The sequence below is a fragment of the Mesoplodon densirostris genome, chromosome 2 (genome assembly GCF_025265405.1).
Source record: "Mesoplodon densirostris isolate mMesDen1 chromosome 2, mMesDen1 primary haplotype, whole genome shotgun sequence".
Taxonomy (NCBI): Eukaryota; Metazoa; Chordata; class Mammalia; order Artiodactyla; family Ziphiidae; genus Mesoplodon; species Mesoplodon densirostris.
In genome coordinates, this window is record NC_082662.1 from 107,998,732 (window position 1) to 108,058,821 (window position 60,090).

General features: G+C 47.7%; 2 protein-coding genes across 4 annotated transcripts; one reads left to right on the forward strand and one right to left on the reverse strand.

The window, feature by feature from the left end:
• The first annotated feature begins 5,126 nt into the window (after nucleotides 1-5,126).
• Nucleotides 5,127-37,200, forward strand: PHGDH (phosphoglycerate dehydrogenase). Of its 3 annotated transcripts, none has more exons than XM_060090368.1 (13): nucleotides 5,127-5,391; nucleotides 11,366-11,517; nucleotides 14,358-14,423; nucleotides 17,462-17,516; nucleotides 17,605-17,703; nucleotides 27,213-27,345; nucleotides 28,029-28,177; nucleotides 29,716-29,868; nucleotides 30,150-30,197; nucleotides 33,737-33,869; nucleotides 35,092-35,174; nucleotides 35,807-36,044; nucleotides 36,895-37,200. In XM_060090368.1, the coding sequence occupies exons 1-13, from the start codon at nucleotides 5,254-5,256 to the stop codon at nucleotides 37,047-37,049; spliced, it is 1,602 nt and encodes a 533-aa protein (XP_059946351.1). In that variant the 5' UTR covers nucleotides 5,127-5,253; the 3' UTR covers nucleotides 37,050-37,200. The 3 variants fall into 3 exon arrangements, with proteins under 3 accessions (XP_059946351.1, XP_059946349.1, XP_059946350.1); XM_060090366.1 differs by having other exon boundaries at nucleotides 5,128-5,391; nucleotides 35,092-35,222; XM_060090367.1 differs by lacking the exon at nucleotides 30,150-30,197 and having other exon boundaries at nucleotides 5,129-5,391; nucleotides 35,092-35,222.
• A 6,520-nt stretch (nucleotides 37,201-43,720) lies between these two features.
• Nucleotides 43,721-50,214, reverse strand: HMGCS2 (3-hydroxy-3-methylglutaryl-CoA synthase 2). The gene is given in 7 exon segments (XM_060086886.1): nucleotides 43,721-43,827; nucleotides 45,081-45,208; nucleotides 45,810-45,920; nucleotides 46,970-46,998; nucleotides 47,000-47,144; nucleotides 48,529-48,694; nucleotides 50,067-50,214. Coding segments are annotated over 7 exon segments (834 nt in total).
• Nucleotides 50,215-60,090: the final 9,876 nt, after the last annotated feature.

Genomic DNA, 60,090 nt, shown 5'->3' on the forward strand with positions numbered 1-60,090 from the left:
TCCTTTCAGAAAAATTATAATACAATTGATTATATTACGAGGTTTTTTTCCCCTTAACGTTCAATTGTATTTGGATGAAATAGTATTCTTCTTGCCTTCATTTGATCTGGTGGTTCCCCAAACTCCTATTTCAGGCATTTACCTTCTCTCAGGATGGCTTACTTTCTCAGGAGATTAAATTCATCCATTAGTCATTAATTCTTATTAGTTTCACTGACAGAGAGCTGCCTTTTCAAGTTCTGCGTGTACCTTACTGATTGGCTTCACGTGCCAAACAAGGGACCCACTTCTCTTCTAATCATTATCATCCTTGTATTTATTGTTATCATATCATCATCATCAAAACAACACTGTAAAAATGGGCTTTTTTGTGAGTTAAAATAGAGTGATCATTTTAAAACTTAGATAATACTTGCCCCTTCTTATTAACTAATCCTTCAATGGTTTCCCGTCCTAGTTGGAGTAAAATCCAAACTCCTTACCATGGTGTCGTGGTCAACGATTGGTATTGCCAGCCTCTCTTCCAGTCCCCACTCCCCTTCTTTTGGTTCAGCACCCTGAATTTTTTAGGGGGACCCACACTATTAGTGTACACTTCTGATGGAAAAAATCCTCTCCCTAGATCTGAAGTGGGTGCTTTCTCTAGGACTGGCCAGTCAGCAAGTCCCTTCCGCTGGCCACAGTGAATGGTTCAGGGACAGATACATGTTCCAAGTTGGCCCGATGAGGATCAGGTCTGGACATTTTGCAGCAACCATTGGAAGACTAGTGCAGTCTTCCAGGATGCTAAACTGCTAGAATATACAGCTGAATATTCTGTTCTTCAGTCTCTGGTGACATTTATGCCACATCTTGCCTTTCTGGAAATGAAGCAAACCCAGAGGCAAACAGAGACAGGAGAGAGACACAAATTACCCGTGATACCATTTGAACTCATTTCTGTCTGCAATTGATCTTTTCAGAGACCTGAGTGATCTCTTTTTTCCCTCAGGCCAGTTTAAATGGTATTCTTTGCATCCACAAAAGTCCAGACTATTCCCATGGTCTGGCCCCCTGCTGACCTCCCCACCTCATCTTGGGCCCCATTCCCCCTTGTTCTCCCTACATGACAGGTGTTCGGACCTTCTGTCAGTTCCTAGAAAAAGCCATGCTCTTTCCCACCTGAGTGACTTTGTTCTTACTGTTCTCTTTCCCCCAGATGTTCTCCAGGGCTCTTCCTCCACTTTCAGATCTCAGCTTCAGGGCTGCCTCCTCAGAGGCTTTCCTGACTGTCCACTATAGACCAAATATGCAACACACGCTCTCACACACTGGACTGCGAGTTCCCTGAGGGCAGGGGCCTCGCGTGACTTGCTCAGTATTGTTATCCCAGAGCCTGGCACTGTGCCTGGCACACAGTAAGAGCTACTGAAATATTGGTGGGCAGGTCCCTCGAGTGCTCCTTGACTTGTTCTGCTTTTTGCTCTGTCTATAATTCTCTTTCCTTATTTCTTTGGATAATTGACTTCTTATTTCAGTCTCAACCCAAATATCATCTTCTTGGAAAGACTGTCCCCGATCATAGTGACTAAAATAGATGTCCCCTCACCCCAATCCTCTATCACATCACTCAGTTTCATATTTTTTCATTGTACTTACACACTGAGATTATCTTTTAAATTTTTTCATCTATTTACTTATTTTCTCTCTTCAACATGAGCTCCATGAGAGCAGAGGTTGTGTTTGTCTCCTTCAAAGCTTCATTCCCAGCACCTTCAGCAGTGCCTGGCTTACAGTTTCCCAATAAATATATATTAACTGACTGAATGAATGAAAGCCAAGCAGTCATTTGTGTGCTCTGCCTTCTTTAATCCTCACAACAATCTTGCGAAATAAACACTATCCCAGTGCTAGTCTCATATTACAGAGAAGAAAACGAAGTCTTACAGACGCAATGTAATTTGCCCATAGCCACATAATCAGTAATTGGAGAAGCTGGAATTCAAATCCAGATGTGCATATTCTACAGATGACAATTCATCGTCCACCTCTCAAAATATCTGTTTTATTATTCCCAAGGTGAGTTTGGAGATCGCAGCTGGGTTCCAAGTAGAAAAATGGGATTCCTACTTCTGGCTGCCCCTCGCCCATGGACCTTATCAGCCACAGGCAGAGCAGCTGGGCGGCTGGAGCTCCTGCACCCTCAAGTGCGTGGAGTGGGGCCTGCATTGGGGGGTTCAACACACACAAGGAAGCAGGAGAGTGCATGTTATTTTGTGGGCTTCCAGCTGCAAGAGAGAGAGCCAAGAAAGGGCTGACCTGGGCTGACACTCAACCTTTCCCCCAGACTCAGAATCAGATCAGGCTCTCTTCCCAAGGGGCTGGGGTCAGGGGAAGGGAGGGAGTGAGGGGTCTGGAGAGAAAGGCGGAACTCTTTTCCTAATACTTCCAAGAGGGCCAAAGTTCCTGTTTTACGGATGGTGGCAATAACACACAGAGAGAGAGAGAGAGAGAGAGAGAGAGAACATTTGCCCCACTCAGCCCACCACTGAGAGTCCGCCTGCCGATGCAGGGGACACGGGTTCGTGCCCCGGTCCGGGAAGATCCCACATGCCACGGAGCGGCTGGGCCCGTGAGCCATGGCCGCTGAGCCTGCGCGTCTGGAGCCTGTGTTCCACAACAGGAGAGGCCACAGCAGTGATAGGCCCGCGTACCGCAAAAAAAAAAAAAAAAAAAAGAAAAGAAAGAAAGAAAAAGAAAACCCTGCAACTTACAATAGAAGTTGGAGATGGGGTGAGGGGTCAGGGTGGGGGGGATGGGGAGGGATATTATCTACATTAACAGTATCAAGGCTCAGCTCAGCCACAGCTCATTTAATCATATCGCTTCTAAAAATTGGCTCAGCACCTCTGTCCTACCTTTCCAGTCAAGTTTAAAGCTCTTCTCAGGACAAGGCCTTTCACTCCTGGCCCCTCTGCAGTCTCATCTGCTCCCCGGCACCTCCCACTGCTCGTGCCCCTGGAGAAGCCATTACGAGCATCTCGTGATTCTTCACATCTCCAGGCTTTTGTAAATGTTATTTCTCCTCTACTTGGCTGTTTCTTATTCTGTACATCCTATATGCTTTCAAGTGTAGGCGGCTGACCATGAGCGGCTTGAAGGCAGAATAGGTTGTACTCATCTCTGCTCAGAGTGGCTGCCCTCAATGAACACTGAAGTGTCAGCTCAAAGGCAACCTTTCTAGAATCCTTCCTGCTGCCTCTAGTTTGTGCTGAGGGGTCTCCTTCTTGCTCCCAAAGCACTTTAGCACCTCTGTATTTATCCTTCAAATGCTACACTTTAAATGTTGTTTTTCTGGGGAAAGGGATGTGACTTGTGCATCACCACACCCCGAGTGCTAAGCCACAGTACCTGACATATAGTAGGTGCTCGATAAATTAATTTTGAATGAAACGTCTTCTGAATCTCCAATATGGAAAGCACTGTGCGAGGCACTATTAGAGGGATATAAAGTTGTACCTCTGATCCTGGGGGGAAATGTTCACATATATGTTGTACAAGGCACTGTGAGATAACTTGAGGACAATGCTATAGAAATATAAGAGGAACATTTCTGACTTGCCTAGGGTAGAAATTTTTACACACCCTCCCTTCTACCTGGAAATGGACTCTTATCTGTTAACTATTTTCTTAATGGTCTTAGAAGTATCTTTTGTGTGTCATTTTGAAAGTAGGTGGGGCATAAATAATAAAGAAAGAAAATAATACCCAGGTGACAGGTGTGAAGGGCCTCTGGTTGTGAGTTCAACACCATCTGAGAAGTTTGACTTGGGGTAAAGGGGTGGGGTTACCCTTTAGAGACAGTGGGCTTTAGATTCTACACTGAATCTAAAGAGGGTGAGTCCTGGAAGCGGGTGAGTGAAAGTGGTAACCAAAATGGGTGCTTCCCAAGTCGCTTCATTAGCCTCTGGGGCCGGGTCCACCATCTGCTTCCAGGACCCCCAGGGCTGCTGGGCACCTCCTGAGAGGAAGAGAAATGGAATACTCATGAGTGCTGGAATGTAGGACCAAGAAATCATCCAAACCAGTAAACAGGATAGCCAAATTATCTCCTTTCCCACTGGGAGCATTTGGTCTAACTTCTGATTTGTGCCTAGGAATTATCTGTCCAAAGTTTCGTTACGTCAGAATATTGACATTGCATAGTTCTATAGGATAAGGATCTAGCACTTGAGTTTTGTGAATGGTTCAGCACAGCAGAACACAGCGGTTAACTGGGCCAGATATGTCTAAAACACTGAATTCTAATTCAGCTATAAGCATCCCTGATCCTAGGTGGCCTTAAATAATCCAAAATGGAATTTTCCAGTATTCGACAAGGTGGGGCATGGAAAAGCATGTTTGCTGTGGGGTTTCAACATAAAGGAGTTAAGAGCTGGGATGTGCCTCCTTGGTCAATATATAAATTAGGCCAGACTGACATCTCATTTTCCTTTTCTTCTTCTTTTTTTTTTTTTTTTTTTTTTTTATATAATCAGAGAGGAAGTAGAGGAAAAGGAGAATATTGAACTTGAACAAACATTTTGGCTGGTCCAAATGCACCAGGCCCTTGCTCTCTTTTAAGCTCATAATTCTCATTGCATCATTCATTTGGAAGTAATCACTGCTTTGTGAGGTCTCAGAAATGGTTTCCCACTGCTTTTTAATATTTAAGTTTCCGTGTCTGTGTCTTTGGTACCCTCCGATGTTAGGCCACTAGAGGAAAGGGGTTATGTCTTTTTGATGTTCGAGCCTCTTCAGCATCCAGCACCGTGCCTTGCACATAGTAGGTGCATTCAATAAATGCTTGTTAAGGAATTAGTGAATGGGTCCTTAGGAGGAAAGAATGAAGATGAAACATTTCTCTCACGATGAGAACGAATATTTCTCAGTTTATTTCAGATATGAATCAGCTACTCAGTGTAAGTTGTGCTTCTGCATACTCACCAGGTGTAGAGAAATGCTTTGGCTGAGATTGAGAAATTCATCTCTGGAGAATAATATGGTGGGCGGGGATCTGAAAGCTCCGGACCGCGAGGAGGGGGCGGAGTCACAGAGAGTTGGAGCGTTTCTGTCCAATCAAAAGGAGACGGTAGGAGCAGGAGTGGGAGATAAGGGGGAGCGGGAGATCGCGAATCCTGCCCAGTTACACGAGCCAGCCAGCCGGAACAGCAGCTTCTCCGTTTAGGTGTTTCTTCCCAGGGAGAGCTGCCGATTCCGAGGCCGACTCCAGCAATGGCCTTTGCAAATCTACGGAAAGTGCTTATCAGTGATAGCCTGGACCCTTGCTGCCGGAAGATCCTGCAAGATGGAGGGCTGCAGGTGGTGGAGAAGCAGAACCTGAGCAAAGAGGAGCTGATAGCCGAGCTGCAGGTTAGGCGAGCGGGAGACAGACTAGGGCTGCGAGGCATCCTCCGCGGACACTGGCTGACCAATTCCGGCCCAGCGTGCCCCACCCTCACCCCCATCGCTGGTGTCAGTCTTGGGGTCTCCCGATATTGGGGGCTGGGAAGGGGGGAGGGAGAAGAAGGAGGGAGGAACAAAGGGCGGCAAGCTGCAGGATGCAAACTTTCCGTTCCGTTTGCAACCGCGTGTTTCACGTTGGCATGCCTCCCGCCAGGATTGCAAAGTGCTGGCTGCTTCAGTTGGTCCTGCAGGCTGCCCGCGGGATGCCAGCGCGGCTTCCCAGGGCCGTTGCGCTCAGTAGCCCTGGCAGCCCGGCGCCGCCTCTCCCCACCTCGCGCGGGGGCTCCGGGGGAGGGGCGCCAATGTGGCTTCCCTGTTTGGAGCTCAGGGACCGGCGATCCTTCCCCAGCCAAGCCCTGGCTCGCCCAGCCAAGTCCTGCTTTCCCTGGGGGGCCCCGGCGGAGTCCCAGCCTGTTCAGTGGCTGCTGGAGAAGCTGCAGGGAAGGCGGCCCGGCTGGAGCGGCAAACGCCATACCCGCCTTTCATCTGATGCAAGACTGCGGAGAGTTTTCACCGCCCCTCTGCCGCCTGGGAGCGCCCGGAGGAAAGAGGGGCGGGCGGGGGGCGCCCGAGATCTCCGCGCCGGCCACGCGGCAGTCGCCTCGGCCGCCGCTGTCCAGGCTTAGTCTCCGCCAGTGGGCTCGGCGGGGTCAGGAATGGCCAGATCGTACCAGATTCCGATCCCAAAGTCCCCAGGAAACGTATATTTCCTAGCAGATCTTTCTCAGGAACGTTATCACCGTTTGTGCAGTTTACTTCAGATCTTTCTCTAACTTGTTTGTAAAAATCCTGCGACGTTTGGTGGCCTCTTCCTGCCTTATAACATTTATTTCGTGAACTCTTCACTCCAGTTTCTGCACTTCTTACTTCTGTACTGTGCCCAGCGCCCAGGTGTCTCTACCCGACCCGTCCGGATGTATTCTCCCCTGCCCCCGAACCCCCACACCCCGCAGTGTAGCCTCCTACCAACTTCAACTAGTCTCAGCGCGGATCCACCCTCTCCAGTGTCCCTTAAATCAAGCCACAGAGGTGGCTACTGTTGCTTTAGCTGTGAGGCAATCACATGGTCTTCATGACTGCCATTGTTATCTCCTGCTGTGTTTCTCCATGGAACCCCTGCCACTCTTCCCCCACCCCGTGGTACTACATTATGCCCCTGGCTTGTATGCAGAGAAGTTTCTGACTGGTCCCTGTCTTTTTTTTTTTTTTTTTTTTTGGCTGCGTTGGGTCTTCCTTGCTCTGTGGGGGCTTCCTCTAGTTGGGGCCAGAGGGAGCTGCTCTTCGTTGTGGTGCCCCGGCTTCTTACTGCATGGCTTCTGTTGTTGTGGATCGCGGGCTTCAGTAGCTGTGGCACGCAGACTCAGCAGTTTGGGGGCACGGGTTTAGTTGTCCGCGGCATGTGGAATCTTCCTGGGCCAGGGCTCGAACCCGTGTCCCCTGAATTGCCAGGTGGATTCTTAACCACTGCACCACCAGGGAAGTCCCTGGTCCCTGTCTTAAAGAAGCTTGTCAGCTAGTTAGAAGCCTGGCCAACACACGGTGAGACAAGTGACCAGATGACACTTGAGTACTTGAGTGCTAAATGAGACCATCCGGCAGCCTAGCCTTTGCCTGCTCCACTGCGTTGCAAATGGAGAGAAGCGGGTGATCAGCCTGGACTCGGTGGGGACCAAGGGCTCAGGACGTGATCCTTGGACTACCCTAGGACTGGATGGGAAACAGGCACCTCACACTTGTCACCTCCTCTTTTGTGTAGATGGTATCAATGGCCTTGGCTCTGGGCAGTGGCCAGAAGGAAGTGGAGTGGTCTCTAGGTTCTCACCTCCACCAGACCACCGGGTTGGGAAGAGTGGCCTGGACTTGGGGCTTTCCAGCTTTGTTATGGAAATTAAAATTCTGTACCCCGGGGGTAGGGTGGGTTGAGAGGGAGTGGTAAGTGTGGAATTGACTAGAATGGGAGGCCTTCGTCACTAGTGGAGGGTTTCCATGGTGTTGGGAGGTCGGCCGGGTGGGTGCTGGGAATCTGGGGCTGGAACTTGGAGGATGTTTTAAAGGCACTGAAAACTCCTGGCAGGAGAGGAGGGGTGTTTGTTGGCTACATTGTTGGGTGGTTTGGGAGTCTGTCTGTCTGTCTGTCTGTCAGTCATGTCTGTCTTTGTAAAAAACACTAGGTTCAGACTGCTGGTTAGTCTGCTTGGGCCACTGGAGGGTCCTCATATCCTCACTTGCCTCTTGTTATTCTGCGTGGAGAGGTGCCTGGGTTAGTGGCCCCTGCCCTCCCCTGTTTAAACCTTTTTAATACTGAAAGAAACTGGGGCCTATTGCCTGAACCAGGTCTGGCCTCCGTTCCCACTCCTTGGTATTCTGGGCAGGCACAATTTATTTTCTCTCACTCTGTGGTCTGGAAGTACAATCATCCTCCAGAACCATGCTTTTCAGACTTGAAGCAAGTCACAGCTCATTAGTGGGTAATGAAGTCCCTTTAATGGGTCATGATTAGCATTTAAAAAAAAAACAAAATAAGAAATATCAGAGAGCAATGCAGATAGTAAGGCTAAGTATTGTGTCACGAAATTTGTTTCAATTATGTGTGTGTTTGTGGTGTGTGTGGTATATGAGTATAAAATCACAACTTAAACATGTGTTTCTTACTGTGGGTCTTAGTCAAAAGTTTGGAAAATACTGGCTTGGAATAATAAAGCATCTTGTTTGGAACTCAACAAAACTCTTACTTAGACTGTGTACCCCTCTTCTATCAGCAGATGTCACATCTTAAATAAGCCAAATATGCAGGAACATTTAAATCTTAGCATGTATCAGTGGCTTTTAAACTTTGACCATGGCCCACAATAGGAAATCCATTTTACATTATAACTCACTATACACACACATATGTGTACACGCATACACTAAAGTTTCATGAAAGAATACCCTTACTAGATGTGTTGCTTTCTGATATTTTCTTCTGTTTCATTATCTAGCAATGCTGGTCAGAATCCTCTAAACCCATGCTGGTAATGCATTTAATTTACTGAAGCACCTATATATCTTTATTTCAGAATTTGAAGAAAGGAAAAGAAGGGAATAAAGTTCAATGCAAGAGTCCATGTGTTGAAAGGCTCTTTTAAAATGCAAATTTCTAGCCTTTACACTAGGATTTGGCTTGCAAAAGTTAAATAACCATCTACTTAATCAGGATCACACATATTGTGCCAAACCTGCATTCTCTATAGCTGGGGAACATGATCTGGAGAGTTTCTCTGACTTCTCCTATGATGTAAGTCAGGAGCAGGAGCAATGCTAGAATCATCCCCAAGGCCAAGACTGTTCTTGGGAAAGGAAGCATGTGTGAACTTGAGGAACGTGAATGGGTTTCCACTGCTGAGTTTGCATAGTTTGTCCGGAACCGCCTTAAATCTAGCAGAACAGTGGCCTGTTGTTTTCCAGCTCTGAAGCAGCTGTGGGACTGGGAGTGGGGAGGAAACCCAAGTGTAAGAAAATGCCTGTTCCAGCCTGCATTCTTATACAGATAGAGCATGCACAAAGCAGAGAACAGTAGACAGCAGAGTGGGTGCAGTGTTGAGAGTCCCACTGCGGGAGTGCCAGAGAGGACCTTGGGGTGCTACAGAAGAAAGTTATAATCACTGCAAACTGCAGGGAAGATGTGGGCGGATTTGCAAAGGCCTGCGGTTTGCATAAGTAGAGGAGAGGAGTGGACTGCAGGGAGCCAAGCCTCTGAGGGATGACATGGGGCCCGAGAAGGGGACCAGGCCTGGAGTGCAGGGGTTTTGAGGACTCAGCAGGAGGTTGGTTGGTTGGCACACAGGCTCTCAGTAAATGCATGCTGATTGAATGAATTCTGGTTTTTTTTTTTTGTTTTTTTTTTGTTTTGCCACACCGTGTAGCTCAAGGTATCTTAGTTCCCCGACCAGGGATTGAACCCGCGCCCTCAGCAGTGGAAGTGCAGAGTCCTAACCACTGGACCACCAGGGAATTCCCTTGAATGAATTAATTGATGATGTGTTTGAATGAACAGGAACAGGGGTAGTTGAGGGTGTAAAGGGTCTTGAAAGCCCGTGAACTCTGGCCACAGGAATGTCCGAATCATGTGGGACCAGCGTCTGCTGAATGGGAGTCTGCAAAGGCAGATTCCCACTTGGGATGGGTGAGCTCTGCATGTACATCTGTGCTGGTCTGGCTGGAGGCTCTTCAGACTTCTTGGCTTCAGAGAAAGCTGGGACACACCCTTGAGGGAAAAGTAGAGAGAGGCTGCAGGATAAATCTCTGTAAGGGAGATCCTTCCACAAAGAGAGGTTGTGCTTGTTAAAGAAAAACGCCATGCTGTTTCTGGGCTTGTCCTCAGGGTCTGCAGGAATGGGGTGGACTCCTGGGGAGTCTGCATCCTCTTCTACAGCGGGTCTGTCCTGTGGGAAGCAGATTCCCAAGGTTTGCGGAAGGGCTGGCAGCTTTGGAGCGAGCATTCAAGGAGCATTCTATTCAGAACCACAGACACAAAAGGCTGGGAGTGCCCGTGAAGGGTCCTCCGTCCAGCTGTCTGCGGTCTGGCACAGCGCCCAGCCAGTGAGGATGCATGAAGCATTCACACCTCCAGAGAAGTAATTCTGCAGCCTCTCTTGAACAATCATCCCAGTGTTGAGAAGCCCTCCAGATCTAAATAGGCTGCAACGTAAGCTTCATTCCTCTTCTTCCATCTGTGGAGAGAAAAGAACTCTGTGCTCTCTCTGCATGTAACTTGTCCAAACTGGTTCCAAGGCTCTGGGCTTGCACACAGTAAACACAGTGTGGGTCCTCGCCCTAGGAGCCAGATGCCCATGGCCTTTCTCTGTCTCCAGAATCTGTGTGGTGGGGAGGGAAGAGAGAAGGTTCTCGTGGGATCCAGCTGGGTGCTCCACTGGGGAAATGCAGCGTGGCTTACAGGTGTCAGATCAGATGTGGGAGGGACCCCAGGGGCCATTTGTTCCAATGCTCTTATGTTACAGAAGGAGACCAGGGTTCGGGATGACATGACTTGGTACAGTGTCCCAACTTGTCATTGCCAGCCCTAGGCCTAGAACCCCAGCCTGCTGGTTCCCAGCTTGCTGCTTGTGCAGTGACCCTTGCTGCTTGCTCACCAACCTGGGGCAGCCAGCTTGGGACAGAGTGTATTTGCTCACCTTCTCCATTTCTTGGGGATTCTCATCGGGTGTTTGGCCACAGTATCCTTTTTCTGCAGAAGATACCACTGGATTCTGGATGAGCCTAAGGAAGATTGTCCTGGGGTCTGGCTTAGCCCAAGTAAAATGGCTATGATGAATCCAGAAAGTCTGATTTTTCACGTAGGTATAGTCTTAGCCTTATATTGCCTGGTTTTCCAAGTAACTATGGACAAATTTAATTATTTTCTCCCCTTCCCCTTACTTTGGTTTCTATTTTAGGAAATGTTTTTCCTAAACAATTTGTCTTTTATTCACTTCATTTATTCATCTATTGAGTGCCTTCTGTGTGCCAGGCATAGGGGCTTACAAAGTAAAATCCAATCCCACCTCTTCCATCAGTAGCTCCGTGTCCAGTGGAGGAAGTGATGTCCATTGAGCGGGGCCAGATATCACGCCAGGCGTTGTACCTTCCTGTCTCATTTCTTCTTCACACACTTAAGGAGGCCGAAGCTCAGAGTCATAGCTTGTCAGGGCTGGAGATTGGATGTGAACCCAAGCTTGAGTGACAGCGGGGGCTTTCAGATGTGTGTGCATAAACATGCCTTCCTTTCCTCGAATGGATCCAAAGTCAGCCAGCCTGCAGGAACTCCCACTTTGGACAGAAGGGCTTTACGAGGTCTCAAAGACCAACTCTGTGGATCCAGGTGTTTCTTCTTCTGCCTCAGGACTGCGAAGGCCTTATTGTCCGCTCGGCCACCAAGGTGACCTCTGATGTCATCAACGCGACCAAGAAGCTGCAGGTGGTGGGCCGGGCTGGCACAGGCGTGGACAATGTGGATCTGGAGGCTGCAACAAGGAAGGGCATCCTGGTCATGAAGTAAGTCGTGGAAGTGGTGGGGTGGTGGGGTGTGTGGCGACTGACCGTGAGGGGGAGGAAACACCTGTAGAGAAAGCTGAGTCCGAGTTAGAGGGGCTTCCAGGAGGCCGCCCGCTCCAGGCCAAGTCCAGACAGGGGGTCAGCACTCACAGCTTAGCGGTGCCCCGGGTTTTTTACACAGAGGCTCTCTTTGTAATCTCAGAATGCTTCACAAACCTGCCCCCTAGATGCTTGCACACCTGCAGCCTGGTTGGGGAATCAGAAGAAGGCTGGTGGATTTGTCTCAGTCCCTGCTTCAGCCCTGCCCTTCCCCCTCGGCTGTTTCATCTGGAGCCAGGTTCTGCTGGCTCTGCTTGACTATGGTCTGCCTTGTGCAGCTGTATAACCTTTGCTAGTAGACGGATTCTCCCATTCTCTCTCTTCCTCACTTCCCTGCACCCTTCTGGGGCCGGGAACCCAGTTTCTCTTTACTCCAGGGCCAAGAGGGAAGGGGTCCCCTTTAGAGCTGTTTTTGCAGAAACCCAGGGCAAAGGTCATGGCAGCATGCCAACGCTAGGCAACACTCATTTCTGTCTCCCGTCTGGCATGTAAGTGGTGTGGCAAGGTTAACCCCTTCCACTTCTCTGTCCTTGAGCCTTTCCTCTTCCCTCAGGAGCCTTGTTGTCCTCAAGACTTTCCCCTCCCTTCCCTCCACTTCCCTCCATAGGGTAGGGGTTAACCAACCCAATCGTCTGCCTGAGGTCAATATCCAACAGAAGAAATGTTAACCAATAACCCATCCTCCAATATTGCCCTGGACCCAGAGGCACCAGCCCCCTGGTCCCCACACCTCTTCCTGTATCCCATGTAGCCTGATCATTTGCTGGGCGAGACAGGAAGCCAGGTGTTCTTATGGAAAGACAGACTCTGAGAATCCTTTTTTTATTTTTTTATTTTTATTTATTTCCTTTTGAAAAGTTCTGGATTTTCAAGGGAAAGAAACAGTTTTTTTGGTCTACTTTATTTATTTATTTATTATTTTTTTTATACAGCAGCTTCTTATTAGTCATCAATTTTATACACATCAATGTATACATGTCTGAGAATCCTTTTATCTTAATTTTTAACTTTTTAAAAATAGGATCTCTTGACCTTTTTTCACCTTGTAACCTTCATTTCCAGAGAAGAAAAGACCCAGTAGAGGGAAAGGAGGGTGAACACGTGTGTTAATAAATTATTCTAAGAGCAACAAGAAAAAGCTTTGAGAAAAGAAAAATAGTTTCATGGGTATTATCTCTATTTTCCTTTCTGTAAGATGGGTAGAGTCAACATTACCCTATGATTTAACTTGTGAGGATGATTTCTCAGTGCAAAACTTGTTGAGAAATAGGAGGAAAAGTCAAACAGGAGGAGATAAAAATATTAGCTTTGCTACTAAAAAAAAAGCCAGGTTGGGCAAATTGATAAAGGTCTGTGGGCAAGGGGCTGACCTCTGTATCTGTCATGGGTACAGCCTCGATAAAACTGATGGCATGAAACTAACACAACAGTGTAAAATCAATTATACTCCAATAAAAAATTTTTTTAAAAAAGACTGATGGCATGGAACAGCAGGGATTTGTGCTTTCTGTAGGCAGGTAGATCCTAAAGTAAGAGGAGAGAGAGAAGGGCTGAGCCACACGTATCTCTCCCAATCTATTGAGATACTTCTCTGCCCCGGGAGAAGTGAGTTTGGGTAGAGAGATGAGTGTGCTTCTCGAATGGCGGTCCCTCCGCAGGAAAACATAAAGCCAGGGCAAAGGGGTTTTCTTCCAGCCCTGGGGTTAGGGCAGGAGTACATCACAGAACCTAGGGCAGTGGCGTGGTGTTAGGGGTTTTCACTAAGAACAGGTAAGTTCACAATGTTGGCAAGAATGTGGAGAAAAGGGAATCCTCGTACACCGTTGGTGGGAATGTAAATTGGTGCAGCCATTGTGGAGAACAGTTGGAGGTTCCTCAAAAAACTAAAAAAAGAACTACCACATGACCCAGCAATTTCACTCCTGGGTATATATCCAAAAAAACCAAAAATGCTAATTCTATAAGATAGGTGCACGCCACCGTTCATAGCAGCATTATGTACAATTGCCAAGATATGTAAGCAACCTGAGTATCCATCGACAGATGAATGGATAAAGAAGATGTTATATATATATATGTATATATATATATATATATATATATATATATATATATATATACATATATATATAATAGAATACTACTCAGGCATGAAAAGAATGAAATTTTGCCATTTGTATCCACATGGATGGTTTTGGAAGGCATTATGCTAAGTGAAATTAGTCAGACATAGAAAGACAAATACTGTATGTTATCACTTACATATGGAATCTAAAAAATACAGCAAACTAGTGAATATAACAAAAAAGAAACAGATTCACAGATATAGAGAACAATCTAGTGGCTACCAGTGGGGAGAGGGAAGCGGGGAGGGGCAACATAGGGGTAGGGGGTTAAGAGGTACAAACTATTAGGTATAAATTAAGGTGTAAGGATATACTGTACAATGCAGCAAATATGGCCAATATTTTATGATAACTATAAATAGAGTGTAACCTTTAAAAATTGTGAATCACTATATTGTACACCTGTAACTTATATAATATTATACATCAACTATACTTCAATTTTTAAAAAAGTAAAAAAAAAGAAACCCATAAAACTAAACAAAACAAACAAAAAGAACAGGAAAGCTTATGGAGCGGGAGAGAGAGCACAGCGTTCACTAGTCTTTCCACCAGGACAGGAGTGGGAATCCTGGGTCTGGCTGACTGATGTCCCCCATCTTTTTCCATCTTTAGCACCCCCAGTGGGAACAGCCTCAGTGCTGCGGAGCTCACCTGTGGGATGATCATGTGCCTGGCCAGGTAAGTCCCTGACTTCTGAGCAGAGTCACTCTCTGTGGTCTGTCAATTATTATGACTCCCTAAGCAAACTGACCCCGAGAAACTTAGAAACACTTCAGCTTGGTGACATGCAGGCTGATAAGAACCTTCAAGACCGTCAGTCCTCAACTGAACATTCGTTACACTGGTTCTGGCACACCAAGGTCAGGTGGCTTCTCAGGTTGTTTGCAAACACACAAGATGTGCACGAATCTTACTGTGTTGGGTGGTAAAATGACTGTATGAACACTGCTGTTAAACAGGCAGTGGGTCAGTGGGAAGGGCAAGGAGCCAGTGGGAGGGCGGGAAGATTCTCTGGGTCCCTTTGCAGATCCACGGATCCTTAAACCAAGGAACCCAGGCAGCCAGGACCCCTCACGTCACTACTCAGGCCTGAAACCTTCTGGGGCTGAGAAATGATTCCTTTCCCTTCTCAAGACCTGTTCTCCTCCCTGCTGGGAGAGGATCTGGGGAAGTTGACCTTTGTTCTAACTCTTCCCCAAGATTTCTACCTGAGATCTTAGGTATTCACTAATATTCACTGGTCAGTGAAGAGGAGAGGAGGTTGGAGAAAGGGAAGAACAGGGAGAATTACACAGCAGAAGGGACCCAGCCCAGAAGGGGTCCCTAAGCTGGCTGTCTGGATGTCCCAGAACATCTGGAGAACCGTTGAGGCCTGATGCCCTGGTGTCACTTGTGCTATTAAATTCAGTGGTGTTTTTTTTTGTTTGTTTGTTTTTTGGGGGGGTGAGAGAGCGACCCCAGTGCAGCTTTCTAATTCTCTTACTTTTTTTTTTTTTTTCTTTTTGCGGTATGCGGGCCTCTCACTGTCGTGGCCTCTCCCGTTGCGGAGCACAGGCTCCGGATGCGCAGGCCCAGCGGCCATGGCTCACGGGCCCAGCCGCTCCGCGGCATATGGGATCCTCCCAGATCGGGGCACGAACCCGTATCCCCTGCATCGGCAGGCGGACTCTCAACCACTGCGCCACCAGGGAGGCCCGTTACTTTTTTTTCTGGAGGTGGTGTTTCCCTTGCGAGTCAGGAATAATCTTCCTCCTATTCCAAGACCAGCTTTACTTTAAGGAGTAGGCAAAGTGGTATGACTTAGGGGAAGCGCCCTGTCGCCAGCCACTCATCATGACCTCACTCATCGTCAAAACCAAGAAAGAAGCACCCTAGGAGAAGGAATCACCAGTCTCTCATAACCCCTGTGTGCTGGTTTAATCAGACCACTTTCCCAGCAGGGCAGTGGTAGAGGGGGTGGGAAGTGTGCACAGTAAAGTTGAGAGCATTGGGCCGTGTGGGTAGAGAGCAGGCCTGAATGGGCCTCACAGTAGGGGACTTTGAACAGATTTTGCCTGTTCCTGAGGTGCTGGAGAAGAACAAGGGCACGGAAAGAAAGAGAGGAGAATACAACAAATGTAGATTTCACCGTTGGGCCTGCTTTATTTTCTCTTCTAAGTCAGGCCGGCCTCCATATAATTCTTGGGAGGTCCCTTGCCCATGTCATGGTCTTCCCCAGCCTGGCCTGGTGGGGATCCCGAGATGTTGAAACCTAGAGAGGCACCACGGCCAGCTGGATGGAGCACCCAGAGGGAGTGTGTGAGGGTTTCCTGTGCTCCGTGGTGCTGCACGCACATCTCTTAGACGGCGCCTTGCAGTCAGGTGGGCAGAGGTCGGGAGGCCAGAGCTGGGGGCTCCGTCTCGCTGGGTCAGAGGCATCTGATCTGGCTGGATTTGCTGAGGGGGGAGCACTTCCTCAAGGCAAGTCATTGTCCTAAATGACATTCCTGAAATGAGGCCCCATGGGCCAGAGCAGTGAGATGGAGCTTCTTCCATGAACTTGTTACGTAAGCTTTGCTGAGTTTACCCATGAGTTCACGGGACTCTGATCGTAGAACAGATTCCCATCAACCTCACCCTCAGATGGAAGTCTGTGTCCTGGTAACGTGTAGACAGGAAAGAATGCTTTTTATAAGAAGTCGGTGAAGTGGAAATACAGGAAGAGTTATCTTGGAATCTCTTCTCTCCCACGCACGCAGACATGCACACACCTCTGAATTTTGTGGCCGGCAGGAACGCCTGCATTTAAATACTTAGGAGGCTAACTGGTGGGGATGTCTTCCTTGGCTTTGAATCCATTCCGCTACATTTAGTTGAGTGATGCTGGGCGAGGTATCTAAACCCCAGTGGACACACCCCACCCCCATGCAGTGGTGAGCATTAAATGAGCTGATGTTTAAACCTTGTTTCTTGTCTCTTCCTTTCTAGCTTCTGGATAAGCCTGGAGGGCCATGTCCCACATGACACATCTTGCCCTCTGACCTCTCACATGGCCCTAACTTCCTTTGTCCTCTCCAGAAAACACATAGAGACTCAGACCTCCATGTTGACCAATAGGAGGAGATAAGCTGTGGAGTGTGTGTGTGCGTGCGTGTGTGTGTGTGTGTGTGTGTGTGTGTGTGGTGGGACAGGAGGTTGTGTGGTTGTTGGAAGTGTCTGGACTACACCATCCACCCACCCCAGTCTAGCCTAACTCTCAAGGGAGAATAAGTATTCAGCTGTCCCTTGATACAGTGTAAGATGTTGTAGGTTATGGCTCTGGATGGAATAGGAAAATGGAAATTCTTGAATTTCTGGAACATTTGATGTTATCAAAATCCACCAATACCCCATTTCATTATCCCTATAAACCCTGGAGGATTAGCTATTGCTTTTTACATGCCCAGAGTCACTCAGGCTGATACTCCAGCCACTGAGATGGACTCAGAACCTCCTTCCAGACACCTAGCTGGAGACAAATCCCAGGGCTCCAAGTCAGGTCTTGCCAAGGGTCTCCCCCTGCTACCCTCCCTTGACCATCCTCGGTGTTTCTGAACCTAAGCCCCCTAGACCCAGCTTGATCTTGGTTCCCTGGGGGGATGCCCGGCAGAAATAGTGGCTGTGCAGCCCTCACATTGCGCCTCCTTCCTGGGCTGGCAGGGTCTGGGTGGGCCCGCTGACTTCGTCTGTCCTTGCAGACAGATTCCCCAGGCGACGGCTTCCATGAAAGATGGCAAATGGGAACGGAAGAAGGTGAGTAGCCGGCTTTGCCTCACCCCACCTGGCTGGGTGCCCAACGTCCACTCTGGGTGCTGACTTCCACTTCTTCGCCTGTTTGCAGTTCATGGGAACAGAGCTGAATGGAAAGATCCTAGGAATTCTTGGCCTGGGCAGAATTGGGAGAGAGGTGGCCACCCGAATGCAATCCTTTGGGATGAAGGTAAGAGGTCACCAGATCACTTTGATGTGGGGCTTCCCATAGCAATTTTGCAGGAGGCAGCTTTGCTTGAGAGAAGCTAAAGGATTCGCCCTAGGAGGGCCTGACGCCCCCTTTAGAGCTACTGAGTGAATGGGTGGCAAAGCCAGGGAGGGAGGGAACATTGGCCTGCTGATCTAGACCCTTGAATTCAACATCTGGGAAAGCTTGGTGGAGGTCCTTCAGCTCTGGGGTGAGTAATTGCCTTGAGTTCCCATGGAGCTGAGAGGGGTCTTGTATCCTGCCCTTCCTTTCCTCCCCTTCTGTGAGGGCCTCCTTGTTTTGCTGCTTCTGTCTTCTGTGATAATTCAGAAAACAGGAGCAAATTTTTTTTTTTTTTTTGGCGGTACGCGGGCCTCTCACTGTTGTGGCCTCTCCCGTTGCGGAGCACAGGCTCCGGACGCACAGGCTCAGCGGCCATGGCTCACGGGCCCAGCCGCTCCGCAGCATGTGGGATCTTCCCGGACCGGGGCACGAACCCGTGTCCCCTGCATCGGCAGGCGGACTCTCAACCACTGCGCCACCAGGGAAGCCCAGGAGCAAATTTTTAGCCTTAAAACAGAGCAACTGTCCATCCGTCTTCTAGCTCCCCTCCATAGTCCAGAAGAGATTGAAAGGTGCTCGCCTATACGCTGTGAAATGATCGTGGAGCCCCTGGTGGCCAGGAGGCCTCACACCTCTCTCAGAAATCATCCCTGGCCCCCGCTGCCCCCCAGGCCTCTCTCTTATCCTATCTATGCTGGGAGCTCAGTAGTTCTTCTGGTTGAGGGAGGGCTGTCGTCAGTAGCAGTGCCACCCCCAGCCCCCGGGGCCAACCCAGGAGACCTTGCCGAGGCGGGAGGCCATTTAGCCAAGAGAGGAAGCCCACAAGACTGCCCAGGTGGGCCAGAGCGGTGTGGCAGCTGGCTCGGCTGGTGGCCATCTCCATGTTTCCCGTGACTGTTGAGGGAGGGATTGTGGGTTCAAACTGCAGCCAGGAAAGCTTTAGTTAAACATTAAGGAAAATGGTTTTGAAAATCAGATCATTTCAGTTCTAGAAAAAGTTACATAGAGCTGCTATGGAATTGTCCCTTTTCCCCTTGCTCCTTCCTTTCTGTATGTCCCTCCCACCTTCATTGCGTTAGAAGAGACTTTATAGATTAACCCTTAATTTTATGTCGACCTCTGGAGTTTGTAAGGTTTTGCTAAGGGCTCGCAGTAAATGGCCGATGGACAAGAGCCAGGTGGGCATCCCATTGTACCACAATCCACATCTTCTCTCCCCTGCCTCTACTTCCCACACGATTAATTGAAGTCAGCCAGACATCGTTTCGAAGCCTCCACGCTGGGAAGGGCGGGGACATTTTTCTGGCTCCCTGTGAGAAGTGGGTGTGGCCCAGCAGGATCCATTGATCATGGAAACAAACAAAAGCCACATCCTTTTTATTATTATTATTAATTTTTTTTTTTGCGGTACGTGGGCCTCTCACTGTTGTGGCCTCTCCCGTTGCGGAGCACAGGCTCCGGACGCGCAGGCCCAGCGGCCATGGCTCACGGGCCCAGCCGCTCCGCGGCATGTGGGATCTTCCCGGACCGGGACACGAACCCGCGTCCCCTGCATCGGCAGGTGGACTCCCAACCACTGCGCCACCAGGGAAGCCCCAAAGCCACGTCCTTTGTGCAGGGGTGATGAGGTGCCATAAGCCACAGGGAGCACTTTCTCCTTTTTCCTCATTTGGGAGGGTCAAGGTAAAGGTTCAGCTCATGAAAAATTCTGATCATCTAAAAGCAGGGGTCAGGGTGAAGTAAAACTCGGGGCACAGGTAACCAAATAGGTGAGCGTTTCATTGATGATGCAGTGACTTTGGGATGGTTGCCAGGCCCAGCAGCCATTCTGTCACGTGCACTCCCCTTCTGCATGGTGCCACAGCACACCAGGCTCTTCTAGCTCAGGAACACTCATTGTCAAGGACTTGAGACTTTGGCAGTGACTTAAGTCAGACAAGAAGTCCCACCTCATGTCTTGAATAATTGAAGTGATGGATAAGATAAGCTTGTCTATTCCTTTGGTACCACTCAGCTACTTAACTGCTGCCAGGGCTGCTTCCTAGAGGCACAGAGGGATGTAGGACCTTGAGCATCATCAGCGGAAGTGACTGACAGGGCCCAGCTCAGAGATGCCTGGAGCCTGCTTATGAGTGTTAATCTGTGTCTCTGGCACAACACTCACCACATGCCCACATGTTTTATTCCCAGCATGGTTTTGAGGATGTGGGTGCCTTTTTGTGTGTGTTGCAGCATGTAGCTGCTTCGCTGGGGGTTTCTTCTGTCCAGATGTCTCTGGAGGGTTACTCTAGACTGTCTTGCTTCTGGGACATGCTCTTTGAAAACCCGGAACACACCTTGGGATATCCCCCCAACCCAAGCCCCTCAAGAGCAGCCTGGCTCTGGTCCTTTCCCACTGGCCCAAGTGGTGTCTCTCTGTGCTCAGCTGCTCACTTTGACCCAGCTCCTTAACATGTTTCCAGGTCCCAACACATTCTTTTTTGTTTTTGTGGTACACGGGCCTCTCACTGCTGGGGCCTCTCCTGTTGTGGAGCACAGGCTCCGGATGCGCAGGCTCAGCGGCCATGGCTCACGGGCCCAGCCACTCTGCGACATGTGGGATCTTCCCAGACCAGGGCACGAACCCATGTCCCCTGCATCAGCAGGCGGACTCTCAACCACTGCGCCACCAGGGAAGCCCCCAACACATTCTTAATCTCGTCTCAGGGCAGCAGATCACTGACCTGCATCATCTGAACCTCGGTTCATGTTCAAGCCGTTGTGGAGAGCAAGATTTTCTAAAGGGCAAGGAAGGAAGATTCTTCAACAAATTGTAAAAGAGATGATTTATCAGCATCCAAACAGGACGCTGCCTGATTAGCGTTTACGAAACACAAGTTGTTTCAAACTAGTCTTGGTCTCTCTTTGGAAATCAGTATTAAACTGGTAATATCATGGGACTCCCTAGATGTCCTATATCTTAACGATTTAAAATTATATTGTATTCATGTAATAAGTCAGTGTATTCTCATAAAAACTGAAATATAGATAAAGGTGTCCTAGATGACCATACCAATCAGAGTTTCCTCACAGGTAATGTCAGTTTGATCTGTGTCATCTCAGAATTTTTCTATGCATTTATATGGAATGCATACAGTTGTATGCCTATAGAGGAATTCTATTTCTAGAGAGAATGGAATATTGTGCATGTTGTTAAGATAAAAACGTATGTCTTGGAATAAATAGATTTACCATATTTTAAAACTGTTGCATGGAATTTCTTTGTAGGGATAAATTGTTTTTATTTGACTATTCCCTGAGTGATGGACATTTAGATTGTTTGCAGATGTAGACTTTAGCAAGCGTTGGTGAGGTCTTTCGTGATACCCTTGGGGTTAAGATGGAGACTGTGAGCCTGGTGCTAAGGGTTTAGTAACTGGTTGAAAGATGGATCCGACTCAGTCTGTAGGGAGATTGTACAGGATGGTGCAGGGCTCTGCCTTGTCCACCATTCTCATCAACAGCCTGGATGATGTGTCATTTGTGGATGACAGGAAGCAAGGAGAAAAGTAGTTAATACTTAAAAGTGCAGAATCGGGTCCTAAAAGACATTCAAAGTCTAGAATAGTTGGGCACTCTAATAGAAACTTTGTTTGGGTTACATCAGTGCTCTACATATGAGCCTCCAGAGCAACTAGACTTGGGTGTAGAGGTGAGTATAAGAGGCTTCTTCTAGGGAAGGAGGCCTTTGTTTGACAACAGTGCCGTGTGCTTAACAGTGAGTGATATGATTGGTAGAAAAGTTTATGTGACTTTTGGCCGCATTAAAAGAAGTATGACATTCAGAGCAAGGGAGGTGACATTCTTCATGCTGTGTACTGATCAGCCCCTGTGTGAGTATTTGAGCAGTCAAAGACCCCAAGTTCTGGGAGACTGTGAAAGCTTTGGAGACAGAGGGTGATGGCGAGGGAGCTCATGTCTGTGTTTCCTAAGAAAGGGCTGAAGGCACTGGGGTCACTGAACCCATCAAGACTTGGGAGTCATAGTGGAGGCCTTCAAAGAGCTAAACAGAAATCCTATAGAAGAGTCACACTCTCTAAGAAGTAGATCCAGGGAGGACCACTAGGTGTAAGCTGGAGGGGCAGAGCTACAGAGCTGGCCCCCAGTGGAATGACTGGTCTCAAGAGAGAGTGAGTCCCGCATCTCTGCAGATACACCTGCAAGACCGGATAACCACTTGGCCAGCATGTGAAGAGGGGGTGTGAACATAGACGCAGATGCCCTGTGAGCCCTGATGTCTGTGAACATCCATCATCCCAATGGGCTACCACTTTCTTTAAACTGTGAAATGGTCCTGGCAGTGAGTTTACTGTGTGGTCCTAGGCAATGGTGTCAAATTATTAAGGACTGGGTTTGTTACAGTAACTTGGGAGAACAACCTCATTAAAAACATAGAGTGGACCAGTAGTCGTAGGGGACACTTTGAGTAGTTCTGACTGGGCTGGCTCGGGCGAAACAGCAAAGCTTGTACAGGTTATCTTTATCATCCTCTTCTCTCCTGGCACCTGGGGTCTTATCCTGTTCCTGATCTGTCACCAGGCTGTTAATCATTAATTAGGCTGCTAATGGACAACTATTATCTGACCCTCTCTAAGGTATCAGGATTTAAACTATCTGAAACTACTCTTCAGATAGTTTCATTTTGTTACAAGGAAAATGTTTTGGTGAAAAGTGTGTGCCAAAAAAAAATGTAACAGATGAAATCATGGTTTTCCCCGTTTTTCCAACATGCCCAGGGAAAAGGTCCTCCCTAAGCAAACCGGACTGTGAAAGTGGGGAACCATTCACAACTTTCTCTTGTGTGACTGAACAAGTATCAAAACAGATGGACGGTTTTCATTTTCACCAATACTAAAAAGTGTTGCTGATGCAGGACCTCTGTCTACCATTCTTGCTCCAAGTGGCAACAGTACCTGCTCTTCTAGGGTCATGGAACTCCTCCAGACTGGGGAAGTCTCAGCTCCTACATTATGAGCCCCAGTATTACTGAGCCTACTTGGCCTCATTTTGAGTTTATACTTCAACATAATACTTTCAGATATATGGTGGTTGGGTGAAAACTATTTCCCTGGTAAAACTGTTACTTTTATAAATGTGTAGAATAAAAGCTATTAAATAGTTTTAAAAAAAAAGGGCTCCCCTTCATATCACAGAAGCTGTAAGGAGAGACCTTCTTGGGCTCAGATACTGGGGGTGGAGCACCCCTTTCCCTTCCTTTCTTTGTGACTCTCTGGTCACTTAAGGAAGGGGGAGCTTAGCCAGGTGGGGATCGGTGGGGGAAAAGCCCACTTATTCCAGCACAGGCCTAGAAGGAGCCTTAGAGCAGCTGCTGTCTTTGCTTTGAGCCACAGGTGCAGATGTGGGTTTCAGGATAATTCTGACAGCCTGCAGCCTGCTAGTGTCATTTGGGTCTTACACTCTGTAATGTTCTTTCTGCTTGAAACTTTTTCTCAATAGTGTTGCTGGATAACAGGTTATAACTCTGGAGGCTCAACTCATTCAAGCTGGCCTGTCCCCTAGAATGGGTCAACAGGCCCCAGCCAGCCAGGGGCTGAGCCTTGCACTTTCTTTTCAGGGTTTTCTGTGAGGAGCAGACCAGCATCTCTTCACAGTTTCTTTGTGGTCAGTGTTGTGATGAGTCTGACGTTAGCCCAGAGGGATGGACATTGAACCCGAGGCACCAGTTGTCACCGATTCTTTCAGGTCCTGCTAATATTTACTGAGATCTGCTCTGTTAGATACTGTGCTTACAATGACCCTCTGGGGTCAATATTATTACCCCAGTTTTACAGATAAGGAAACTGAGGCCCAGGGAGGTTATGTGGTACACTCAAGATAATAGGACGAGTAAGGGGTGGAGTCCAGCTCAGACTCTGGGCCTCCTGAGTTCCAATCTGGTGCTCTTTGCCCCACTCCACCACCGCCGTCTTTATTCCTGATCCCTGCTCGTTATCAGTCCCTGCCCCGTGTCCCTGTGCTCAGCCATTCGTAGGACAGGCAGCTGCCATCTCAGTCTTGTACCTGGAATTCCTACTGCCCTAGAGCAGTGATGTTCAAATATTTTCAGATATAGAATAAGGACCTGGGGTATGGGCCCAGAAAGAGAGCAGGTGGTGGGGCTCTGGGTCTTCACCTCTGCACCTTTGAATCGATCTGGTTTTATACTGAGTTTCTGTGTAAGACTTCATCGTGTTGGGGGACAGCACCAATGCTAAGCCTGAAGACTGGCTCTGGGGTAGAGAGAGGGCATGACCATTAGGCTCCCCTGTTGGAGCCCCTTTACGTTGGAGGCCTCCTTGCTCTCCTCCATCCACGGTCGGCCAGGGGACCAGAGCAGCATGCTCAGCCTCCCAAGGCCACCTTCTAGGACGGCAGCTCGGAGGTCACCCTGGAGCACCGCTTGAAAATCTAGGGCTCCTCTGCTGCCCCAACATCAGGAGTCCTGGGACAGGGTGAGGTGGGGCATCCCTTTATGCAGCTCCCCAAGTCTCCTCTCTAGGAATAATAGATGTGTGTAACCGCGAGTGCCCTGACTTCTGCACATGAGGACATCTGACCTATCCAGGATACATTAGGACCCGACTCAGGATTGGTCTCCCGGGCCTGATATCACCCTTTTTATCTCTGGCAACGTGGTCCCCTGATATAAGAACCCCAGCCCTTAGTTGAGCTCAGCTCCTGTCCGCCCTGGGTATTTAGAGTGAAAAATGAGAACAGGGTAGAATTCTTCCCCTGCAGTTGTCCGCAGATGAACGAGGTACTGTTTCTCTGTGAAAGAAAGCTGAGTCGGGGCCTGCTGACCACTGGCAGATGCCTATCCCTCCCCTTCCCCCCAACCCCACGCCGTCCACTTCCCTTTAGCCCCAGGCAGCTGCAGCAGCGGCACTGGGCCAGGCTTGGCCTGCAGGACCCTTCCTCCCGGCAGCCACGTGCTGATTCTTGGCTCCTAGGAGCACAGAGCCAATAGAGTTGTGTGAACCCCCTCCATCGGGCTTGGCTGGGTGACCTCCGTTGGTGTCCCTGTCCTCTTCCCACTCCACATGAGGAAAAGCACATCTGGCTTAGAAATGAATGGGGCCGTTGTTCCAACCAGCCTCAGAGCCCACAGACAAAGAAGACTTGTGAGGACAAGGGCAGGATCCTCTCCGCTCCCCTGGGCGTTTCATTCTCCCCAAGAGAAAGGAGGAGGTTACATCTGGGGGAATGGCCATGTAGGGCTGAGGCGGTCCCGAGCTCACAAGCCTGTAGGGCGTCAGGGAGGAAGCCTCTTTCTCCCAAGCCTCTGCTGGAGGTCGGAGTGGGACCCACCTGGCGTTTGTCCCACAAGGCTGATGATGCAAAACATGATCCAAAAGTGACACCTCGTTCATAACTGTTTTCAGTTTCTTCTCTAGGAGTGTTGACTTGATATAGCAATCTTCTGTGCCATTATTTTCTAAAATAACTTGTACATTTCCCTAATTTCAAAAGAAATTCATGATCAGTGGGGGAAAGTTAAACGAGCGTAGGAAAGCATAAAGGAGAAAAATTAATCCTACCACCCACAGATGACCACTGTTGAAGTTCTTTCTGTTTGTTTTTGTTTAATCCTGGGCCAACTCTGAACATTTTCTCAGGGCTAAGGGAGCTTTCTTTTCATGGAATGTTGAATTGTTGGAAGTCAGAGCAGGGGGTGACTTTGAAATCATCCACCTGCTTCTTTATGTAGAGTTGAGGACCCAGGTCTGGAGGCACTGACTTGCACCTTGACACACAGTCGACAGTGACTGAGGCAGGACTCAGGTCCAGCTCCTGGTTCACTGGTTCAGAGGCCGTATCCTGGGTCCTGCCAGCCTGCCCAGCTCAGTCGGCTGTCCGGCCTTCTGGAGGACACCCATGCCTTTGAGACATGGATCAAGCCCATGGAGAGAGCCCTGGGAAGACTTCCTGGGCAGACCAGGCAGAAAGTGGGTAGGTCTTTGCTGTTGCAAGCGGTGGATGCTTCTCACCTGGTTGCACATGCATCCCTGCTGCTTGTGCTGCCTTGGCAACCTTTAAAGAATTGTCCCTGCTGAGAGGTGTGTGGCTGACACCCAAGATTCCTTCTGATGTGGGAGAGATGTTTCCATCTCATTCTACTCCTGTTTTCTCAGGTGGGACTGTGGGCTGCTCACCCCACCCCTGATTACAGGGTAGGCATTAGGAGTGCAGGCCCTGGCGTCAGAATACTTGTGTCCCAGCTCTACCACTTGCTACTCTTATGACCTTGGCTGGATCATTTAACCTCCACCTTAGTTTCCTCCTATGTAAAACAGGGAAATTATAGTACCTAAGGAGGTTTGAGACACAGTGAATGCTAAAGATGTTTGCCAATACAAGCTATGAGTCTGTGTCTTTTCTTCCTTCTCCTGAGCTTTGTCTTCCCCAACTTTCCCTCTTCCCATCAATATGTGATGACCTTTAGCTGATTTCATAGGGTTGATGAAGTTTACACCCCCGAGTTTCTTGTCTGTCCCCATCTCCCAGGAGTCAAACTTCCCTCCGTTTCCGCAGCCTCAGGGAGGTCCCTCTGCTTTGGGGGCCCACCCCCTCCCCAGCCAGCCCAGACCAGGCTTCTTTCTGGGTCCTCCCCACCCACGGTGCCTTTATGTCTCACTTTCCTCCTCTTGATGTCCTTCCCCACCCCAGTCAAACCTGCCTTGTTGAAAGGATTTGTCATTAGTCATTTATACCTCTCTGCACGATTAGTCACCAAGTTATGCCTTCCAAAACGAGATGCACTTTAAGTCTTGTTAAAAGAAACTTCAAGAGAGGGGACCGTACTCTCCCCGCTGGTGTCAGCACTGGTGTTTCACCCTCTTCCCCAGTGGCGAGGCCCGTCTCCTTGGTAACGCGCTCAGCACCACCACTGCCCTCCTCCCTCATCTCTTCCTCACTCTGTTGAAGTGGGCGGTGCACCTGCCTCTGTCTTCTGGCCTGTGGGGCCTCCGGCTGCAGCCAGCTTCTCCCCCGTTTCCCTCGTGCCCTCTGACCGCGTCACTGCTTCCCGCAGGATCATCCTGCCTCACGTGGGCTCCCCACATTCCAAGGGTGTCTGAGCTCCACTGGTCCAACCGCACACCAGCTGTTCCTGCACCCGTTCGTGGTTCAGAGCTTGGAGGTGGGCGAACCTGCCTTTGAACTCTGACGCCGCCCCCTCCAGTGTGTAAGCTCCACCTCCTTCAGCTCTAATGAAGGAAGAAGAATAGTGCCAACGCGGTTGTATTGTCGTGAGAGGTAGACAGGTGTTGGGGAAGGCTTAACTGTAGTGCAGGGCATAGGGTCAGTGTTCCATAAATGGTTGCCGTGACTAATAATACCAGTGCTAATAATGAACAGTGACACTTACTCTCCCTCTCTGACTTCCCCAGACCATAGGGTATGACCCCATCATTTCGCCAGAGGTCTCGGCCTCCTTCGGTGTGCAGCAGGTGCCCTTGGAGGAGATCTGGCCTCTCTGTGACTTTATCACTGTGCACACACCTCTCCTGCCTTCCACCACAGGTAGGTGTGCCCCTACCTTGTGGGTTGGCCACAGAAGCCACAGAACAGATAAGGGTGGGCCCTCAGTCTGGCCTTTCCGCCTATGCTGGGGACCAGCTGTGGCGGTGGCCCATCCAGATCCTGTGAGCTTGGAGCATGGTGATGTTTTGTTACACGGCCTTGCATCAGACCGAGGAGGGGTGAGTTAGCTGGAAATGCACAAGGTCTGGATGGGCTGGGTCAACATGTAGGACCAGCGAACCCATGAGTACTTCCTGGGACCACTGCAGGAAGCACTAATATCTCGGGAATATTTGGGATGTTTCTAAACTGGGTCTGGTCCAAATCCATGACAAGGACTCCTGCCCCAGAGCATCTGAGAAGGGAGCAGTGACCTTTCGTGGTCCCCCAGAAAGGAGGTGTGTGGGGAAGAGCTGGTGGGAGGGAGAGAGGGCCTTTGGAGCCGGTGCAGTTGCCATGGAGCCAGTGCGGTTGCCATGGAGCCGGTGTGGTTGTCATGGAGCCGGTGTGGTTGCCATGGAGGCGGTGCGGTTGTCATGGAGCCGGTGTGGTTGCCATGGAGCCGGTGTGGTTGTCATGGAGCCGGTGTGGTTGCCATGGAGCTGGTGTGGTTGCCAGTGCAGTGGGGAGAGCACGGGGAACCCCACACCAGTGCCGCAGGAAATCTCCTCCGTCCATTCCAGGCCTGCTGAATGACAGCACCTTTGCCCAGTGCAAGAAGGGGGTGCGTGTGGTGAACTGTGCTCGCGGAGGGATTGTGGACGAAGGCGCCCTGCTCCGGGCCCTGCAGTCGGGTCGGTGTGCTGGAGCTGCACTGGACGTTTTCACAGAGGTGAGTCCCTTCTCAGTGTCGGTGGGGAGGGGAAACCAGAGCAGAGGGACTTGGGTTGCAAGCCCAGCCGTGCCAAGACCTTGAGCTTCCTGTCTCTAGCGGGAGAAATTGTGTCGCCAAAAGTTACACGTCTGTGGTTTGAGGAGCCCAGTGCAGAGCCTGGTACAGAGGCAGCCGTGCTGTCTTCTGCAAAACTCAGAGTTTATATAGGACCCATTCCTGGGCTCAGGCTCCTGAACGGCTACCCTATTGATAAGTTCAGAGGAAGACACAGCAGCAGATCAGTTCTGAGGTGGAGGATTTGGGGCAGGCAGAGAGGGGTTTAAGATATTGATACAGATCTCTGGTGAAACGAACCCCACTGCCAAGAAGACATTGCACCCAGTGTCTGTTGGCTTTCCTTTCCCTTCCTCTCTTCCCGCAGAGGGAAGGAAGCTGAGGATACTGGTTAGATGTGTTCCCCTGGTCCCAGAGGCTGCTGTCCCTAGGTCTCTGTGCAGGAGCAGAGATATAGCATCTGCTCACCCACTGCCCCCATCCTGCCCTCACACCCGATAGCATTTCCACTTGAATCCTGTCCACCTCTCTTAAAAATCCCACCTCAGCATCGGAGATCGGGGAAAAATCACGGGCTTTGGATTAGGCAGTGGGGGTTTGCTGGTTACCAGCTTTGTGGCCTTGGCAAGACCCTGGCCCTCTGACCTCCTGTAGCACTCAGTGTCTGTTCCCTGCCTAGGGCACAGCATGCGTTGGGTTTGTGGTCCTGGCCATCTCTCTCAGCTACATCGCCAGCTCCTTGAAAGCAAGGGTGTGCCTGACCCTTGTTTATATCGCCATCTCCCTAACACAGCACCTTCCCCCTGCTCTCTTTGGCCTCCCCATGGCACTTACTACTCTGCGGCCGGCACTCACAGACCTATGTGGCCAAATCCCGTGGGAGCCGATAGAGTCCTGGGGAGAATGACCGGAAGAGAGGAGGCCTAAGTAACATGTCCAAGGCCCCTACATTGTGCCCGGTGAGCAGAAGGGGTGGAAGGGGCACTGGAGGGTGGGGTAGGGGTGGCCAGGTGGGCCACCTGTCCTGGTGAGAACCAGGATACAACACCCATGCGGAATGCCCACAAAGAGCCTGCCTCTGTGCTAAGAGCTGACAGTAAGTGCTGACGGGTGGACTGGACTTGGGGCAGGGGTTAGAGGGGAAAAACCAATATCAGCTATAACAGCTACCACTGGTTGAGAACCTCCTTTATTACTGCATAATCTCCATAATAGTGTTAGGAGATAGGTAGTAGTAACCCATTTTATAGATAGGGAAACTGAGGCTCAGAGAGATGGAGATTTGCCCAAAAGCACATAGGTAGTAAGTGGTGGAGCTGAGACTGGAATCCGGTCTACAGCTCTGTCTACTCTGCTGTGATGAGTCCAGGGACCACCCAGACAAAACGGAAGTAGGAGGCAATATCATCCCTGCCCTCTTCCCCTCCAACACCCTGGGGCCAACTGTAGCAGCCCACCCAGAGATGTCTCTTTCTGGGCAGGAGCCACCCCGGGACCGGGCCTTGGTGGACCACGAGAACGTCATCAGCTGCCCCCACCTGGGCGCCAGCACCAAGGAGGCCCAGAGCCGCTGCGGGGAGGAGATTGCCATCCAGTTCGTGGACATGGTGAAGGGGAAATCTCTGACGGGAGTCGTAAGTATGCCGCGTGGGGCTGGGCCCGGAGGTCAGAGGGAGGAGTTGCAGAAGGGCATGTTGTTGCTGGGACCAGATTCAGCCCTGGGAGCCGAAGATAAGGGACTGTACTTGAGCCAGCGCTCTGGGTGGGGTGGCAGGAGCTGCCCCTGCTTAGCCTTGAGAGCTGAGGCCCGGCAGCAAGGAGCCAGCTTAGCTTGTTTATGTTGTAGGCTCACTGCTGAGACTGTGGTTTTTCCCAGTGCCCTGCCTCTGCAGAAAGGCTCCTTTGTTCTCCACAGGCCTTGGGAGAGAAGGAGTGTGGCTGGCATGATGGCAGGATGCCCGAGGTAGGGGCAGGTGGGGGACGGCCTGTGGAGAAAGCCCTGAGAGGGCATTCTCGCCTTGTAACCCCGCGCTCTCGCCTTTCATCCCATCTCTCTTAGAACCCTGGGTAGATTTGCGCTGCCCAGAAGCCTGCGCCCATCTTCCCCATAGGAACCCTCCAAGCCAGCTGACCCCCTTTCTCTCCCCAAATCATGGTTTCTTGACTGCGCTCACAGTGGGCCCTTCCTGGCATGTGTTCCTCTTCCAAGCTGAACCTGACTTATACTTCAAGTCCTGTCTCATTCACTTAGTCTCCAGATGGTCCCTAAGCTCCAGTGGGTACCAGGTACTGTCAGAGCCCTTTGGGGACATGGAGGTGAGTAAGGAAGGCATAGCTGTCCATCAAGGGGCTCGCACGCCACCTTCACGAAGACTTGCTTGGCCTTCCTAGCTCCATCCCGACCCTTTTGCAGTGAGCCACCTTCTCTCCTATTATTGAGGTTTCATGAGTTGATATCTTAGTTCTTAATTAAATTCTAAGTTCTCAGAGGACAAACAACAACAACAAAAAAAACACCACCAAAACCAAAAGCATGTAAGCTTCTCTGCAGTTCATGTGGCTCTGCCTGGAGCATTTAACCAATAACGAATGAGAGTTGGGGCGCGGCTGGGGGGTAGTCCCTGACCCTCCTGGCTGACCCTCAACACAGGCGTTTTCGCTTCTGAGGACAGAACTGCGGCAGGAGAGACACAGGATGCTTTATTCAACCCTGCCGGCCCTGGTTCAAGAGCCCAGGCCACTGTGGCCTCTACACCCTGAGAAAGTAAAGGAGCCCACTGCTGTCCCGTAGGAGGGCTCCTCGGGGGCAGCCATCACAGGTGCGATGGGCAGGCTGGGACAGCCTGGCAGTGGCCACAGCTCGGTGGTCACCAAAGACACGTACCCATCCAGGTCTGCACCCTCTCTCTGCGCTGTGTCTGTGGGCTTCTCAAGACAGGGCACGCTTTCTCACTCCCTTTGCATGCCGTGGGCTTCTGAGCGGTTCCTTCCTCCCCCGTGAGGCTGGTCGGGACCCAGCCACGGTGGTTTGGGCCACCGTGACCATTGCCACTCAGTCTGGGCTGGGCTTTTCTTTTTTCTGTCCACTCACAAGGCAGGGTACAGCCCTCAGCGGTGCAGCCCTTATGAGTTATTCAGGGAGTGGTGGCATTCCGGGCCTTTTCATGACGGGGACTCAACACCAGCTCCACCAAATGGGCCCACAAAATGTCCCCTTCTTACTTAAGAGGTCACATCTCCTAGTCAAATTGTTAAACTTAGGCAAATTGAACTCTCCAGCCACAACGGCTGGTGGGGTAGAGTAGGCATTTGTAAGAAAGACACGTTTGTCACATGGGAAACTCCTCTCTCCCTCATTCTTTACCGGGTCCTCTCCAGTTTAGTTCTGCTCTGACGTGAGGCACAGACTAGCATTAGGGTCAGGTTGGTGCCCCAGTGCATTGGCTCTTCCTGGAGCCTCCCACTCATCTTCTGGAGAAGACAGACACTCCTTTTACTCAGCAGACCTGGGGGAAGCACCGCCCTGGCTTGTGCACCTGACCAAGCGTGGCGCCTGCCTTTGGGGCATTCTCAGTTGAGCACTTTCCTGCTGCCTGCTGCAGGCTTTCACACCCCAGCTGTGGCCTGGCCCTTCAGTCCTTCCCCTGCAGCTCTGGGACTCACTGCCCTTTCTGTGCCCTTGGGAGAGAATCAAAGGGGGCCCGGCCGCAGGGTGCGATCACACCAGGATGCCCCTCACACAGAAGGGTCTGCTCGGGGGGTCCCGCCTCCTTGGTTGTTTCTGTCATCACAAGTCTCTCTTCTTTAATTCTCTGCCAGTTGTATCTTTATGAAAACAGGAATATAAGCGTCCACGTTTTCTTTTCATTACATCTTAGAGCTGCCTGATTGATTTGCATCCAACCCGGGTTTCTAATTAAATCCTTCTTAGATGGTTCTCTTTACAAGTTGCCTCAGCATAAGTGGCCAGATACTTAACTCAGAGCCACAAGGTGGAATAGACATTTTGACACAGAACAAGCTGGTATTTGTTATCAAGCCCCTGCTGGGGGTCCAGCCAGCCGGACCATAGACTTACAACGTCAGAAGATTACATGGCTTCTGCCTTCTTCAACTGCCTAGCAGGCCTGTGGTGGACTTCACAGGAGTCAACTTTTAAAGAGTGATAGGATCATCAAAAGTGTGTGAATCCAGGGAGTTCCCTGGTGGTCTAGTGTTTAGGATTCTGCGCTTTCACCGCCATGGCCTAGGTTCAATCCCTTGTTGGCGAACTGAGATTCCACAAGCTGCGCGGCATGACCAAAAAAAAAAAGGTATATAAATCCAGCCTTACAAATTGTGTTATTTTGACAGAGTGTTTTGTGACAATGTAAAAACACATTTTAAAAAATCAACATGGAAAATAAAAATGAAGGCAAATTAGGAATGCCATCCCAGAGGGACACACCACTCTAGGTCCAAGTGATCTGTGACTCCCCGTATGTTTTTGTTTTTGTATTTTAATTTTTTTTTAAATGTATTTATTTTATTTATTTAGTTTTGGCTGCGTTGGGTCTTTGTTGCTGTGCGTGGGCTTTCTCTAGTTGCGGCGAGCGGGGGCTACTCTTCGTTGCGGTGCGCGGGCTTCTCATTGCGGTGGCTTCTCTTGTTGCGGAGCACGGGCTCTAGACGCGAGGGCTTCAGTAGTTGCAACACATGGGCTCAGTAGTTGTGGCACGTGGGCTCTAGAGCGCAGGCTCAGTAGTTGTGGCGCATGGGCTTAGTTGCTCCGCGGCCTATGGACTCTTCCCAGACCAGGGCTCGAACCCGTGTCCCCTGTGTGGGCAGGCGGATCCTTAACCACTGCACCACCAGGGAAGCCCTCCCCATACGTTTTATGTCAAAGACCTATCTTCCTTCCCCAGCACAGGAGAAACAAGTCTCCGGTGGAGTGGGTTGGGGGTGCTGGCACATGTTCAGAGAAGAGGGAGATGTCCTTCTCCCCATCTTCCCACTCCCTTCTGGCAGTTTGAAGTGGTCGTAGCCTTTTTTATTTATTTGTTATTTTTTAATTTTTTTGCAGTACATGGGCCTCTCACTGTTGTGGCCTTTCCTGTTGAGGAGCACAGGCTCTGGACGTGCAGGCTCAGTGGCCATGGCTCACAGGCCCAGCCGCTCCACGGCATGTGGGATCTTCCCAGACCAGGGCACGAACCCGTGTCCCCTGCATCGGCAGGCGGACTCTCAACCACTGCGCCACCAGGGAAGCCCCTGGTCTTAGCCTTTTGTGCCCTTTTCTGGCTCTATAGCTCTCCTCAGCTATGGGAACAGGTTGTTGTCACGTTGTAGGTGGCTAATGGAGTTTGTCACTCCCCAGGCACCCAAAGCAAGCGTGGCCCCATGCCACCTGCTCTCCACATGGAGCTGAGTCTCAGCAGTAAGACCTTGTTTGGGAGCCGAGTTGGGCAGGTGTGCCCTGTCCCATCCCTTCCTGACCTCTGCCCTGCTCCCCTTTCTCTGCAGGTAAACGCCCAGGCCCTTACCAGTGCCTTCTCTCCACACACCAAGCCTTGGATTGGTCTGGCAGAAGCTCTTGGGGCACTGATGCAAGCCTGGGCTGGGTCCCCCACAGGGACCATCCAGGTGGTAACACAGGGTGAGCCGGGAACTCTGCAGAGGGAGAGGGAAGAGGGGCGTGGACTCGACACCCACCGGGTGTGTCTGCTGCAGGCCACAGACCAGTGAGGGACTCAGAGGTGACCCCGCTCTTGTGACCGCGTTTCACGTTTGGTCTGAGCATGGCTTGCTTGCTACTGAGGAGGATGGGTACAAAAAGTTATTGGGAGATATACTTAATTTTCGTAAATCACGTTTATGCAGTCTTTTAAAGACGTGCATGTTTGGGGTACAAGAGGGGCCTCCGTAAGATTTGGAATTTCACATGAGAGGCAGTAGGATTGGTGGAGGGGGTCCGGGTGAAGCAACAGCACATTTTATTCTGGTTTTGACCCCGTTGCTTACCTGCTGTGGGACTTTCCCTTTTCTGAGCTGTGAGTTCTTCACCTGTGAAGTGAAAGCCGGGGTGGGTGTGTCAGGCGAGGCAGGTGGTGAGGACATTCTGTGCTCTGTGACATCCTCAGGTGGGCCCTCGGGCAGGCTGATGCCCGCAGGGGCATTTGCTTCTCCGGGGAGTGGGGATGGGAGCAGCACCGGCTGTCTGCCCCTCCGCAGGCTCTGGCCGCCTTTGCAGTGGGTCCAGCCCTGTGCAGGCATGCTTGAGAGACCGGGGAGGGCCCCGGTCCCCTGAACCCTGCAGGGGCTTGTCGTCCCCGTTGACCATTGGGCATCCCCTCACTTGGGGAGAGACTGGAGTGGAGGCAGGTAGACCCTGAGCATTGCCCGTACCAGGCAGGGGCCGAGCCAGGGGCCTCACTGGCCAGGGTGCCGAGGCCTCAAGGAGACAAGACAGGGAAGCGGGCCCAGCTGCTTTAGTCGCCCCTTTCTGCTTCCATTTCCTGAGGCCGGCAAGGGCATGAGTGCCGGGTAGGGATGAGGGTAGGATATTTTTCAAGTGTCCCTTTGGGGAATGACGGACAGGCCAGGGGCAGGTGTGTGGAGCAGCAGAGTTAGGCTGGGCTCTGGAGAAGAGCTTCTTAAACTGGTGTAGAACGTCCCCGGTGTCCTGGCCTGGACCCCCCGTGTGTCCCCCACCCCGGCCACCTCTCTGCCTGCAGAGGAAAGCAGAACTGCCTGGCAGGCTGGAGTTGGGCCCCCAGGTCAGAGGAGCCATGACCCAGAGCTCGGGGCCAGTGATGTGCTGCCCACTCCCTTGTAGTTCTACACACAGTGGCCTTACGGCGGCTTCTCTGGGTCCCCAGGATTGTCCCTGAAGAACTCTGGGAGCTGCCTGACCCCCGCCGTCATCGTTGGCCTCCTGAAGGATGCTTCCCGTCAGACGGAGGTGAACCTGGTGAACGCCAAGCTGCTGGTGAAAGAGGCCGGCCTCAACGTGCGCACCCCACCCCTCCCCTCCCCTCCAGCCCCTCCAGCCCGGGTCAGCGCCTGCGTTCAGAGCACCTTGCAGCTCTGCTCCCGGAGCGGGAGCCCTGGGCGCCAGTCCTGCAGGTGACAGCGTCTGCCTGTGAGAAGCAGCTGTGATCTCTTCACTTGCAGAGTGCAGATACCACCGGCCCCGAGCATCACTACGAGTGAACTAATACTCGTGAAAGTGCTTTGTGTATAAGTGCTCTGTGAGTGGGAAGGGCAGCAGTAGCCCCACTTCACAGCTGAGGAAATCGAGGAGCCCGGCTGGGAGCTGGGAGCTAGCCCGGCGTGCTCGGCCCCTGATTCTCCAACCAGTGCTCCTTTACCACGGCACCCGGGGTCCTGGTTAGTCTGCAGACTCCGGGAGCTCGCCGCACATCCTCTTAGCCTCTGCCGCCCCTCGTGGCTTCCCCATCTGCCCTCTCCCCGCCCCCCCCCCGCCCTGAATTGCTGAGAGTGGCGTGTCAGCAGGGCTGAAGCCCTATAAATTGGCGATTAGGCCTAGGGAGGGGGTGGGCGTCACTGTGCCTTTTTGCCTTCTCTCTGCAGGTAACCACTTCCCACAGCCCTGCTGCACCAGGGGAGCAGGGCTGCGGGGAATGCCTCCTGACCGTGGCCCTGGCAGGTGCCCCCTACCAGGCTGTGGGCTGGGTCCAGGGCACCACGCCTGTGCTGCAGGCACTCAACGGAGCTGTCTTCAGACCAGAGGTGCCTCTCCACCGGGGCCTGCCCCTGCTCATGTTCAGGACTCACCCCTCCAACCCTGCCATGCTGCCGACCATGATTGGTGAGGAGGGACCTGTAGTGCCGGCTGGTGCCCTTGAGGCGGCGGTGGGGGTGTGTTGAGGGCTCTGTCCTGGGACTGGGCTCGTGGACTTTTGCCTCCCTCAGCCCCTCTCCATGCCTGCCGGCATCACTGGATCTGCAGCAGGTTCCAGAACATTTGGAGAACCAGTATGGAGTTCTGAGGTTAAGTGCCTTATCTAAGGTCGTGGAGCGGTGCGTCAGGGGTAGGGCCCCAGAGCCCCTATTGTTAGGCAGGTGCTCACCACAGCAAGGACACAGTTGAGAACTGCCTGTAGAGCTGTATCCCAGGAGCTCAGAATTAAGTTGCAGGTTTCCTTCTGACCGCAGGCCCGATGGTGGCCAGCCTGATCCAACAAAGCATGTCAGGGCATCCCCTCCAGATGTCATGGGCATCTTGGATCTGCTCCTGTCCCCTGGCACTCGAGCTACTGGGAGTTCTGGAGCACTTCCAAGTATGGCAGAGAGTGAGTGTGTCCACAGGCCTCCAAGGGCCTAATTTCACTATCGTTGCCAGCTGCCCAGGGGAACTTTCCCCTGCTTTTCCCCCTTGCTGATGGATAAAACTGGCAGCCAGCAAGTCCAGCTCTGGCTCTTTGTGGCTGGTCTTCCCTCCCCTGCCTTGCCTGATGGCCAGGGTGTTCCTAAAGCCTGCAGAATAGTGAGGGACCTGGGCAGAGCCCTTTGTTCCCTGTCTCAGAGCTTTGATTCTGAGACCATCACCCCCGTTGCAACGCTGAACTTGGGAACTCAAGGCTTGTGAGCCTGCTCCCAGCCTCTTTCTTCTCCTTCCCCCAAGCCCTGTGCCAATCAGGGGTTTCTTCTACTTCCAGACCTCCTGGCAGAGTCGGAGGTGCAGCTGCTGTCCTACCAGACCTCAATGGTGTCAGATGGGGAGACCTGGCACGTCATGGGCATCTCCTCCCTGCTGCCCAGCCTGGAGCCCTGGAAGCAGCACACGACCGAGGCTTTCCAGTTCCACTTCTAACCTTGGGCTCACTTGTCCCAGCCTCGTGGGATTTTCTGAAGAAACACACCCACTGGGAGAGGAGAGCCACATTCCTGGGGCTGACACTGCTTGTGTCTCATCTGACCCCTGTCGTACAGCAATAACCACCCAATAAAGAGCCTACCCCGTACTCTCCGGGCATCTTTGTGTTGTCATTACCCTGAAGAGCCACCAGAGGGCATCCGCAGGCAGCCGTGGGGCTGGGCTTTTGTTGCGGGAGGGTAGGACATGTAAAGGGAGATCCAGATGGGCGGACTGCACGCCTGCCTGTGGGTACTCTGAAGAGGACCCCCTCTCCTGTCTCTCAAGTTTTTAAGAGACATTTTTACAGGAACAAAACTCAAGGTATTTGAGCAAATTCCTATGCTATTTCAGATATCCCTTCCATCTGGGAATTTAGATACACATTGAAACTATGATTCAACAAACATGTACAGCATTAGGTGCCAGGCACTGGGTTAGATGCTCTGCCTAGGAGGAGGAGGATTAAAGCTCAGACTGCTCCCATAGAAGTCTCCATCTGCTGGGGGGACAGCACACAGAGGTCACTGGAAGCAGTGAGGAAAGTGCCACAACAGGTGTATGTGAATTCTGTTGAGAGCAGAGGAGGACGTAATTGGAGCTGTGGATGGTGGTTCCCAGGAGATGTTTGGAAAGATTTCATAAGGGGGAAAAAGTGTGAGTAAAGGCACAGGGCCTGAGGATGTTTGATGAGTTCACAAAGCCAGCTCAGTATGGGTTGGGCAGTATATTACTTGATTTATTTTTTTTAAAGATGATTTTCACAAAACATGGCAGAATGGTACTCCTGCACCCTAAGGGTTTCACCTTTTGAGGGTTTTTTACTCCATCTGTGGGGGATGATCCATTCCTACCTTGTGCCCAGCAGCATCTGTTTTGGAAACAAGGCAGGCTAAGAAGGCCTGGCACTGGGCAGCTGATTGACAGTGGCAGGAGCAAACCCATCACTGTGGCCTCAGAGCTGTGACTGAACCAAAGGTCGGTAGCAGCTCCACCAGTAACCGCTTGCTGTGCTGACCTCTGCTGTGAGCTCATAACATGTATTAGGGCCTTGCAGTAGCAGACCTGGAAGGGGATGGGCCTGAACTTGAACAGCAAGGTGGCTTTGAGCTGCTTTGACCTTGAGCACAGTGCTTAATTCCCCTAAGCCTTTGTTCCCTCATCAGTAAAAGGGATAATGATGCCTCTCAGGATTGAATGGCTTAAAAAAGTGGTGTATGGGAAGTGCCCGAGCTACTTGGTTTCTTCATCCCTATGTCTTTCTTTAAGAGCAGACAACCAGGTCTCAGTTGCTTACATAGAACCCCATGCACCAAACGGCCCTCCCTTTGCCCTTGTGGTAATGTTCTGCCAGATCTGGACGTGGGGTGTCCTGACATCAGACAGCCTGTTCTCTCTGCCTGGAAAGAGATCAAGAAGCATCTGGTGGGGGTCGGGGGGGCGGTGGGTGCTGGAGCCCATCGATAGCTAGAAAAACAGGCTGAGATTGATAAGTTAAAACTTGGTTAAAAATTGAGCTCAGTCTTCAGCCTCTCAGCCTCTTCTCAGAAGCCTCTAGACAAACCATAGAGCATATTCTGTGCTCTAAGGTGGTCAAAACAATTCTAGAAACCCAAATTACTTGAGCATCCCCAAATATCTTCCTAGACATGGGTGGCTTGTGAAGGCATGGGACACATTCACAGTATCACCCTGTCCTGTGGTTGTCCACGTAAACTCTCCTAAATTTAAAAAGGCAAGATTAAGTTTAAGATCCAACTGGTGCTGTTTACTCCTTCGCGTTTCCCTGTGGTTTGTGGCATCTCTGCACCGCCTAACTTTAGAGTGGAATTTCCTTCTTGTGTGTCTTGGCTGGGAAGCAGACGTTTTGCTGAAAGCTCAGTGAGTGAGGAAGGCAAATACTGGGACAGGAGGGAACTGGCCTCCGAATGCTGGCTCCCGGGACTCTGAGATTCAGAAATGTACGTACGTGTGTGTGTGTGTGTGTGTGTGTGTGTTTAGTATGTCCCCTGGAGACCAGAAGTTGCCTCATGGTCACGGGGCTGGACCACTCTCCACATCTGTTTCAATATACTGTGACATGTTGGTATTCTTGCTTGAGATGCGTGTAACAGGCCTCAATGCCTTTATCAAGTCATCGCTCCATCCTCTCCTGCTGTAGGTTGTCCTGGGTGATTTTTTTCCCACATAGGTAAGTTCTTTATCTGCATGATAGTAGCCTACCTTAGGGTGAAAATGGTGACCGGGCAACTGGAAAATCATTCGCTCATATGCTGACCTTAAACAGGGGGAGAGGGCTTTGTGCAGAGCCAGCAGGAGTCAGTTTTAATGAAGTAGTTGCTGGAGGTACCAGAGGAAGTCCTAGGGCTTAGTATCAAAGTCAGTGAAGAGGGGGAGAGGAAGGGGCTGGAAAGCTCTGTGCAGCGGTGACCATGACCAGTGCCCTCCTGGGTGCCCTGCAGCTGAACCAGGGCTCATATTCTGCCGGCGTGCACAGTATGGGCAGCACCTTGATAGTCTCATTAAATATGTTTAATATCACCCCCACATAGTGTCCAAATGACTCGCAAGTGGCAGCAGCCCTGGCTGCGGCATTTGGTGACACAGAATGTCCTGGTTGCTCAGGCCACCAAGACCCCCCAGCAAACTATGAGGATAGAAGGCAAGGCCCAGAGTCTCCTGCCTCAAGAACTCAGGTGATTGTTGTACTAAGGGAAGTAAGTCAGACAGAGAAAGACAAATATCATACGACATTGCTTTTACACAGAATCTGCAAAAAAAAAAAAAAAAAGACACAAATGAACTTATTTACAAAACAGAAACAGACTCATAGACTAAGAGAATGAACTTATGGTTACCGGGGGGAAGGATGGGAGGGAGGGGTAGATTAGGAGTTTGGGATTGACATGTATACACTGCTGTACTTAAAACAGGTAAACAACAGGGACCTACTGTATAGCACAGGGAACTCTGCTCAATATTCTGTAATAACCTAAATGGGAAGAGAATTTGAAAAAGAATAGATACGTGTATATGTATAACTGAATCACTTTGCTGTACACCTGAAACTAACACAACACTGTTAATCGACTCTGCTTCAATATAAAATAAAAATTAAAAAAAAAGAACTCAGGTGAATAAGGGCTTTGCTCCCACGACTACAGACACTACTCCAGAGATCCTAGGAAAGGCATACATTGTCCTGCCAGGGCTGCCAACTAGACTGAGGGCCCCCAAACAGCTTGCTGAGGAGGAGCAGGCAATGGGGGTCAGCCAAGGGAGGCTGCTGGGTGGCAGCTACAGCTGGTGTAATAGAGCAAGGGCTCAGCAAGCACCTGGAGAGGGCCTGGGAAGGGAGTCAGCTGATGCAGGATTAGCGCTCACGCAGGGCTTTATCTCGGATTTTCTGGTGCCTGTTGTGAATCGAACAGCCTGGAGCAAGCAGTGAAGTGGGCGGGCCCAGAACCTCATCCCCCTGTGACCAGTGTCCTCTTATCCCTAGGGCGGCCTGCCCACGCCAGCCCTCCTCCCCACTGACAGAAGCCATCCTCCCTCCTCCAAAGTGCCCCTTTCTTTTCTTTTCTTTTTTTTTTTGGTATGCAGGCCTCTCACTGCTGTGGCCTCTCCCGTTGCGGAGCACAGGCTCGGGACGCGCAGGCTCAGTGGCCATGGCTCACAAACCCAGCCGCTCCACGGCATGCGGGATCTTCCCAGACCGGGGCACGAACCCGTGTCCCCTGCATCGGCAGGCGGACTCCCAACCACGCCACCAGGGAAGCCCCAAAGTGCCCCTTTCTTGCTGGAGTGCCAGAGGAAACTTTCTACAAGTAAATAAGTTAATAACTTACATAACTTCACGCCCCTGAACCATTGCTATTTTACAAGATCCTAGATAAAGCAGTGCCCTAGCTCAAGAGGGAAAAACCATCCTCTAAGGGAAAAATTTCCTGCTAGGGATTGAAACAATGTTTTTGGCTGCAGGAGCCAAAAACGTAACCTATTCACCTCTGCCCTGTGCTCACTTGTGCCGGTAACACCAACAAGGCACGGGACCAAGGAGCTTTGACCCTCATCTCCTGAGGTCATTTCTGGCCCCTGTCTGCTGGCTCTGTAAGGTGTCTTACGATCAGGGAAGGAAGCTGGGGGGTGAAGGCTGTGTTTCACCCTTTGTTTCCCCTGTACCTCTCAGAGAATGGAATTGGAAGAGAGAGAAGGAGGGTGTGAGGTGAGTGCTCAGCAAGTTCACTGCTGTGGGTGTACATGCTGGTGGGGAGAGTGGGACCTCAGAGCCAGCAGGGCCAGCAGGTTTCTCTGCATGACAGCTGCTGCACTGGTTGTGTTCTGGTTTCCAAGAAATATGGGAGTTATTCCCTCCTTCCCTACTTTTTAATTGTGTTCTATTAGCTTAGTACCAAACATAAAATTTAGAAATTCACAGAAAACCCTACGAAACAAAGAAGGAACTAGCAGCACAGAAATGTAATAATAACAATAACAACAAAGCTATAGCAAATGAGAGGCAAGTTATCTGGATCTTGAAGGAGACAACGGATCTGCCACATTTCCGGTCTGTGATTCAAGGCTGAGCCTTCCCTCCATCCCTCCATCTCCCTCTTCACAAAGGGTTCCTCTAGCACCACAAGCCCATGACAGTGACTGCAGCAAGGAAAGACATGAAGAACCCACTAAGGATGGCCCCTCACTCTCCAGGGCCAGTGCTTTTGGGGGCTGCAGGGTCCAATCCAATCTATTTACCAGCTAAGGGTGGGGGACATTTATACGATCGAGAGAGGGCAGAAATTCTATAGTGTACTTTTGCAAGGAACCTCTCCACATATCTGTAAAGTTTAAAGAAACATAAGAAGGACATTCAATCATGAGTCTCACCCAGGGCATCCCCCCTTTCCCCATACCTGCTCCTTACCCGAGGCAGCCTCTCCTAAAGATATCCTGAGGTCTAGGGTGTTCCACTGCCCTCCCAGCAACAAACCTGGACGCCTGAGGGCCCTGAGTCCAACGCCATGAGAGCCAAGGCTGGGAGGTGGACAGGGTCCCCATGACACGTCCTGTCTGTGATGGGAGAGCAGGCTGGGCAGTGCAGAGGCAGAGCTCCGCAGAGCACTGCACTGACATACAATCTTTATTTCAGCTGACGTCTCACTGGTGTAGGTTCATTGCTCCTGTGAGACGAGGATGAGGCCCAGCTTTTCTTTTCTTGGTACAATGCTGCTTAAGCATGTGGACCAGGAGAGGGAGGGAACCTGCTTTGGAAACTCTCCCTTGAAAAATCCCAATTCTCTCTCTCTTTCTCTGTCTCTTTCTTTCTCCTCTCTCTCTCTCTCTCTCTCTCTCTCTCTCTCTCTCTGCTTCTGATGACTGAACTAGCTTGACACATTTAATGGCCCCCTCTTTGCCACTGACTTGACCTTAAGAACCATATTACAAACAGACAACAGATAAGCAAACAAACAGATGACTCCCTGGTAGCGCCAAAGTCTGATGAGTCTGCTTACGGAGGCTGCCGTTCTCAACCATATCCTGTAGCCTGGCCGGTCAGCCCCCTTTCCAACCTCGCTTACCTCCTAACATCCCAGAGGCACACTTCAGTTGCCCCACAGGGCTGAGAACGCTGGCAGTGGTTAGCAGTAACAGAGGACACCCCTTATCCTGCAGTTTTCCTGTTTTGTCCGGGTATCTCGTTTACCCAGGACTTCTTCCTCATCTTTCCCTGTTCCCTACCCTGCCCTTGGCAAACCTTTTTAGTCCTCCCCCTTCATATACCAAAGTAGGGGGGAAAATTTAAAAACAGGAAAATATAGATGAAGTATTCGGGTGCAGGGACTGATCTGTTGAGATTTATGGGTTGTAAAAGAAATTGCTTCTCACACTTCCATTCTGCTTATCTTCCCAATTTGGAAGATGAACTGAAGGCAGATATCTGGGTCCATGCACTACAAGATTTTAATTCTGAATCTTTGATTTTCCTTTAAAAAGTACCATAAAGAATTCTCCTATTTCTCTTCCCGATTCCATCCACTTCCATCAAGCTCTTCTCTCCTTATGCCCTTCCCACTTATTTCCCAAATCTCACTTCTTCTCCCCAGAAGGAATCGCAAGACGGGAGGATTGCTCACAGCCCCTTAGCCTAAGGTTCCCTCCAGCCAAGGCTTCTGCCTCTCACAGAATCCCCAGCACCCTGTTTCCTTATGAGTCTCTCCAACACACTGGTGTGTTCCTTCTCTAATGCTCTTCATCTTTGTTACCAACTTGCCCCATTGGAGTAGTAAGTTCCATAGTTTCAGGTTCACAGGCTGCCTGCTTCTGTTATGGATGCTAATTTTGTTTCTATCAAGCTTCTAGGGGAGCTTCCTATCATGAGTAGATCAGGTAAACAAGTTGACTCTTTTTTTCAGATTCAAGATTTAAGAACATGCCCCTCCCCCAGCTTTTGCCTTTCATGGGCAAAGAGCCCCAAGAGTTTTACTTGGTCCTCATGGTACAAACTCCCCACCTCTGATCATTCTGGAAGCTACGAACCCTCTCTGGCCTGTTTACACTCTCAGAACTGCATCTGTTACCCAGAGTAAAATCTTTAAGCCACCTACACTCTAAAATTTCACTCATCACCTTTAGACTGGACGCCGGGCATCCTTCCGGTGATACAGCTCATCCACTCGCTCCAGGTATCAAGTGCCTGGAAAAAGGCTGTTTTTGTCACCAAGTGGTGAGAAATTCACTGTGGAATGAGAAGAGGCAATACTCACAAAGGGCTGCATGGGGTTGAGGAAGAGAAAATGGTAATAGGGATGCCTAGACCTTCACGTTGAACTCTCTTGGTTGTGCTGCAAGGGGTGGTGAGGTCACCTAGTCTACACCCAGTAGAGCACTGGGCCATCAGAAGAACCAGAAGCAGCTCTCTTGGAGCTAGTACCTAAGACTTGTCTACTAGAAATTTTGTTATAGGAGTATGCCATTTTTCTGCAGTAAACATGCCCTTCCTCCATTGAAATCTTCATCATGTCCTTCTGCCAATGGTACCTAGCTTGAGGTGTACCTCAGAGCATCCTGTTTTCTAATAGACATTTCCTTCCTAGCCCTAAGTTTTCCAACTCTGATTCATTGTAGTATTTCAAAGTTTTGTCCATTAACGTTCATCTCAGAGGTCCTATTTTTATTTTATTTTGGCTTCTTTTTTGCTCTAACATGTCCCCTGTTCCAGATAAGATCAATGACTACTAGGTCTAGTTTTTCTGGAACATTCTCAATTCCATAAGTTCAGTCTCCTTTTCAGGGCAAGTCATGGGTCCCAAGTTTTGCTTGAAAAAATATGGTTACCCTGATTTTAAAACCACCATCTGGTTTCTCCAGTCCTAACTTTTGCTTTGGTGTACTTTTCCTTTGTTGCTTTTTGGGGGCACTATTTTGTTTTATGTTTGGTAAGGAAAGGGGGTAGCTGGAAGAAGACAGTAATATTTACTGATAACTTATTTATCATTAATTAATTCATTAATCTCTTTGGCAATCCTGCAAAGTTCGTATGATTTTAGAAATGAGGCAACTGAGAAAAGTTCAATAATTTTCTCAAAGATAAAGAGCTGATAAGTATCACAGCTCAGCTTAGACTTTGGTATCTGGCTCCAAAATCTGGGCTTTTTCAACTGTTGCATAGATTGTATTTTCAAAGACCATACATCTGGCTTTCATGGGACTTCATCGTCCAGTATCCTGTTTTGGGTGGTTATCTATGCTCAGTGCTGGAAAGCCACATGCTGCCTCCTACCTCTTCCCAACTCTGCCTTCTGCTTCCCCACCCAGTTCTTCCCCTTTTGAACTTAACAAACCTTCTCCCAATCATATCTGATAGAAGTCGTCACTCTCACCCACTATACTCTAGACTTCTGATATACTCTAGACTCCTGGCTCTCAGCTCCTGGCATAGAATCTGAGAAAAATTGCCTTCTCCTCCTCTCTTTCTGCCTTTTTTCTTACCCTTGTGGTAGAATTGTTCTCTTTGGTCCATTATTTCTGTAAACTTCTCAGGAGACATATGCTTCCAGGAGGTGAGACTTTTTGGCAGGTCTGATGTACTGGATACCAGCTTCTCCAACGGGCGGAGCCTGGGAAGCAAAAGTAAAACTCTTAAACTTACTTCATTGTCATCACTGCTTACCAATCACAAGTCCAATGGAGAGCCAGGCTCTGTGGGAGCTCCCGCCCCAGGGAAAAGTGCTCTGTGTATGGCTTAGAATGTCAAGAAATGATAAAGCTCAGCAAACATAATGTTAGCAAAACATACAGGCAGGCCCTCATTTAGTCAAGGTGTATCCCATTTAGCGCTTAGATGTATGCCCTTGATCACATCCATCATAAAATAATCAACAAATGTTTACTGGATATCTCGAATCCATCAATTTCTCTTTAACCAGTTGCAACCAAACCATCACCTCTAGCCTAGACTATTTGCTGGAACAATCTGACTGGTTTCCCCATATTCACCTTTGTTTCTCATCAGTCTAGTCTCTAAGTAGTAACCAGGGAAGTGCTTCTAATACATGAATTAGACAAACTTACTCTATTGCTTAAATCCCTTCAGGGCTTTCCTTTGTTCTTAATCACAACATAATTCTGTCAAGGTGGGAGCCTTGGTAGTGGTGAGGCAGAAAGTGGTTTCTTTTACCAGATGAAACTGGCCAGAAGTGCCTGATAAAAAGACTGGACTCACCTGGAGAAGCATCCTGGGACACCCAAAATGAAAAGAAACTTTCCGCTAAGCCAGAGCCATAAGAGAGGGCACCAATCTTGGAGCCAGCCAAGTCCTGAGCAGAGAGACTGCGGGGAAAGAAATCAAAACCTAAAACCACACATCAACATTATGTTCCGCACTGCAAATAAGCCACCAGTCTAGTCAACCTCTTGCAACTAGAAATGGGTTCTGGGCACTCTACACAAACAGGGACTTCTGGAAGACCCTGGAGGTAGGCCCAGAAGGAGGAAAACTTACCAAGAGGAGAACAGCTAAAGTCTAAGATACAGAAGTCACAGTGAGCATAACAGAATTTCTGGGATATAACAGGAACTTCTCCCCACCCAGGAAGACAAGATGAATTCAGTGAACTCTGAAGACACCTCCAAGTGAAGGTCAGACCACTGGACTCATCTCAAGGCTCCCATGTTGACTGGCAATGCTTCAGCAGTTGTAACTTTTTTTTTATTATATCCTCATTAGGAATAATTTGAGCAAGTCTAATGATATACATATATATTTTTCTCATGTTGTATGCATGTACTAGTACAAGTGTTTTCTTGTAAAATCCACAAAATAGAATATCTATAAAAATAAAAACTAACATTTGAGCCCCTGCTGAACATTACTGTTTTAAGTGCTTTAGACGTTTAACATTCATCAAAACCTTAGAAGGTAGGTATTTTTATTGTACAAATTTTATAGTTGGGAAAAAGAAGGCACATAAAGGTTAAGTATTTTTCCAAAGTCAAAGCTAATAAATGGTAAAGAGATTTGAACACAGGTTGTGGGCTCTAAAGCTAGAATCTCTTGACCAACATGCTTTACTGAGTACAGAGATTTTAAAGGATGAGATCAAAATATGCATAAAAGTTCTACTATTTTCCTGCTGCACCAAATAGGTCTTGCTCATCCCTTGGCATCATACGTGCACTTCACTTTGGAGACCACTGTTTAATACTGATGGTAAATCTGCCTACACATACACCTTTGAAACCTGTTTCTTTCATTTTCCTTCCTTCCTTCTTTCTTTCCTTTTTGAAAAACTTCTGAACCAGAAGAGGAACAAAACTTGGTTGAACCCTCAGACCAGAGGTCATGGGTAAGAGGAGGTGGGGTCACATGCAGTACTCACTGGAACAGAAGTGAGGCCAGGCATCCATCCATCCAGGGATGAAGTGTACATATTCCCATTGTGTGTGGAGAGGTAGAGGGAGGCCTTGCTCTTCTTGTTGAACATGTCTAGAGAGGCCTTTTGAAATGCCTTTTCTGCGTCCTTATTAGTGTAGATGTCTTCCAGCTTTCGCCCCCTGTGAGGCAGCCAGAGGAATAGGCCAGGCGAGAAGCCACATGAGGGAAGGAATGCAGCAATGGGAAAAGTGTAACAGCTACTGGAGAGAAGACTTTGGGACACATGTTTTTTATAGTAGAATATTTGGAAATACAGAAAACACAGAGGAAAACTGTCACTAATAGTCTTACCATTCAGAGAGAGCACTTAGGTCATAGTTTTCTTGTGGAATCCATTCCTAACTTTATACAGTTTATTAGAAAGTAAAATCATGCTATACATTCTGTTTAGCATGCTTCCTTAACTAATTTTCTCTATGACATTATCAGCTTCTCTAACATTATTATTATTATTATTATTTGTGGTACGCAGGCCTCTCACTGTTGTGGCCTCTCCCGTTGTGGAGCACAGGCTCCGGACGCGCAGGCTCAGCGGCCATGGCTCACGGGCCCAGCCGCTCCGCGGCACGTGGGATCCTCCTGGACCGGGGCATGAACCAGTGTCCCCTGCATCGGCAGGCGGACTCTCAACCACTGCGCCACCAGGGAAGCCCTGTTTTTCTGATTATTGATGAGAGTTTCATATATTAGAGATATTAAGCTATTATCTTTGGTATATGTTAGAAATTTTTTTTTCCATGGGGTAGGTCTTAGAAGCAGTGTTTGTGCTAATTTGGATGTTAGTGGCAGGGTTAGCGGTAGTAGTTAGAAACAGGGGCAGATGTTGGTAAAATACTCCAAAACTTGAACAGATACCAAGAAGAAAGGGAAAGCTTCCCTTCCCAGTGAGAACTCTTTGTATTCTTCTTTTCTGAATGTCTTGGAGTATCGCATCAATAAACAGCATTCTCCCTGCTTTATTGACATCAAAGGGGAGTGAGCTGGACTATCTCTATTTCATAGGTGCGGGGATTTGAGGCAACAAGCAAGATGTTCATTAAGCCAATGGCTAGTGGGAATGAGACCAGACACTCCCCAAGTTGCCATCCTGCATTGTGATTATTTGCTTCTAGGTGTTTCTTTCTGTACAGACTGTGAGATCCTCTAGGCAGGTATCATGGAGTCACGTCCACTTTTATGTCCCCAGAGCTTAGTATGATGTCTGACACATAGTTGATGTTCATAACATGTTTATTGCCTGAATAATTTAGTCACACTCCCTTTCGCCTTTTTATTACTCTCCGAAGCTTCTTATAGTCACTTGATCTAGAGGTTCTGGCAGGGCCCCTGTGCTCCCTAAGATACAGAGTGAGGTCTCTGAGAAGACAATAATGCACTAACCCACGTGAGGACTTGGTGTCATTTCTACTGTGTTGGAGGATTGTTGTCTTTTCCCACAGGAGTGGCTGGTGTTCCAGACTCAAGGCATGAGGAAGCCTCCTCCTTCTTATGAAGAGGACTCACCTGAAGGCTTCCAGCCTCTTATAGAGGCCGGTCTGTGTGTTGTCACTGGCTAACAGAAAGTCATTGAACATCAGGTGAGCCAGGGATTTCTGGACCATCTTGCAGAAGGGTGTGTGAAAGATCATAAACTGTAAATCATCAGGAGTGAAATGTCGATCGATGCCAGCTGGAAGAAGAAGTGTGAAAGCAAGGATGTGGCATGATCCACTTAGACATACTCTCCAAGATCTAACTGTGCTGAGGTCTCCCAGAAAACTGGCTCCTACCTCCGGCAAACACACAGAGGTTTGTTCATTCATCTTACAAGCATTTTACTAAGCACTCTACTCATAAAGCAGGTAAAGAAACAAATATTTTCTTCCTGTCTGCCATTGCCAAACTCTATGACAAATAATTCCTCAAATCAATCTCATACTGTATTATTTTCTCTATTTTCCAGGGGAGAAAACAGTCTCCAAAATATGAAGCCGAGTCACGTGTCCAAGGTCACCCAGCTTGAAAAGAGCTGGCTTTGGCTTTGGGTTCTGGTGTCTCTGGATCTATACTCCAGACTCTCTCATATTCCAAAGAGAAGGGCAATGCACCCTCTGCCCTTAGGAAAGTTTACAATTTGGTGCTGAGATCCAAAGCGGCATTGATCAAATTCCATATGAGATTAAGTACTAAAATTAGAATGTCATAAGAATTCAGAGGATGCCAGAGCAATTAACCAATAACAATTTTACAGTGGATGGGCAGAGGCAGAGACGTCCAAGTTGACTCCTTTCCCATGGAGGCAGCCAGCATCCCACCCAGTGCAGCAGAGAGGGACAAGATGCTTCAGGACACCCCTAAAGCATCCATGCTCTGATGCTTCAGCACATGCCTTTTCCCACACTGAAACCTGCCTTTTTTAGATGTCCATCTGGGCATGACTAAACAGGTAGGAACCCCCCCCCACCCTTTATTTTTTAAGTATATGGGTTTCTCTTTATTTTTAAAAGAAGCTTCATTTCTTTTCTGATTATGGAATTGGTACATATTTTTTAGCAGAAAACTTCAGAAAGTAAGGTGAAAATAAAATCAACTTCCAACACTACCAGGCAAAGAAAAAAAATCACTGATAACACTTAAGTATACTGAAAATATGGGTAAGAATTTTCAACATCAACCAGACTTTAAAAGGTGGCAAACTATAAACCAAGAGTCGAATCACTCCTGACTTCATCAGAAACAAATCCTGGCCTCCACAGGACATGGTCACTCTGATTCACACAGTACCCCCCAGGTGGCTGGCACCCACTGGCTTCAGCTTTGACCTTGGATTGTTTACTTTCTTTCATTTAATTCAAGTTAGAGGCAATTTCATACTTGACTTTGGGTGACTTCCAAAGGGACTTTAGCCTAGGCCCAGGAAAGGATGTCAGAAGAAGGGGACATGAAAAGATTCTCTTGTGATCATTTGCACAGGAGAAGAGAGTCCTTGTCTTAAGAGTTTAGGACATACTCTTGGCCTCGTGTAAATAGGGTCCCCACCTTCTGCCCTCTGAGCCCCATACTTTGCTCCCACTGGTTCTGGATCTTTTGATGGTATGACATGCAGCATCGGTCCAGGGCCCATAAGTAGCACTGGATGGAGAGCTTCCCATCCAATTGTGGGCACTCTGAAGTCATATCTGCTTTGTAGAAGTCATATACATTCTCCATGTGGCAAGGCACACAGAGGGATTCGGGGACTGTACAAGGCAGCCCACGTTGAGCAGAGAGGGTAGGAGAGCCACATAATCCATGTTGAGTTTATTTTTATGTATGGTGTTAGGTAATGTTCTAATTTCAGCCTTTTACATGTAGCTGTCCAGTTTTCCCAGCACCACTTATTGAAGAGGCTGTCTTTTCTCCACTATATATTCTTGCCTCCTTTATCAAGATAAGGTGACCATATGTGTGTGGGTTTACCTCTGGGCTTTCTATCCTGTTCCACTGATCTATATTTCTGTTTTTGTGCCAGTACCATACTGTCTTGATTACTGTAGCTTTGTAGTATAGTCTGAAGTCAGGGAGCCTGATTCCTCCAGCTCTGCTTTTCTTTCTGAAGATTGCTTTGGCTATTCAGGGTCTTTTGTGTTTCCATATGAATTGTGAAATATTTTGTTCTAGTTCTGTGAAAAATGCCAGTGGTAGTTTGATAGGGATTGCATTGAATCTGTAGATTGCTTTGGGTAATAGAGTCATTTTCACAATGTTGATTCTTCCAATCCAAGAACATGGTATATTTCTCCATCTATTTGTATCATCTTTAATTTCTTTCATCAGTGTCTTATAATTTTCTGCATACAGGTTTTTTGTCTCATTAGGTAGGTTTATTCCTAGGTATTTTATTCTTTTTGTTGCAATGGTAAATGGGAGTGTTTTCTTAATTTCACTTTCAGATTTTTCATCATTACTGTATAGGAATGCCAGAGATTTCTGTGCATTAATTTTGCATCCTGCTACTTTACCAAATTCATTGATTAGCTCTAGGAGTTTTCTGGTAGCATCTTTAGGATTCTCTATGTATAGTATCATGTCATCTGCAAGCAGTGACAGCTTTACTTCTTCTTTTCCAATTTGGATTCCTTTTATTTCTTTTTCTTCTCTGATTGCTGTGGCTAAAACTTCCACAACTATGTTGAATAATAGTGGTGAGAGTGGGCAACCTTGTCTTGTTCCTGATCTTAGTGGAAATGGTTTCAGTTTTTCACAATTGAGGATGATGTTGGCTGTGGGTTTGTCATATATGGCCTTTATTATGTTGAGGAAAGTTCCCTCTATGCCTACTTTCTGCAGGGTTTTTATCATAAATGGGTGTTGAATTTTGTCAAAAACTTTCTCTGCATCTATTTAGATGGTCATATGGTTTTTCTCCTTCAGTTTGTTAATATGGTGTATGACGTTGATTGATTTGCATATATTGAAGAATCCTTGCATTCCTGTAATAAACCCCACTTGATCATAGTGTATGATCCTTTTAATGTGCTGTTGGATTCTGTTTGCTAGTATTTTGTTGAGGATTTTTGCATCTATGTTCATCAGTGATATTGGCCTGTAGTTTTCTTTCTTTGTGACATCTTTGTCTGGTTTTGGTATCAGAGTGATGTTGGCCTCGTAGAATGAGTTTGGGAATGTTCCTCCGTCTGCTGTATTTTGGAAGAGTTTGAGAAGGATAGGTGTTATCTCCTCTCTAAATGTTTGATAGAATTTGCCTGTGAAGCCATCTGGTCTTGGGCTTTTGTTTATTGGAAGATTTTTAATCACTGTTTCAACTTCAGTACTTGTGATTGGTCTGTTTATATTTTCTATTTCTTCCTGGTTCAGTCTCAGAATGTTGTGCTTTTCTAAGAATTTGTCCATTTCTTCCTGGTTTTCCATTTTATTGGCATAGAGTTGCTTGTAGCAATCTCTCACTACCTTTGGTATTTCTGCAGTGTCAGTTGTTACTTCTTTTCATTTCTAACTTTGTTGATTCGAGTCTTCTCCTTTTTTTCTTGAAGACTCTGACTAATGGTTTATCAATTGTGTTTATCTTCTCAAAGAACCAGCTTTTAGTTTTATTGATCTTTGCTATCATTTACTTCATTTCTTTTTCATTTATTTCTGATGTGATCTTTATGATTTCTTTCCTTCTGCTACCTTTGGGGGGGTTTTCTTCTTCTTTCTCTAATTGCATTAGGTGTAAAGTTAGGTTGTTTTTTTGAGATATTTCTTATTTCTTGAGGTAGGATTGTATTGCGATAAACTTCCCTCGTAGAACTGCTTTTGCTGCATCCCATAGGTACTGGGTCATCGTGTTTTCATTGTCATTTGTTTCTAGGTATTTTTTTATTTCCTCTTTGATTCCTTCAGTGATCTCTTCTTTATTTAGTGGCATATTGTTTAGCCTCTATGTGTTTGTATTTTTTACAGTTTTTTCCCTGTAATTGATATATAGTCTCATAGTGTTGTGGTCAGAAAAGATACTTGATATGATTTCAAATTTCTTAAATTTACCAAGGCTTGATTTGTGACCCAAGATATGATCTATCTTGGAGAATGTTCCCTGAGCACTTGAGAAGAAAGTGTTTTCTGTTGTTTTTGGATGGAATGTCCTATAAATATCAGTTAAGTCCATCTTGTTTAATGTGTCATTTAAAGCTTGTGTTTCCTTATTTATGTTCATTTTGGATGATCTGTCCATTGGTAAAAGTGGGGTGTTAACATCCCCTACTATGATTGTGTTACTGTCGATTTCCCTTTGTATGGCTGCTAGCATTTGCCTTATTTATTGAGGTGCTCCTCTGTTGGGTGCATAAATTTTTATAATTGTCATATCTTCTTGGATTGATCCCTTGATCATTATGTAGTGTCCTTCTTTGTCTCTTGTAACAGGCTTTATTTTAAAGTCTATTTTGTCTGATATGAGAATTGCTACTCCAGCTTTCTTTTGGTTTCCATTTGCATGGAATATCTTTTTCCATCTCCCCACTTTCAGTCTGTATGTCTCTAGGTCTGAAGTGGGTCTCTTGTAGACAGCATTTATAGGGGTTTTGTTTTTGTATCCATTCAGACAGTCTATGTCTTTTTGTTGGAGCATTTAATCCTTTTACATGTAAGGTAATTATCAATATGTATGTTCCTATTACCATTTTCTTAATTGTTTTGGGTTTGTTTTTGTAGGTATTTTCCTTCTCTTGTGTTTCCTGCCTAGAGAAGTTCCTTTAGCATTTGTTGTAAAGCTGGTTTGGTGGTGCTGAATTCTCTTAGCTTTTGCTTGTCTGTAAAGGTGATAATTTCTCTGTCGAATCTGAATGAGATCCTTGCTGGGTAGAGTAATCTTGGTTGTAGGATTTTCCCTTTCATCACTTTAAATATGTCCTGCCACTCCCTTGTGGCTTGCAGAGTTTCTGATGAAAGATCAACTGTTAACCTTATGGGGATTCCCTTATATTTTATTTATTGCTTTTCCCATACTGTTTTTAATATTTTTTCTTTGTATTTAATTTTTGATAGTTTGATTAATATATGTCTTGTCATGTTTCTCCTTGGATTTATCCTGTATGGGACTCTCTGCTCTTCCTGGACTTGATTGACTATTTCCTTTCTCATATTAAGGAAATTTTCAACTATAATTTCTTCAAATACTTTCTCAGTACCTTTCTTTTTCTGTTCTCCTTCTGGGATCCCTAAAATTAGAATGTTGGTTCATTTAATGTTGTCCCAGAGGTCTCTGAGACTGTCCTCAATTATTTTCATTTTTGTTTCTTTATTCTGCTCAGTGGTAGTTATTTCCACTATTTTATTTTCCAGGTCACTTATCCGTTCTTCTGCCTCAGTTATTCTGCTATTGTTTCCTTCTAGAGAATTTTTAATTTCATTTATTGTGTTGTTCATCATTGTTTGTTTACCCTTTAGTTCTCCAAGGTCATTGTTAAACGTTTTTTTTTTTTTTTATTTTCTCCATTCTATTTCTAAGATTTTGGATCATCTTTTCTATCATTACTCTGAATTCTTTTTCTGGTAGACTGCTTATTTCCTCTTCATTTGTTTGGTCTGGTGGGTTTCAACCTTGCTTCTTCACCTGCTGTGTATTTCTCTATCTTCTCATTTTGCTTAACTTACTGTGTTTGGGGTCTCCTTTTTGCAGGCTGCCGGTTCATAGTTCCCGTTTGTTTTGGTGTCTGCCCCCAGTGGGTAAGTTTGGTTCAGTGGGTTATGTAGGCTTCCTGGTGGAGGGGACTGGTGCCTGTGTTCTGGTGGATGAGGCTGGATCTTGTCTTTCTGGTGTGCAGGATCACGTCCAGTGCTGTATTTTGGCGCATCTATGAACTTATTATGATTTTAGGCAGCCTCTCTGCTAATGGGTGGGGCTGTGTTCCTATCTTGCTAGTTGTTTGGCATGGGGTGTCTAGCACTGGAATTTCCTTGAGTGCAGCTGGGTCTTAGCGTTGAGATGGACATCTCTGGGAGAGCTCTTGCCAATTGATATTACATGGGACCAGGAGGTCTCTAGTGGTCGAATGTCCTGAATTCAGCTCTCACAACTCAGAGGCCCAGGTCTGACAACCGGCCAGAGCACCAAGACCCTGTCAGGCACACAGCTAGGTATGTGGGGAGTTTCTTGCATTTTGGGGAGTCTGAGGTCTTCTACCAGCATTCAGTAGGTGTTCTGTAGGAGTTGTTCCACATGTAGAAGTATTTTTAATGTATTTTGGGGGAGGAAGGTGATCTCCATGTCTCACTCCTCTGCCATCTTGAAGGTGCTCTTCTATGTGTGTTCTTAAAGCTCTCTCTGCTCACTTTTAAAGTACCCTCACTTTTTTCTTCCACTGGGCCCACCATTGACTCCTCTACTTTTCTACCCTTTAGCATCCTCATGACCTCTTTCCTCTCTTTTTTCAGCTCAGATTACCCATGGTGCATTACTGTAAATAGTCTTTTGCACACAGCTTGCCATTTATTCTTTCTGTCAGACTGGCCAAGTAAACCTTCAACTTTGGTTAAACCCACTCTTGGTCTACTCTATGCCTGTATCTGAGCAGCTAAACAAGGCTGAAGGAAAACACAGAATGGTATTAACTGGTTAGCTTTACATTTACAACCACATATCTCAAATGGACCCTCAGCATTGTCTGGAAATTCTACTACGTTTTCTTAGTTCATTTGCTCTCCCACTCCCAAATGACTAGTCACACTTCCTCTTCTGTCTTCAGCCCATCTCCTCTACTCATTCTCAACTGATTACTTCGACTCCTCTTTCACTGAGAAAATAGAAACCATCAGAAGAGAAGTACTCCATCTTTTATTAGCAAATTCAGCAAATTGACTGCCTTTATACCCCATACTCTACTTTCCTACAGTTCCTATCTAGAGGAACAATCCCTGCTCTGTTTTGAATCTGATGTCACCACTTGTGCACTGATTGTACTGCCTCTGCTGTGTGTGAGAACTGTGGTCCTGCAATTGTCTCTTCTCTTCTTCCTGATTTTTCCCTTTTCTACTAGGTTGCTCTTATCAGTGTTCAATCCCATCTTTAAAAATGCCCTTTTGCCACACCTTCTTTATCCATTAATCTGTCGATGGACACTTAGGTTTCTTCCATGTCCTGGCTATTGTAAATGGAGCTGCAATGAACATTGTGGTACATGACTCTTTTTGAATTATGGTTCTCTCTGAGTTATTTGTAGTGAGGTGGATGGACCTAGAGTCTGCCATACAGAGTGAAGTAAGTCAGAAAAAGAAAAACGAATACTGTATGCTAACACGTATATATGGAATCTAATAAAATAAAATAAAATAAAATGGTGATGAAGAACCTAGGGTCAAGACAGGGATAAAGACACAGGCCTACTAGAGAATGGACTTGAGGACATGGGGAGAGGTAAGGGTAAGCTGGGACGAAGTGAGAGAGTGGCATGGACATATATACACTACCAACCATAAAATAGATAGCTAGTGGGAAGCAGTCGCATAGCACAGGGAGATCAGCTTGTTGCTTTGTGACCGCCTGGAGGGGTGGGATAGAGAGGGTGGGAGGGAGACGCAAGAGGGAGGAGATACGGGGATATATATATATATGTATAACTGATTCACTTTGTTATAAAGCAGAAACTAACACACCATTGTAAAGCAATGATACGCCAATAAAAATGTTTTAAAAAGTGCCCTTTTGACCCTATATGTCCTACCAAGTGTGCCATTACCTCTCTGCTCCCCTCTATACTGAAAGCCATTAAAGTACTGTCTGTTCTCAGTGTTTCACATCTTTTCTTCTCACTCTGTCTTTAACTGCCCCATTTTGGCTTTTGTCTCCTGCATTCCATTGAAATTCCTTTTGTCAAGGTCATCAGTAACTTCCTTTTTGCCAAACCCAATGTCTGAACCTTCAGCTTACTCGACCTCTCAGGAGCACATGGCTCATATTCTCACTCCCTCTTTCTTGAAACACATTTTTCATTTGGCTTACAGAACCTGACAACCGCAGAATTTTCCTCCAAATCACTGGCCACTCCTCACAACTGCTCCTCCTCCCTCTGACCTCTAAAATTTGGAGTGCTCCAGGTCATCCCAAACTCTCAATTCACTGAGAAAATAGATGGAACTGAACAGGAACATTAGGCTCTTAGGCCAAAACACCCAATATTCACACAGAATTATGGATATGTAATAGATGATTTTGATAAAATTGAAGGCCAAAACCAGTCAATCTGGTAAAAACTTTATTTAGTATATATAACAGATTAAGCACTGTGCTCAGCATTGGGAAAACATGGGATGGATCAGCTTCATTTCTTTCTCTCTTTTAAGTTGGCATGTACTAAGAAATTACTGTGTGCCAGGTACTGTGCTAAGCACTTTTTGCATGTTATCTCATTTAATTCTCATAACTGAGGTGGGTACTATTATTACACCCATTTTACAGATGAGGAAACTGAGGTTTAGAAAAATTGTATAATCATCTGTGGTTTGAGAACTTGCAAGTGACTTAAATGGGCTTTGAATCTAAGCTGTCTGGATCTATGCATGATCTGCACCAATCTTCAACCATTTTTGACCTGAAAAAATGCCATTGCCATGTGGTTAAATCTAATATTAAGTTGTTTCTTTGGAATAAGGGAAACTTGTAGGTTGAGGAAGTACCAGGAATATGTTATTTAAAGTATAAATTGGGGGAAATAATAGCATAACAACATCAGGGATAGTTTTTCATAGTGGACAGAATTTAGTTGACTTAGTCAAGTAATTATAGTCAAGCACAATAAAGTAATTGGTTTTTCTATGAATTGTCCAAAGTGTTGAAGGAAATATAGTAAAGAAGACACCTCTCAAACACTTACATAAACTCACATTTTGATACTTTCTAAATGAGGACAGACATTTTTATTCTTGCTTTGAGATTTTGGGGTCCTTCAACTCCTGGACTGCAGCTCTTTAGCTGAACTGTTGATGAAAGATAGAGTGTTGATTAATCAAAAATGTGTCAGGATGTATATGTATAGCTGATTCACTTTGTTATAAAGCAGAAACTAACACAGCATCGTAAAACAATTATACTCCAGTAAAGATGTTTTAAAAAATGCGTCAGGTGCTAGATAAACAGGAATCAGAAAACTTGATTATTATGGATTAAAAAGTTTAGACATTTAGGGTGAATCTTGCAAAAACAATGTTTTTTTTTAAGCAATTCCGCCAAGAAAGCTGATTTAGGAGAGCAAAATTATAATAAACAACGTTCCCAGGCATCTAGATTTACCATTTTTAGCTACATCTGCCTCTTCTACCTCAGAGACTCACAGTCCTCATTTCAACAAATGCCCTGAAGATGCATTTAGCCAAGGTTTCTATGACTGATAAACTGAAGTAGATCCCCACTCATGCAGATTTACACTTTAGATCTCAACGTAAAGGAAAGGAGTTTTCAGATTTCTAGGCATCAGAAAATGTGTAGGAAAGTTATTTCTACAGAACGTGTAGATGTAGGGACAAGTCTTTATGTTTGGGGAGATGAACCCTGTTTATTTAATAATAATACTAATTCACTACAAGCATATCTGGTACTTCATCACTTTTGAAATGCTTTCCCACGCAATCTGTACTCACAACAGTTCTAAGTTGATTTGGACATTGAAGCTTCCAGAGGTGAAGTGACCTGGCTTGTGGGTATGTGACTAGTTCATGGCAATGGCTAGGAGTAGATATCTCTGCTATATCTCCAAATCGAGGACTCTCATCGCATCTACGTGTGGATTCTGCTATGGGAGAGGAGTCAGAGCTACTTATGATTTTGTTACTGGTTAACCGATCTCTCCTTTGCCAGGTTTTGCCTTTTGTGATTACATGGGCTAATGTGCAAACCTTTGATTCTAAAGCTTCCAGGGTTTTGTGAGGGAGGACTACTGAGGCCTGCAGGAAGTGTGCATAGATTCCTATCTAATTAGCTGAGAGGTCCTGAGAAAAGTAGGGGAAAGGACCTGGGGTCTGATGAGATATCTCAGAAGAAAAACATTGAGCACTGGTGTTCATTGTTTTGTTTGAGTTACATCATTCCAGGAGTTACCTTGCATTTGTTATATCATCTAGGGAGCAAACCCAGCAAGATGATGTCCAGTCTCAAGAGGGAAAGATTCAATATTTGCACAGGGAAGACAGTGTAATGATGGTAGAGTTGCCCATGAGTCTCAAAGAGAAAACCCCAGCATCATCTGATTATCTGTCATTGCTTCTCTAGCATTTATTGTCCAGCCTTCTTCTTCTCAGACATTTAAACTGTTTGGAAAAAAAAAAAAAAACTAAGTTCCCACAGTCATTTTAGGTCAATAACAAATAATATGTCACAAAATAACCAATTTGCATAAGTAATCTCCTTTTCTTTTTTTGAGCTCTCAGAATTGTGTTGTTAGATAATTATCATGTATTTGTCTTATTATCATAATTTATATTTGCATAGCATTTTAACAAGTCCAATTTTTTTCTGCTTGGCAACATGGCAAACTGTCATAGGTTGTTGAATTCCTCTTCTTAAATCAAAAAACACTAGAAAAATGACTAAAGCATAAATTTGAAGAACAATTCAGAAAAAAATAAGCTATAAGAAATCCCTGAGGAGTCTGAAGGATGCCCTGGACCAAGGGATGTGGGATAGAGGCAGGGATGAGGTTGGATGAGGGCTGAAGCCTGCAAGGGACGTATGGTTGCAGGGGGTAGTGGGAGGAGGAACACTACAAAAGCCCTACCCTGGTGCGTTGTTCATGAAAAGAGTTGCAGATTGACCAATCATACACTGACAATTACTCTAACAAATCTCCATTCTCAAACCCCAAACTGGTGGCCCAGCAATATTTTCTCCAGGTGCTGTTGTTTTCCCAGCAGCTTAATTGTGTAGTCTTGGTCAGGAGAGTCTCCTGGTGAAGTGGCAGCAAACAGGATGGTCATCAGTGGTTCTGCAATGTCTGGGGCTTATCCTCACCACTCATTTGAAATGTGCCTTGAGGAACACAGACTGGGGCCAGATCTTCAGTGCTTCCACAACACACAGCACTAGAGAGTATCCATTACACCCAGGGGACATGAACTCATATGCCAAAATAAGGATACATTGAGGTCTATAAAAGGAAGACAGCACACTGAACAGAATTTTTGAAACAGACAGATCAAGAATTTAAAATAATCATCCTATGTGTCCTTAAGAAGGGAAAGGAATATTTTGTACTATAGGGAACTAGTAAGAATCACAACAAAGAATTACATATATAACTAATTCTATATAATGCTGGAATAAAGACCATGTAGATGAGAAATATTACAGGATGGGAACATAGCTTAAAAAAATTAGTGAGTAGGAATATTCAGTTGGGGAACTCTCAAAAAAGGCCAACAAGAAAGAACAAAATGAGAAAATATTGTTTTAAAAATCTAAGAGATTGGAAGAATAAATGTAGAAGTATCAATATTTGAATAATGGGAATCCCCAAAGGAGAAACATTGGAAGAAATAATAAACATACATTTTTCCATTGTTAACAGAAGATGACACATCTCAGTTTGGAAAAAAACTTATCAGGGAACAAGCAAG

What these genes read in the sequence shown, in the direction of transcription:
- PHGDH (XM_060090366.1), top strand. Translation starts at nt 5,254, where the DNA reads ATGGCCTTTGCAAATCTACGGAAAGTGCTTATCAGTGATAGCCTGGAC. An exon ending in CACTGGACGTTTTCACAGAG is followed by an intron (nt 28,178 to 29,715) that starts GTGAGTCCCTTC and finishes CTTTCTGGGCAG; the next exon opens with GAGCCACCCCGGGACCGGGC. An exon ending in TGAAAGAGGCCGGCCTCAAC is followed by an intron (nt 35,223 to 35,806) that starts GTGCGCACCCCA and finishes TTCTCTCTGCAG; the next exon opens with GTAACCACTTCCCACAGCCC.